The 72,089-nt window shown below is 41.9% G+C and overlaps 2 protein-coding genes across 2 annotated transcripts; both read right to left on the bottom strand.

Moving 5' to 3' along the window:
* Nucleotides 1-6,794: 6,794 nt before the first annotated feature.
* Nucleotides 6,795-25,152, bottom strand: LOC120919206 (keratin, type I cytoskeletal 19-like). The gene is made up of 7 exons (XM_040331250.1): nucleotides 24,621-25,152; nucleotides 21,697-21,779; nucleotides 19,086-19,242; nucleotides 16,617-16,778; nucleotides 13,804-13,929; nucleotides 10,359-10,579; nucleotides 6,795-8,404 (listed from the first exon to the last, which is right to left on the bottom strand). The coding sequence occupies exons 1-7, from the start codon at nucleotides 25,107-25,109 to the stop codon at nucleotides 8,368-8,370; spliced, it is 1,275 nt and encodes a 424-aa protein (XP_040187184.1). The 5' UTR covers nucleotides 25,110-25,152; the 3' UTR covers nucleotides 6,795-8,367.
* A 23,340-nt stretch (nucleotides 25,153-48,492) lies between these two features.
* Nucleotides 48,493-62,744, bottom strand: LOC120919092 (keratin, type I cytoskeletal 19-like). The gene is made up of 8 exons (XM_040331091.1): nucleotides 62,104-62,744; nucleotides 59,296-59,378; nucleotides 57,563-57,719; nucleotides 57,321-57,482; nucleotides 54,693-54,818; nucleotides 54,260-54,480; nucleotides 51,727-51,752; nucleotides 48,493-49,030 (listed from the first exon to the last, which is right to left on the bottom strand). The coding sequence occupies exons 1-8, from the start codon at nucleotides 62,650-62,652 to the stop codon at nucleotides 48,969-48,971; spliced, it is 1,386 nt and encodes a 461-aa protein (XP_040187025.1). The 5' UTR covers nucleotides 62,653-62,744; the 3' UTR covers nucleotides 48,493-48,968.
* Nucleotides 62,745-72,089: the final 9,345 nt, after the last annotated feature.

Raw genomic sequence — 72,089 nt, 5'->3', positions numbered from 1 at the left:
CTCCTTCCCACCCCCCCTCCCCCTCTACCTCCCTCCCACGACTCCCTCCTCGTCCTCCCCTCTCCTCTCCCACCCTACCCCCCACCCATATGTGGGAAAATTGGCTTCCCCGAAGCCTAGTGAACCATGGCCCCCTTATTCCTCCCAGCCCCCTGGTTCATCTCCCTAGAGGTTGAGCTCTGAGATGATCTTTTAAAACAGGGCTTGTGCATCACCCCAACTTGGGGTCCCCCCGACTTCCATCCCCTGTTTTTATGTGAAAAACTCAATAAAAACTATTTGAAAAGAAAAGTAGAATTGTTCTTTTAAATTTTTTCTGTTTTGCTTTATATATTAACTAATGAAAACTCTCAGTGTTTAATAAATACTGATAAAAAAAGCTCTGTCTGCCTAAATATATCTGAAATTCATTTGGGTACAGTTGTGCATGACTGAACAATTGTCACTCAAAGTATCAAAATGCTGAAAACTGAAAAATGGCCAGGATAGGAAGGGGGTTAACATGTCAGGCTTCAAGACTGGGTTGGGTGGTTAATAACACTCTCTCCCTCTCTCCTGGTTTGGATTTTCAGTTAGACAGATAAGCATTAGGCAGTGATTCCTTATTAGAGAGCCTAATAAGCCCTTAGGCCGCGTACACGCAATAGGATCGCCAGAGGAGAACGGTCGTTTTCATCAGTCCAAACCGATCGTGTGTAGGCCCCATAGGTTCTTTAACCTTCGGTAAAAGAAATGAGAACTTGCTTTAAAATTGAACCGATGGACGCCTAACCGATCGTTAGTTTCCAAAAGCATCGGTTAAAAACCCAAGCATGCTCAGAACCAAGTCGACGCATGCTTGGAAGCATTGAACTTCGTTTTTTTCAGCACATCGTTGTGTTTTATGTCACTGCGTTCTGACACGATCGTTTTTTTAACCGATGGTGTGTAGGCGCGACGGACCATCAGTCAGGTTCATCGGTTAACTGATGACAACGGTCCTTTGGACCTTTCTCATCGGATGGTCCGATTGTGTGTACGCGGCCTAAAAGTGTCAAATATGTGACTTGTATTTATTTATAAAACACCAAAAAAATTGAAAAATACATTTATATACTTGTAAATGTAATAAAAATGTCAAATACATGACCAAAAGTTGTTATAGTTTGCCCCCCAAAGACAATAAATATACAAAACACAAGTTTTCTTTGTAAGAGTTTATTACATAAGTCAGAACAGAAACAGAAAAAAGTATCAGCATACAAAACTTTCTTGTCAGTCAGTTTGATTAGTAACTCAGTGTCTCAATGGTCCTTTACCCAGTGCAATGTCTGTGCTTGACGTTAAAATGATCAGAATAAGAGAGATGAATAGCTACACAAAGTGCGGTGTGCAAATTTCTAACTATGACCTTGTTCATTTCAATTCACTGTTTTCTTTAGACAAAAAAGAAGATAAGATGTAATGAAGAAGATGATTTTCTTAGAGAATGTTTGCTCATGTTTGAAGCCTGGCTAGTCTGTTTGCGCTGTAGCCTTGGCAACATCTATCATCAATGAAAGACCCAAGAATTTTTGAGTTCTTATCACTTTTTGGACCCATGTTTCTTGAAACACAGGTCCAAGTTGAAGAGTTGAAGAGCTCTGCAGAAAAAAATTTGCATTTGGTAATTTTTTGTATACACAGCTGCCCTTTGTGTTTCTGTTGTATTGTTAAATAGCATGATTGTTAGCGGTCTGTTAATGTGTATGTATAACTAAAACTTTTTTTTACATTTTTTGAATGAAGTAGGGAAGAACCCTTGTCAAATTGTATTGCTCTCTATATCAGTGTTTCTTAACTCCAGTCCTCAAGGCACCTCAACAGGTCATGTTTTAAAGATTTCCTTAGATGAAACAGCTGAGGTTATTACTAAGGCAGTGAAACTGATCAAACCACCTGCGCAAAATAATGGAAAGTCTGAAAACATGATCTGTTGGGGCGCCTTGAGCACTGGCGTTTAGAAACACTGCTCTATATCACTATTGGGTAGCTAAACTTTTTGAATCCGTCTTGGTGACCATTGTCACCGAGAGAAAAAATGATGCAAAATCCCCAAATTTTGAGATGCCAACAGAACAAGAGGCGGTGACAAATCTTCCAATAGGGAAGATGTCTGAGAGGGAAATTCCCCTCTCCTTTTGGGACAGGAAATTAAAGCGGAAGTAAACCCTGATGGGTTTTACTTCCTCTTTGTTTCCCTGCAAAGGTAATACATAATGGGCTACTATGCATCGCATAGTAGCCCATTATGTGTCACTTACCTGAAACCGAAGCCTGCGATGTCCCCGATTTCCTCGCCAGCTGGAAGCGTCCATCTTCCTTCCGGGGTCACGGACTCCGGCTCTGTGACTGGCCGGAGCCGCGTGACGTCACTCCCACGCATGCGTGCAGGAGCCGCCAGCCGTGGCATGACCTTTACTTGGAACTGCACAGCGTGAGCTTTCTAAAGTGCGCACGCACAGAAGAAATCCTTGTACGGGGAACTGTAAATATCTCCTAAACCGTGTAGGTTTAAGAGATATTTACAGCACCTACAGGTAAGCCTTAATCTAGGCTTACCTGTAGGTGAAAGTGTGTTGTAAGGGTTTACAACCACTTTAAGTGCAATCTTCCTGATGGGACAGAGCAAAAAAAAAAATTCCCTACTCTATCCAAAAAAAATAGGTTATACATATACTTTAGAGATGAATTCCAGCTTGAACCAATTTAACTATGCATTTACTATACTTGTAGGATTCCCTTGTAAGTTGGAAATCACTATAATAGGCACAGGTACTCCAGTGATCTCCACTTGCCTCCAGGTTCCCTGCCAAGCGGCTGCCCTGCTGCATTGTGAACCCAGGGAGTTGTCTGCTGGTTACAGGTACCATTCAGGGAACACTTTGCAAAATCTTTACCTAGACCAGTCCGAGAACGATTTGCATTCCTTGAAATAAATTCAGAGAGTTCTCTGGATGGTGCTCATTGTTCAGTAAGCAGTAGGGCAGCCAAGTGACAGGGGACCCAGAAGCTAGTGGAGATCACTGTACTGTCTTATAGAGTGATGTCTAGCTTCCACAAGTATCCCACAGGTATGATAAATGCATAGTTACATTGGTCCAAGCAGGACCAATATAACTATGTCAAAATATCCATTCATATTTAAATGCCAAAAATGTAAACACAAGACTTAAAGGGATACATAGAAAATGGTGACATGACTAATTCTTCCACTGCCAGCTTACTTCTCAGTCATTAAATCCACTACATTTACAAAACCAATTCAAATGTTTGAATTGGATCCCAGTTCTGCATCTCACTTACCAATATCCATCTCTCTGTGTGTCCTCAATGATTAAATCTCCATGGCAGCAGTTCCCTTTTAGGTATATTCTTGTTATATGTTCAAGTGTGTTGCTAGTGCGTGTTACTTTTGTGTGAAGGTAATAATAATTATAATGTGGATATGATCAGTCCTATGTGTGATTATGTCCATTGAAACTTCCTAGTTCTGTTTGTAATAGAGATATGGTTTACTGGGGATCTTATGATTTAAAAACACATGTAGTATGGTGATTGCCTATGATTTGTTCTATTCTGGTGGCCATAAATAAGTCAAAGTATTTGGTTCAATTATGTCTAGGCTAGTGGTCTCCAAACTGTGGCTGGATGTGGCCCTTGGTTTTTTTTGCCCTTGGGGCACCACTTTTCTCACTGTGACCAACAATGGGGTATAAATCCTGTCACTGACACCAACAACGGGGTACTATTACTCACACTGACACCAACAACGGGGTACTATTGCTCACACAGACACCAGCAATGGGGAACTATTCTTCCCACTGTCATCAGCGATGGTCAGGGCCGGCACTACTGCTAGGCGAGCTAGGCAGCCGCCTAGTAGACACGTGCATGTGGTTTCGTACAAAAATGTATTTATTAAGTTACTCCCGAAATTAATTTGTATTTATTATGTTTCGTTCGAAAACCTGAATTAATTAAGGTTAAAGGCTTATGGTGTCTGTTGGTGTTCTTAAAAGATTTGACTAAACAGCTAAACTGTATGACGCTGCAATCGTACATTTCTGGTCAATTGCTCCGCCCACAAGCTATAGTAGAATTCTAATGTTGTTTGACTAGTACTAGAGAATTAGAATTATTCTATAGCCTATGGGTGGAGCATTTGACCACAAATATCCACCATCACGGCGATCGTATGTTTTTAGCTGCTTCGTCAACTCTTCATGTCTCTATAATGTTGAATCTTTTCTCTCTAGGTCGAATAATCTTGGACTAATAGAGTTACGTTAGGCACATTCAACCACACGTTCGATAGACACAGATCGCTATTGTCACCATCATGTCGAATCTTCTTTTTATCTATATCAAACTGTTGTCGCAACGATACGAAAATATAATGGATACGAAAATAAAGCAATTTTTTATTTCAGATCTTTCGGATTTCGGAGTCTGCACATTCATTAATCGTTTGTTAAAACGATCAAGGAAATCCCTGAAATTCGGACGAAAACTATACACATGTCTACTGCCTAGGGTGCAGCCATGGCCGCTGGTTTGCCTGCTCTATCAATGTGAAGATACAGTAAAAGGGGAAAAACAGAAGCGTAGTGTAGCTTGTAATATAGTTGAACCCCTTCCCAACCAGCCGCCGCAGTTGTACTGCGGCAGGTTGGCTCCCCTGGGCTATCAGATGTAACTGTCTTTCAGTTCGCCTTGACCACTAGGGGGCAGGCACACCCACGGCACGATGCCAGAGCCGATGCGAGTGCCCGGCAGGTGCGATGATCACCGGGCCTCTTCGATCACTTGTGACAGATCGAGCACCGGGATCTGTGTGTGTAAACACACAGATCCTGGTTCTCTCAGGGGAGAGGAGACTGATCGTGTGTTCATTCTAAGTATGAACACCATTCTCTCTCTTCTCCTAGTCAGTCTCACCCCCCCCCCACAGTTAGACCACACCTAGGGAACACAGTCAACCCCTTGATCGCCCCCTAGTGTTAACCCCTTCCCTGCCAGTGACATTTATACAGTAATCAGTGCATTTTTATAGCACTGATGGCTTTATAGTTGTCATTGGTCCCAAAAATGCGTCAAAAGTGTTCGATCTGTCAGCTGCAATATTGCAGTCCCAATACAAATCACAGATCATCGTCATTACAAGTAAAGAAAATTATAAATAAAAATGCCATAAATCTATCCCCTATTTTGTAGACGCTATAACTTTTGCGCAAACCAATCAATATACGCTTATTGCGATTTTTTTACCTAAACTATGTAGAAGAATACATATCGGCCTAAACTCAGGACATTTTTTTGGGGGGGATATTTATTATAGCAAACGTAAAAGATATTGTGTTTTTTTTTAAATTGACGCTCTTCTTTTGTTTATAACACAAAAAAATAAAAACCACAGAGGTAATCAAATACCAGCAAAATAAAGCACTATTTGTGGGGAAAAAAGGACGTAAATTTTGTTTGGGTACAGCGTCGCACCACCCCGCAATTGTCAGTTAAAGCGGCGCAGTGCCGTATGGCAAAAAATTAGCTGGTCATTGAGTAGCCAAATCTTTTGGGGCTGTTTTGGTTAATAAGCTCATAAATGTAGCAACTCACATAATGTAAAACACAGGAAGGCTCATCAATAATAAAATACATCTCCTCCCCAGTGATGCCACCATGCTGACTGTGCTGTCCACAGAACATTCCAGCACCTGACCCTGATGACAGACAGTCTTGGCTGTCTCCACGTTCCTGACAGCTTTGTACATCCGGACTCCTTCAGCAACCCCATCACACAGTGGTGACCATTCCATTGGGTTTATCATTGATGAGCCTTCCTGTGTTTTACATTGTGAGTTGCTACAATTATGATCTTATTAAACTATATTACAGTCTACACTTAGGCCCCGTACACACCAGCGGATCTGTCCGATGAAAACGGTCCGCGGACCGTTTTCATCGGACATGTCCGCTGCCGGATTTTGGTCTGATGGCTGTACACACCATCAGACCAAAATCCCCGCGGCAAACAAACACGGTGACGTGTCGCGACGTGGCCGCGCCGTCGACGCGGCGACGTGTGCGACCCTGGAAGGTCAATGCTTCCACGCATGCATCGAATCACTTCGACGCATGCGAGGGATGGCGGCCTATCGGATGTTTCCGGTGAGTCTGTACAGACGACTGAACACGTCCGACGGACAGGCTTCCAGCGGACATGTTTCTTAGCATGCTAAGAAACATTTGTCCGCTGGAAAAAGTCAGCTCGGCCAGGAATCCGGTCGGGTCGGCTGTACACACGACCAAACATGTCTGCTGAAACTGGTCCGCGGGCCAGTTTCAGCATACATGTTCGGTCGTGTGTGGGCGCGAGCGGGCAGAATTCCAGCAAACATTTGCCCGCCGGGCCTTTTCCCAGCAGACAAATATTCCTGGACGTGTTTTAAAACCGTCCGCTGGAATCCTGCCCGCTCGGACATGTACGGTCGTCAGTACAGACCTACCGTACATGTCCAGGCGCCCGCCGTCCCTCGCATGCGTCGAATGACTTCGACGCATGCGTGGAAGCCTTTAAATGGCAGGCCCGCCCACGTCTCCGCGTCATCGCCGCGTCATCGTCGCGGCGACGACGCGGACACGCCCTGCGTATTGTTTACGCGCGGACTTCTGTACGATGGTGTGTACAACCATCGTACAGAAGCCCTCTGGCAGACATTTACGGTGAAAACGGTCCGACGGACCGCTTTCACCGTACATGTTTGTTCGTGTGTACCCGGCCTTAGAGGCACTTCTATTTTTAACCTTTTGTCTTCACATTTATAGAGCAACTTCTGCTCTTTACTCAAATTCAAAGTTTCACATTTTGAAGTTTTCTTTTTCTGGGAGGGATGCAAGTAGCTGGACTTGCCTAGGGTGAAAAAACAAGTCTAGCACCGCCCCTGGCGAGGGGGCACTTTTCTTTCCCCAATGCCAAAGATGAAGCATTGTTTACTATCACTGATGCCAGGACAATTTCTACTCCCATTGGTCACAGTCCAGCCCACCTAAAGTCTAACAGACAGTAAACTGGCCCTTTGTTTAGAAAGTTTGAGACCCCTGGTCTAGGTATAATAGAATGTCCACACTCCTTGTGAATAGATTCAACCATTCTGATCAAGGTTAAATAATAATGGAAGGCAAAGAGAAGGGGTGGTGGGAACCGGACAGCTTATGTACTGTAAGTCATTAGTAGGGAACAGGTCAAAGCTTGCTTAAAAATCCCCCTCTATGTGGTAAACTAGAGCTTTTCCATCCTAACTAATGCAAACTGTGCCCACTGTCAGTAGGCTTGAGAGCATTTTTGTGGGTTCTTCTGGGCTATTGAACCTGAATCTGAGCAGTATAAATTATTGCAGCCTACACAATCCATATCTGGGATTGGCATTGGAGCCAGTATATGCAAACTAGTGTCATATGGTCTAACAAAAGTCTGAAAATATAATATAAATAAACATAGAATGGTGTGCTATAGTTGACAAGGGTGATTTTTCAGCCCTTTTCAGTATTGGAATAGGTCATTGTTTGGCAAATTCATAAAGTAAAAAATAAATAAAATCACTATAATAATTATATAATTTATAATAACACTACTGGAATCACTTTCTGCAAACATATATACACATTACAGTCTGGAATTATATACAGTATACAGTATATACAATCCGATCCGTCATAAACTAATGTATACATACACATGAAAATCTTATGTACACATTTAGATCCTGTAGCACACCACGGCTAGTGTACAAGGGGTGCTTCATCAACAAGAGAACTTGTCCTGCCTTAGTCAGAGATACCAGAGGTTTACAGTTAAATTGTTTCACACAGCATTTGTTAACTTCCATTTGAGTGGCAGAAAATTCTTTATAGGTGTGGTAGCCAGTCAGACTTTCTTTTCAACAAAATCTAATCAAAAGTCTTTCACATGTTCAGATTGACATCCATTGCCATCTGTTTGAGTCCATTTCACCAGAAGGAATTTTCAGGGCCATCCACTGCCTAAGGTTGACATCCGTCAACGGAATTCCAGAGGTTATACTGTATAACAGAGGAAGTGTATATTCTTCAAGAGAACATTTTGTAAAGTAGTCTTGTATGTTCACCATAAATAATCTAAGTGACCAGAGGCTGAGTTGTGGAACAAAGTTTTCACTCACGTACCCATGAATGAAACCTGTTTCTTCAACTATATAGATCACTTTCTGAACCCCTATATTTATTTAGGAAAGACAAGTGAGGATCGGAAGAACAAATCTTAGATGTGAGGTGTGGAAGTCCAACGGTTGTACCTTCTGGACATCAGATCTAGTGACCACCTTCTCCAGTAGACCATAAAGAATGCCTAGAATAAGGCAGATATTTGTGTCAACACCAGTGGTCAAATGCATCGTGGTAGTTTTAGGAGAGCAACACAAGGAATAACCCATTTACTCCAGGAATTATTTCTATTGCATACTACATATTGCATACTTATATTGGTCCAACTTGGCACAATTTAAGAATGCATTATTCATACCGGATAGCAGTGGGGGCTGGTGCTCCATTTTTGGGGGGTGGTAAACAATCCCCAACCACCCCCCCCCCCCCATTCGGTCGGTCCATCAGTCAAACCCCCCTGGTCAGTTTACCTATCGGCTGGTCTGTCAGTTAAAATCCCCCCTCATCGCTCCGTCAATTGGTAAACAACCCACGACCCCCCCCCTTTGCTCGCCCATCCACCCACCACCCTGCACTTACCTATAGAGGTCACGGGCAGCTTCGGCGGCTTCCCCTGTGTCTCCTCCTTGGTGGCTTCCACCCTGCCTCCCCAATATGGTCACTTCTCTTCTATAGTATAATATTAATTTGCTATTGTCACACAACTGGGTGGGCTCAGGGCACAGTGCTCTGTGCCCTGAGCCCACCCTTTTTTTAAGTCAATTAAAACCTCAGGCTCAAATCATGTGCTTAAAAAAAAAAAACATTGAAAGCCATGCGTCCAGTGCCCTGCATGTAGATGAGTCCAATTGAACACAGCCGCCATTCACAGGAGGCCTTGTATTTTTTGTAATGAATACAAGGTGTTTTCTAACTGGATGAGGTGGAGATTGTGACATTACCACCTCTGTTCTCCACCTTGTCCAATCAGTGAACATACTGAAAAAAATACATGGGGCCAGATTCTCAAAAGAGATACGCCGGCGTATCGCCTGATACGCCGTCGTATCGCCTGATACGCCGTCGTATCGCCTGATACGCCGTCGTATCTCTGAGTCCGCCTGTCATATCTATGCACCTGATTCATAGAATCAGTTACGCATAGATAACCATTAGATCCGACAGGCGTAAGGCTATTACGCTGTCGGATCTTAAATGCATTTTTTTTTTCGCCGACGTCGTTTTCCCGATCGAGTATGCAAATTAGCAAAATATGCGAATTCCCGAACGTATGCCTGACCGACGCAGTGAAGTTACGACGTTTACGTACGATTTGCGATGCGTAAAGTTGCCCCTGGGTATATGAGGCGCAGTCAATGTTAAGTATGGCCGTCGTTCCCGCGTCGAAATTTGAAAATTTACGTTGTTTGCGTAAGTCGTCCGTGAATGGTGCTGGACGCCATTTACGTTAACGTCGAAACCAATGATGTCCTTGTGACGTCATTTACCGCAATGCACGTCGGGAAATTTTAGGGACGGCGCATGCGCAGTACGTTCGGTGCCGGAACGCGCATAATTTAAATGATCCACGCCCCCTAGCCGGATCATTTGAATTAGGCGGGCTTGCGCCTGAGGATTTACGTTACGCCGCCGCAACTTTACAGGCAAGTGCTTTGTGAATCAAGCACTTGCCCGTAAAACTTGCGGCGGCGTAACGTAAATGTGATACGTTACGCAGCCGCAGATTTGCGCAATTATACGTGAATCTGGCCCACAGTGTTCTATGAATTGCAGTGGTGTCCAGCAAGTGACCTCTATTTGTGTACACTATTGCACGATCTAGTAATTGTCATTCACATCACTGAACAAATAAATAAATATATATACTGTACCTCACAGGAACTATGCATGTTCCCACTCACTGTAAAAAAAGATGTGTTAAACATCCAGTTAGAACAGGAAGGCCTCCGACTGGCTGTTTAAGTACTGTAGAACTATCAGTCATTGAGTGGTTAAAGCACTTGGTTTGTGGGTCAACCTTTTCAAAAGTGAGAAGTAAAGGGGCCCATAAATATCCTGGAAACCCTTTTGGTACCGCACATAGTTGTACACTATGTAATACTGTACATTACAGAGGATCACTTGGCTGTTATACGTACTCAGTGGTCTGTCCATCAAGAAGCTCCTTGAATTTGGCTATTTCATTCTCAAGGTAGTTCTTCGTATGTTCATGGATTCCATACTCATCAGTTAATTGATTAAAATTAGATTGGATTTCTTCCACCTGATGTTCAACAATCTCAATCATATCTTGCAGTTGTCTGAGTTGGAAACTATAATCTCCATTAATCTCCATCAAATTGGAATTGTAAACTGATGCCTAAAGCACACCAATAGTGTATAAAAATATGTACATGTCAAAAGATAATCCTCAATAAAAAAAAAAAAAAGAAGAAGAGCAGCCTAATCCCTGATGCCGCATACACACGATAATTTTTCGGGTTGTCAAAAATGACGTTTTTTTTTTATGTCATTAAAAACGATCGTGTGTGGGCTTCAGAGCATTTTTGTACGTCACCACGCTTTGCTAGAGCATTTTTTTTTTCACGATCGTGTGTAGGCAAGGCCGTTTTAATGATCGGGTTGAAAAAAACTTTGTTTTTTATAGACCCTTAAAAACTTTGTTTTTTACAACCCGAAACATGATCGTGTGTACGCGGCATAAGAAGTTCATTTTGTGACTTTGATACTCTACTCTACTTTACCACTCCATCCCTCTCCCTTTTGTCTGCAATTTGGTGATCCTAGATCCTATCTACTGATGATGCTACAACACTCTCCTTGCTGTGTCTAACACACCTAGAACCCCTGTTGAAAAAATAAAATGGCGGTGGTTAGCAATTTCTCTCAGCCACCAATCAGAGTCAAACCTGGCTTGGAAGTTTGAATGTTACAAAGCACAAGCTTTGGTAAGTAAACTTTTACTGCCCTCATACTCTTCCTTTATAGAGGTGTGTGCTGCGTGCAGGAGATTGCACAGAACTCCGATAAACATTTGATATTTCCTTACTTATTATATTATTATTATACAGGATTCATATTGTACCAACAGTTTTTGCAGCGCTTTACAGTGTAGGGAGACACTACACCAACAGTAAAATTCAAAACAAGAGGGTTAGAGGAGCCCTGCTCCTGCGAGTTTACAATCTAAGAGGGGGGGGGCTGATGAAACAAAAGGTAGGGACTGTGAGGGATGAGCTGATGAGGGGAGTAGAAGATTTGGCTGTTAGCTGGAGGCAGGATAAGGCACCCTGAAGAGATGAGTTTTGGGGATCACCTAAAAGTGGACAGAGTAGGAGATAGCCAGACAGAATGGGGTAGTGAGTTCCAGAGGATGGGAGAGGCTCCGGAGAAGTCCAGGAGACAAGCATAAGAAGAGGAGACAAGGGAGCTAGAGAGCAGAAGGACTTGGGAGAAGCGGAGAGGATGGTTTTGGTTATATTTGGAGACAAGATTGGTGATGTAGCTCGAGGTAGAATTGTGAATGGCTTTGTACGTTATTGTTAGTGTTTTGTACTTTATTCAATGGTCAATGGGAAGCCAGTGGAGGCATTGGCAGAGAGGAGTGGCGGACACTGAATGGTTGATAAGGTGTATGAGTCTGGCAGCTGCATTCATAATAGACTGAAGAGGGGATAGTTTGCGGAGAGGTAGGCCAATGAGGAGGAAGTTACAATAGTCAAGGCGAGAGATAAGAAGGCAGTGAGTAGGGTGCTTAGTTGTCTCAACGGTTAAAAAAGGGGGTATTTTGGAGATGTTTCGGAGGTGAAGTCTGGATGATTTGGACAGTGATTGGATTTAGGGCTGAAAGGACAGGTCAGAGTCTAGGATTACACCCAGTACCTTGGCATGAGGGGAGGCACTTATACTTAATTATTATATTATAGTATTATTGATCTTGATGGAGAAGTCAGGGGGAGGTGCACGGGCTGGAGGAAAAGTTATGAGCTCCGTTTTAGAAAGATTGATTTTGAGGAAGTGGTGTGACATCCATGTTTATAAAGTCATAGGAACCTAAGTTTAAAGCTGAACTCCATATGAACAGTTACATACATAGATGTAAGGATTTTCATTTGCATGTACAGGCTTTCCCAAGCCCAGCTAACTATGGAACGGCAGCAGCGGTACATGTGCAGTTGACATGACGGCCTGGGCCCGCAGCCATATTTTTTACGAGCGCCACTGCCCTCAAAGCGGCCCCAGGGTAAGCGGCCTTGCCAGCCTACTGGGAAATTTCCCGCTATCCCAGTTGGCCAGTTTGGCCCTGTTGTTAGGGAGTCAGGGATTCATAACTGAATGTAAAAGAAAGAGGTGGGGTGGTGGCTGACATCACTGACCAAATATAGTCATGGCTATATGTGGTCAATGACATCAGGCAACATATCTGTGCCTGGGGTTGATTTACTAAAGCTGGAGAGTGCAAAATCTGGTGCAGCTCTGCATAGCAACCAATCAGCTTCCAGGTTTTTTTGTCAAAGCTTAATTGAACAAGAAGTTGATTGGCTACCATGCACAACTGCACCAGATTTAGCAAACTCCAATTTTAGTAAGTCAACTCTCTGTTTCCAACTCACCTGTCAACTTCAGAAATGTCATTCAGCTTGAGCAGTTTTCGCGATCGATCATGATCCCAGAGTGGTTTTTATTTTAGCTAGTCGGCAGGCATCATTCATTGTGATTGACAAGGATCTGCATCACTGGACAAAGTGATTGCCCATAGATTTATATTGTGTGATTTAAATGAAGGCAAGGTGCTTTGCTAGGAGAGTCCCCCTTCCCCATGTTGAGGCCATATGGCCTGACATGGTTTAGGAAGGAGGTGGCACACTCTTCACCCCCTCCTTTTTTGGCCAGCCAGGCTGAAACTTTGGATAAGCATCTGGTATGGATTTTTTGGAGGGAGGGGGGCATGTAATTTTTTTCTGTATTTGGTCCGGGGTTTTCATTTAAAAGCCATACCAGACTCAAAGGCTCTGGCATAGATTTTAGGTGAGATCCCAAACTTTTTTTTGTATGGAATTTTCCATAAAATCCTCAAATCTAGAAAGTACCCTTATAAAGGATATGTGTTCTGGTGTAGATTTTTTTGGAGGACCCCATTTTCTTTTCTTTTTTTATACTACAGTATAAGAGATATTTGCCAAGAAAAAAATGTTATTACCAGCTTTGTCCGATTTATATAATTTCCCTGCCAGTCTCTTTATTTTTTTTAAGGGTCTGGTATGTGTTTTGGAGGGTTCCCCGTACAATTTTTGACAAAAAAAAAAAACTGTTAGGAAAATGTTTAAATTACATTTACCTAACTGCAATTTTTTCTTTGTAAATTACACTTTTTTCGGTAGTACATTGTATAAATTGTACATAAGCACACCTTCACAATCAGGTATAGTTCATCTCATAATGTTTCACTAAGCATTATTAAAAGGGATGTTCCCTGCAAACCTGAATTTTTACACTTTTTTATTTTAATTAGTACATGACTCGTAGGTGAGTAACCAGTCCCACACGCCATTAATTTGACAATTAATTGCCTAAAAGACTTACCATGGCCATTTGTGTGCTCAGTTCTGCCTCCCAAGTTTTCTTCTGCAATTTTAGGTCAATGGTCTCATTACTAAACCGCTGCAGTTGTTCAATACCACTGGACATCTGATTATTCAATTCAGAGATCTGCAAAGTATAGAATTTTAAGTAAGAAAATTACAAGTACATGGTGATATTGAGTAAGAGCAATACATGCTTGGAAAGATCTGTTTTTAGGCAATCAATGGACTTAATTAATTGATAAGGATCTATGACCCTGGTGCCCAACACTCAGCCCCTGGGCTGCATGTGGCCTGTTAACCCTCTAGTTGCGGTACATGGGCTGTTGGACACCCAGAGTGGCACTGGAACTGCATCTGTGTTTCAGCACCCGGCACTACAAGAGAGACTGTACTGTGGATGGTGTTATCTCTGCATGTGTTGGGTAAGTGATCAACAATGGGTTGGGGGTCAACCCTTTCAGTGCCATGATACCCAATACGAGGGGGGTTAACACTTTCACTACCATGACCACCAATATGGGGGGTTATCTTTCACTACTTCCATGATCACCAATGTAGAGGGGAAGAGGGTTAACTATTGACATAACCACTGATATGGGGGGGGGTGGAGGTTAACACTTTCCCTGCCATGATCACCAAAGGGGAAGGGGTTAACTATTATTGCCATGACCTCCAATACAGGCGGGGTATGGGTTTAACACTTTCACTGCCATATAGGGAGTTTACTTTAACTGCCATGGCCAACAATTCAAAGAGGGAGGGGAATACGTTTTACTGCCATGACTACCAATACAGGAGGGATGGGGGGGCAACTTTGCCATGACCCCCAGTGCCGAAGGGGGAAATAGAGGTTAACTTTCACTGCCATGACCACCAATGTGGGGGGTGAGGGGTTTAACTTTCACTGCCACTGACTTTCAATGCAGGTAGGGTGAGGTTAAGTTTCACTGCCCCTGACCAACCACCAGTGCAGGGTGGGTGGGGTAAAATCTCACTCCCACTGATCACACCAATGCAGGGGGGGATAGGTGGTTAACTTTCATCAACACTGACCACCATAAAATTAGCAGTAATGATACAAATTGTGTGGTTTATTATTCTGGCTAAAGACGCCAATTCTGGGGGTTATTAATGTGGCCAATGATACCAATGCTGGGGGGTTATTAATGTGGCCAATGATACCAATGCTGGGGGGTTATTAATGTGGCCAATGACAACAATGCTGGGAGTTATTGTACTCCAACCTCTTCAGTGTGCAGCAGGGTGAAGATCTTTTAGATTTGAAGTGTGAAAATGCGCTGCAATTGTGTGCCCTCCTGGAAATGTTGGGGGCTTGAGACGCTCTATAATTTTTCAGTTGACCACCACTGATCTAGGACATCTTAGATTTCTTCCCCTCTGAGCACCGTCCCATGAATATAGCTGCCGGGACCTGCTATCAGTATGACAGCTGAGGTTCTGATCTGTGCAACAGAACTGCTTTCGGTGGCTATTTCAGTACCAACAGGCAGAAACAGCTGTTACACTGATATACTGTACTTAGCTGAGGCTCTCAGGAACCAGTAATTATAGTAATGTACAAGTAATTATAATGTTTCTATTTTTACACACTGTAAAGGGAAATAAAAGTATGCTTATTTTTTTTTTTTAAAGTGAACCTATCATTCGACAAAAGAAACTGTACCTGCAAAATTTGCAAGCCAATACTTACCTTTCCCACTGCTCATGGTGCCAGATTGCCATTCAATACAGTAGAAAGATGTATCTGAAGTCTGCAAGTAAATCAACATATCTGGGTGTGTTGATCTCCTGGGTCCCCTGCAGGAGAGGACTGCTGACCTCTTCCCAATGTAGGTTACATAATATACTTACTCTCTCTTATTAACCTTTGCAAAAAAATACTATGTTGTCCAGTTCCTGGCATATATATTTCCCTATGTGTTCCCTCCCTTGCCCCGACCTCTCGTAAATAGCCATTGTGTAGAAGCACAAATCGCCCCTTTGTTTTTGCACTTTTCTGCAGTAGGACTAGGTGGAAAGCTTAGAGCACCTATTCTTAACTAGGATTCTAGCATTTCTCCAGAGGTGGCAAGGGGTTCCTTGAGCTGTGGCTTACTCACCACCCATCTGGTTGTGCCTAAATACTTCCAGGTGCAACAACACATGGCATGACTGCAAGGGTGACATTCTGCCCACCACTGTAATGGGGGCATTTTTTCAATAATCCCCAATGGACTAATCTTAGTAGGGGGTTCCCTGAGACCTGTAAATTCCTGCAAGGGTTCCTCTGTGGTAAAAAAAAAAAAGGAGAGAGAGGCTGCCTTAGAGTGAGCTGTCCTCAACGTACTTAATTTTATAACATAGCTAGCAGTCATTTCTGAAGTCACTGGAACAGGAATAGAGGGAACATCCTCTTATTCCAGGGCAAAAAGTGAACGAAAGTCCAACATTTTAACATTTTAAGTTGTCACTAGAATGGGTATAGAGGGGAATTCTTTTATTGAAGACACTTGTTAACTGTGAGGACTTTTCATAATTTTGGAGAGATAATCCCTCCCTTCCTCTTGTATCCATGGGACAGGAAGTCAAGAGAAATCTCCATAATGGCACACAGATGGACTAATAAGGATTTTAACCTAGCCCCAATAAGCATCAAGTGCTGTATTTTGAGAGGATGGGGAGAGGATGATTAAAGTAGTAAAAAGGTGAAATTATATGTACATGGCAATTAATCCATTTGCTATAAACTTCTTACTTTGCTTATTTGTTGATGTGAAACAATATAGTACGTCATTAAACTTATACGTTTACCATCTCATTGAACCTGCTTTCAATATCACTGAGATTTCTCTCCATGAGGCTTTCGTATTCCTTCCGAATATCAGATAAGGCTTTATTCAGATCTATAGAAGGAGCCATCTCAACTTCAACGTTGACTTTGGTTCCCAACTGGACTTGAAGGCTCGCTATCTCCTATAAATATATAATAAATATAATATATATATTATTAATTTAATATGAGGAAAGAAACAGTTATAGAAACACAAATCCTACACAAATAAATGTAAAAATGTTGTAGGCCTTATATTGCTCAAAGGAAAGCTTCAAATGCAACTAACACTGTACAACCTGCCCATCTGAAGACTGGTTTCCCCACTGTACAAGTGACTGTTCTTATCAAGTGCTACTATGTGACAGCAAGAGCCTCTAACAATTGTATCTTCTATAGTGGCAGCTTAAAGTGGAACTTCACTCTCTCAATCAACATTGACTATTTTTAATCCTTATGCTGCTAGCCTTAGTACATGGATAGGAAAGTATATTATATTTGCTTGTTTTGAACCTTTTTTTAAATGTATTCAGTTACTTCCTACTTTCCATGCCTAGGCAAATGGTGTCAAACATCCCAGAAGTCTTCAGGAGGGTAGGAGGGGTTTTCCCTGCTAAGCACACCCTCCTGCCTGCATGCATATACTAAGGAAAAATGGACTCCAGTAAGTAAATGTTACATGAATCATTTGTCCTTACTCAAGATGGCCACAGCCAGAAATGCTAGGGGGGTTGTTTTGAATATTAAAAATTAATTAAATTGCATTTTTGGTTTGTGGCACTCAGATGCAGTGTAGTTATGCTTTAAATGTTAGCTCAACTCCAGGTTTAAAGATCCCCCGCCCAATCTTTTTGTTTTCTTTAAATAACCTCTGTATACCAGGGGAAGGCACCTCATGGAGAGGTGGAGATCTACCTGAAAAACATGGAAAAGGGTGCAGCTCTCTTTTTTAAGGTAATAACCCAGCAAGGCATCATTAAAAAGTAAGGAAGCTTTGAATACTTTTGGGGTCAGTAGTAAGTAAAGCAGAGTTCGGAGGCCCTGAAGTAGGTAATGCAGAGTTTAGAAATTAGTAGTAAGTAACACAGTCTGAAAAGGTCAAAATTAAGTAATACAGAATTTAGAGGTTGGTATTAAGTAATGCTGAGTTTAGAGGTCAGAAGTATGCAATGCAACATTCAATAGAAAGTGATACAGAGTGCAGGGGCCAGGAGTAAGTAATGCAGAGGGTAGAGGTCAGGAGTATAAAGCACAGCGCAAGGATAAGGAGTAAGTAAAATAGAGTTCAGAGGTCAGTAGTATGTAATTCACTGTGCAAGGATGAGGAGTAAGTAACATAGAGTTCAGAGGTCAGTAGTATGTAACGTACTGTGCAAATGTCAAGAGTAAATAATGCAGAGTGCAGGGTTTTAGAGTAAGTTATGCAAAGTTCAAAGGTCAGGAGTATGTAATGCACAGTGCAGGGATTGGTATTGTCATAAAAAGTGTTTGGGGACCCGAGTCCTGCCCCAGGGGACATGTATCAATGCAAAAAAAGTTTTAAAAACTGAAGTTTTTTCGGAAGCAGTAAATTTTTTATAATGCTTACAGTGAAACAATAAAAAATTAAATATTAATTTAAATATCGTGCCTGGGGGGTATCTATAGTATGCCTGCAAAGTGGCACTATTTTCCCGTGTTTAGAACTGTCCCGCAGCAAAATTACATTTCTAAAGGAAGAAAGGTATTTTAAAACTGATTACGGCTGTAATGAATTGTCGGGTCTCGGCAATACAGATGAAACTCATTATCAGGCCCTTTTGGTCTGGTATGAATATTAAGGGGAACCTAAACCAAAATAAAAAAAAAGTGTGCCGTCCCCCCAAAATCCATTCCAGGCCCTTCAGGTCTGGTATTGATATTAATGGAAACCCTGTGCCAATTTTTTTTTTATATGGCGTGGGGTTCCTCCAAAATCCATACCCCTCAGGTCTGGTATGGATTTTAAGGGGAACCCTGCACCAAAATAAAAAAAAAGGCGTAGCGGTCCCCCCCAAAATTCATACCAGACCCTTATCTGAGCATGCAACCTGGCAGGCCGCAGGCCACATTTTTATTGTTGCACTTTAAGCATCATTAAAATCACTGCTCCTGAAAAAACATCATTTTTTCTAACTTTTTTTTGCATTGATACATGTCCCCTGGGGCAGGACCCAGGTCCCCAAACACTTTTTATGGCAATAACTTGCATAGAAGCCTTTAAAATTAGCACTTTTGGTTTTTCATGTTAGTGCCCCATAGACTTTTAAACAGTGTTCCACGGCTTTTGAATTTGCCGCGAACACCGCATAATGTTCGCTGTTCAACGAACAGGCAAACACCTGATGATCGAGTCGAACTTACATCGGATCAACCCTACTTGTCACCATCATTTTCATCAGTCATCATTTTCCCCAAATTTGCCTTCTAACCTCTTCACTGGTTTTCTTTAGTTGTTGCATCTCCTCCTCAAGGTATTTAATATGTGAGCTGAGATTCTGTCTTTCCATGTTAATGGTTTCAAGTATGCCAATGTGTTCATTTAGATCCTTTTCAACAATTGTCCTCATCTGAAATTCCATTGTTTGCCTTCAACACAAAAAGAAAACATAAGAATATAATTTTTAGTAACTGAAGTGTAAAAGATCATACCTCTGAAAGTGCATTTTTTGGTAAGTAAAATTTTTGAATTACCTATCTAGATACAAGGTAAGTATATAGAGCAGAATGGGGATTTTTAATGGGCTGATTAATACACAGATGTAATACACAAATGTTTTTAAAATGTACATTTGTTTTTTATTTTAGTTAAAAATATTTAATAAAACCATGAATCTCAATAATATTTTGATCAACGAACAAAGTTCACATATTCCATGTTACAATAGATGCATCAATCTCAACATGTTTCACCAAACGTTTTTGGCTTCTTCAGGAGTTTAGGCATCACGTTGAATTGTATGGGAAACTAGCTGTTGATTTTTAAAAATGAGAGTGATGAAAAATATATTATCAATATTTATATCACCAACTGGAGCCACATATATTAATGATTAAGGCAGATGAATAGATGGCCACAGAGAGGACACAAAGTCCAGAAAATGGGCCACAATCTATTACAAAGTGAGCCTATAGGCAGGTACACCCTCCAAACTGTAGGTGGCACTGTGATGCTGACCGCTGTACACAAGCACTTTGTTCCTCTGCAGCCTCTGTAGGTTTCTTTAGGAGAGCAGTGGTCTGATGGGAGGTTGAATCAGTGGCGGCCAATCAGAGCCTTTTTCTCATGTAGATATAGTTACTTGCCATGGCATACAGATGGAAAAGAAAGTTAGACAGCAGCCCCTGGAACTTAATGGGATCCCATTGTAGGACAGATGCATGTATACTCAAGAACATTATTTTTATGGCAGTCCAAACACAGATTAAGGAAGCAATTGTACATTTTTACTTTAAGCCCTGGTTCACACCTGTGCATCTTTGAAAGTGCGCTACTTCAGCATGATTTTAAATCCACAAATCAGTGCAATTTACACCTCCCATTTCAGTGTGGCTTGCGACTTCATTTAAAAGAAGTCTATGCAAGTTACAATGAAACTTTTTCTAAGTCGCTGCGACTGAGTCGCAGTGATTTGAACAATTCCATTGAGGGCAATTGGGTGTGACTTGTCATTAGATTTGGAACTGTCAAATTGCATGACAAATCGCACCGATGTGCTATTTCTTTTTTTTTGTTTATGCAACAATTTTACTGCTGCTCTGTACAGGTTCTTGGATAAAGGACCTTTGTTTAAAATTTCATGGAGTCTAACGGTTTTGGACAATGTGTTGTGACATGTGTCATGCTTCTTTGTTAAAGGAAGCTTGACGGTAATAATTATTTGTGATGATAGCATTGCATTTTATTTAGGTAACATTTTGACAGTTTCACAGAACAGCAACCATCTTGTTTGGCTCATAAAGGAAATGACTATTTACTAGTCTTCGTTTATGATCCCTTATTTTGGTATATACTCCATACTGCCCACAGGAAACCGTCCTTAAAGTGGTCATAAACCCTTAACTATACCAAGTGAAGTGACTGGCCTCAGGTAATACACAGAGATTAAACAAATACATCTATATAAGTTATACCAGTTTGTCTACATCTGTATTTGCCCTACATCCATCCAAAGTGCTGAATTTACACAGGATCTCTCAGCTCTGAAAAGCAGGGGGCTGAGAGCTGAAGTTACATCAGTGAGGAGAGCTCTGAGAGCTGATTGGAGGGAAGGGAAGCCCCCTCCTCAGCCCACAGGAACAGAGCTGGGGCTGTCAATCAGCTGGAGGTCCCACCCGTCACCATTTTTTTTTTGGTATCGGAAAAACTTGTCAGAAAAGACCCATACTGATAGCAGAGGAAAGAGGCAGCAGACAGAAATTACACTTGATGACACAAGCACACATTAATGAGGGATATGCTTTGTTCATATTTCATGTCTGAGGTTTACAACCACTTTAAAACAAAAGGGCCAGTGGGTCATGCTTGCCCTCCAGGTCTAAAATTTCCCAGTCCTCCCAGCCATTAGCTTTTGAAAGTAAGGTTGAAATTTGCATATCAGGCTGTCCATATTTTAGGGATCCCAAGTTGCTCGAAAGCACATTAGAAAGTACTGTATATGCAGGAACCAGAGTCTCCTATGCAGAGCTTTTTTTCTCAGGAAATAGGTGCAGGAACTCAACCACGACCCCGTTCAGATTTCACAAACAGTAAAAGGGTCTTAAAGGGGCATTAAATATGAGGATTGCATTACATACAGAGTGCAGAGTTCAGGGGGGGTTACACACAGAGTGCAGAGCTGTCACTTGTAAACACAGAAGCCAGACTTCTGTGTTTACAAGTGATTGTGGTGAGCAGGCACCAAAGGGTCTGAGCCAGAGGTGGTGGAACTGAGTTCCCCCAAGTTCCCCCTGAAAAAAAGCCCTGCTCCTATGACTGCCAGAGAAAGTTTTGCTGTGGCTCTTCACATATGAAATGAAAGGTGTAAGGGATAACCGACTTACTTCTTTCTAAGTTCATCAGCCACAATGTGGCTATTGCTGATCTCTTTTTCACGGCTGGCTATATTTTCTGTAACCAGCAGTACCTGGAAGAGAAAACGAATCTGAGATTAGCAAAAGGAGCCTTCAAGACTATAAATACAAATGCACTTATGGATTTTTATGTTCATGGAATTTACATGGTGGCATGTGGGCAGGGGGTAAAAAGATGTACAATATGTTATTTATATTGAATATGTCCGGCTACTGGTGGAACACCCTGTTAATTAGCACCTCATCCCAAATAGGCAAATATGTAACATGGGAAAGAGAAAGGAGATTGTCACTGTGCTTAAAGATAATAATGGAAATCAAATGTTAAAAATATATGTAATTTTAATGAGAATAGCGTTAAAAAATACAACAGATCTGTTTTTTTTTTCCCGAAATATTCAACAATTCATAATAAAGGTGGTCATGAAACGAATGTTCAATAAGGCAAACATTTCATATTCATATATTAACCCGACATGTTTCGCCTAATAGCTTCATCAGGGGATATACAAATCGATCAGGGAATGCGTAAGACTGTACAAAGATACAAACGGAATAAGCAGAAAATGTACACATAATTGCTAAAGCCCGCCCCCATGGGAAAAAAGCTTACCACACCAAGATTCCTAGAAGTGACCACTGGCGATGGAGGGACCAACCAACCCAGGAACAGAGAGCCAGGCCTCCTTGTCCAATCAGTGCCTGACCACTCAAATGCACTTCTGGGTGGATGGTCAAACATTCCCATAGACAGACTCCTAAACCTTGTGGACAGCCTTCCCAAAGAGTTGAAGCTGTTATAGATGCAAAGGGTGAACCAACTCAATATTGAACCCTACAGACTAAGACGGGGATGCCATTAAAGTTTATGTGCGTGTAAAGGCAGGCGTCCCAATACTTTTGATAATATAGTGTACCTGTAACTGGAAAAATGAATTTTTATATGTAGTGTATATGCCATTCCTACCCCAAGATTTAAACTCCCACTGTGTGTTAAAAAAATGAGGCTCCTTTAACCTCCCTGGAGGTATGATTATGTCTGATTTTTGAATTTGCCAACGGTTCTGCCCCCATGCGTTGTGGCGCTCGCAAGGAACGGAACCCGGAACACTGATGCATCAGACTTAGAATCAGGCGGAGGATACAGCGGGAGGACATTTCAGGATCCTCGGGACAAGGTAAACAACTCTACAAGGATACTGCGGTGTAATTCCCAGTGTGGCTCAGGGGTTACCGCCTTTAGTACTGAAAATTAATCCTGAGCCACACTCGTGTTGGCTGTTTACACTGTTTCTAAACCTGTTATGCCGCGTACATCGTAATTTCTGACAAGAAAAGTTCAATGTGAACTTTTGGTTGGAAATTCCGACCGTGTGTAGGCACCATCGGACATTTTCTGTCGGAATTTTCGACAGCAAAAATTTGAGAGCTGGTTCTCAAATTTTCAGACGGGAAAAGTTCTTGTCGGAAATTCCAATCGTCTGTATGCAATTCCGACGCACAAAAATCCTGTGCATGCTCGGAATCATTGAACTTCATTTTTCTCAGCTCGTCGTAGTGTTTTACGTTACCACGTTCTTGATGGACGGAATTTCCGACCACATTTGTGTGACCTTGTGTATGCAACACAAGTTTGAGCCAACATTCTGTCGGAAAAAGATCCACGGTTTTCTTGTCGGAATGTCGTGTGCGCGGCATTAGTTGTCTGCATGGCTTCGTTACTTTTTTGTAGGGCTGTGCAAATTAACTTTTAATTAATCGATTAATCTTTAATTTTTTTGATCGATCAAAATCTTTTTGATCGATTACATTTCTTTTGATTGGTACTCACCTCTCTGCCGGCTTCTGGGCCTTCAGGGAGTTCTGTCGGAGATCCAGTAATGTCACGGACACCGGTGGGGCTTGTCGTGTCCATCTGAAGGGCTCCTTTGCTGTGCCTTCATATATGCATGCCGGCGGGACCTCACTATCTGCCACACGCAAGGGCTGTTACACTTCCCTCTATCAACCTGGGATTCTACAACCATCCACTGGGAGTTGTAATAGTTCCCTTCATGAGACATCTACATGCCGACGGACTGATGTTAACCTCTCCTCATCTGGATTCAGCAGTGGTATCGTTGTACACATTTTTATACTAGTATCATACATAGCTACATGTTTTTATGACTGCTTTTGCTACCGTTTGGTATTACTCGCACCATTTTTACAGTTTATGTAGCTACATCGATTTTATCTCCAGTGCAATATTTATTTGGTTACCTACTTGAAGACTATAAAAGTTTTAATGCTATTCCCATCGAGCGCTGCCTTTGTGTATTTTTTGTATCCTGCTATCCATTTTTCCAGTGGTTGGTAGCTTCTCTGGGAATCAGCCTGCAAGGAGATCAGCTAAAAGTAGTTGGATCTGTATGTGCGTTATAATTAATCGAAATTAGTCGATTAATCGATTAAAAAAAAACAATTAATCAAACAGAAACATTTTGATCAGTAACAGCCCTACTTTTTTGCACTCTCCAGTTTTAGTAAATCAACCCCACTGACCCACAGCCAGTACTTAAATAATTCAGACTTTCCCCTAATTTCCCTGTATTATTTTATTAGAAATTGTGCTGTAACCTCTAGCAACTAATCAGTGAGCCGTAATGTGTGCTGTAATCTCTAGCAACCAGTCAGTAAGTGGTAATGATATGCCCATGTGACCTCTGGCAACCAATCTCAATCACTGTAAACTGATTTTAAGTCTAGCTGATATTTCTTGTATATCTCAGAGCAGGTGGAGAGCAAAATTGCATGGGGGGGGGGGGGAGAAAATTTTTGCCCAGGGTCCAATCAACATTAAAGACGGCCCTGCATGGAATTTAGCTTTAAATTACACCAAAGCATTGTCTTACCTGGTCCTGAAGATCAGAAATCAATTGGAGGAATGGACTGAAGTCAGGGTGGACCTTGTTATTATTTTTGTCATACCATTCACAGATCTTCTTCTCTAGCATCACATTTTCCTCTTCCAGTTGTTTCACATTCTCCAAGTACGATGCCAGGCGGCCATTTAGTGACTGCATGGTTTTCTTTTCATCAAAGTTGAACAGATTGCCATTGGTCCAGCTAGTTTGGCTTGCAGATCTTCTTATGTTGTGATTTCTTTTAAATCCATACGCATTTCGAATGGCGTTTTTCTGTCCAGAAGATGAGTGTCTGATATCTAAGCCTCCAGAACCTCCATTAAATTGGTGTACTCTGTAGTACGGTACATTATGAGAGATACATGGGTTTGTTTTTGCTTCTGATAAAGTTGTGTGACTTCTGTACATGGGATAACCCAAATATTCCCTACAAGTTCTGTAAACCCCATGAGGCGACTGGACAGTGTTGTAACTCATGATTCTTCTACAGCTCGCTGGAGAAGCAAGAACAATACACAGGTCAAGCAGTCCTTGAAATGATTTAGCTACTGCCCAAGGGTTGCATTTTATATGAAGTGTGAGCTAATATGAGGTCATATTTTATGTGGCTTGAGCAAGAAAATGTTTTCAGCTCGTCTGGTGTAACCAGAAGAATGTTTATGGATGGAATGAGCAAGCTTAAAAGAAGGCGGAATGCCTGGACATCACCTTGATTTCTCACATTACATAACACTTAACAAAATAGTTTACATGATAATAATTCTACAATGACCTCTAAAATTACGTAATACCTTATTAGCCATCAATAATACACATCATGTATTAAGATGCTACTCACACTTGTTTGTGTTATGAATTATCTTTAAACAATTTTAAGATGAATGTAGCCTTATTAGTATATTTGTTTACTCATTGGTTTCTCCTGGACACTTAAGGGCCAGATTCCTGACAAGGCCACCGAGGCCAGGCTTTGGGGCGGCAGTGGGTGCAGGGGCGGCGCCCAGGGGACGTTAGTTGCAAGTGAGTCTGCGGGCGGCATGGTGGTTAAGCCGGCGGGTGGCTTGGCGTACATGTGACTGTGTGGGTGGCGCGGTGGGTGAACCGCTGAGCTGCTTGTCTGCTCAGCGCTTGCACAGTCACACTGACTGTGCGAGTGGAGGCAGCTCGGCAGGCGGGTGAGAGATACAGGAAGCTGCCGGCTGGGAGGCTCAGTGTGTGGACTGGCCAATCAGCGGGTGGCGGAGCAGAGAGATGACATCATCTCTCACCGCCCGGCACCCACTCTGCATCCCGGCAGTTCCGCCCTCACTCACTGTGCAGGCAGCAGTGAGATTACATCATCTCTCTGCTGCCTGACTCCAGGACACAGGAAGTGACAATCTCCATTCCCCACCTAAGCAGAAAAGTGACAATCCACAAGGTGTGGCAGGTGACATGACAAGTGGACAATACGCAAGGTGTGGCAGGTGACGTGGCAAGTGGACAATCTGCAATGTGTGGCAAGTGGACAATCTGCAACGTATGGCAGGTGACGTGGCAAGTGGACAATCTGCAATGTGTGGCAAGTGGACAATCCACAATGTGTGGCAGGTGACGTGACAAGTGACAATCCGCAATGTGTGGCAGGTGACGTGGCAAGTGGACAATCCGCAACTTGTGGCAGGTGACGTGGCAAGTGGACAATCCGCAATGTGTGGCAAGTGGACAATCCACAACGTTTGTGACAATCTGCAACTTGTGGCAATTGACAATCTGGTGGCAGACGACGGTGGCAAATGACACACTCGGGGCTCCCACTGATTCTGCATTATGGTGAGTTGAACTATTTCATTTTCTATAACAATGTAATAAAATAAATAATGTGCTACAATCATCCTGACACCATAACAACCATGGTGCAGTGATGATTGAAGAGCCAACACCAGTCATTTCCCAAATAAATTGTCTGCAAAAAATCGTATTTTCTGGCAGTGCCCCTCCCGGCATTGAAGGACCCGGCCTTGGGGCGGCAAAGGGAGTAAATCTGGGCCTGTTAAGACCCCCTTTACACTGGGTCGCTTTGCAGGCGCTATAACGCTACTGCAAACCGACCTGAAACAGCCCCTGCTATCTCGCTATTGGCCGAATATTACTGCAAAATTTACAGTAAAGCGTTGCTAAAAATAGTGACGCTTTACCGCCGACGCCCCAGTGTGAAAGGGGCCTAAAGGAAACCCTACCTAAGGCCTCATGGACACTAGGTTTACAAAATTTAGCTTTTACAGGCATTTTGGTGGGGGGGGGGGGGTTCTGCATGTAAATGCACCTCTACGTTAGCCTGTGTCCACACACATTCAGGTGTTTACAGGCATATTAGAAGAGGAGCGTTTACAGGCAGAAAAAAAAAACATCACCATCACATTGTGGAGAGGAGCGTTTGAGCAGAAAAAATGTGGAATGCACATAAATGTGTATAATCCCTAGATGCATTTAGGCACATTGCCATGTTTATGCATTCTAATGGCCAGAATATATATATATATATATATATATATATATATATATATATATATATATATATATATATATATATATACAGGGATTTTTTTGCTGGAACTCAACCACCAACCCCCAAAAACCTCCACACCCACCCTCCCAAATCACATCAAATAGTGGGTGTGGTCAGTCAAATTTCACAGACAGAAGGAGGGTCTTAAAGGGTCTTAAAGGGGCATTAAATACCAGGATTGCATTACATACAGAGTGCACAGATTAGGTTGCACACAGAATGCAGAGCTGTCACTTGTAAACACAGAAACCGAACTTCTGTGTTTACAAGTGATTGTGGTGAACATGCCCCCTCCCCAAGGGTCTGAGCCAGAGGTGGTAGAACTGAGTTCCACCAAGTTCCCCCCTGAAAAAAAGCTATAAATATATATATATATATATATATATATATACTGTATATATAGTCGAGGGAAAAAGACGGGACACGTGCTTCGATGCAATTCTTTCACTGATCAAATTAGAAAATGTACAAACATGCAAACTACTGTACAGTTGCGTTGCATCGGAGCACGTGTCCTGTCTTATTTCCTCAACAGAATATTGGTGGATAATTGGGAGCCCACTCTTACAGTGCTCTACCAGCAAAAAAAGAAAGAAAGGAAAGTATATATATATATATATATATATATATATATATATATATATATATATATATATATATATATATTAATATATATATATATATATATATATATATATATATATATATATATATATATATATATATATATATATATATTAATATATATATATATATATATATATATATATATATATATATATATATATATATATATATATATATATAGTATTTCACAAAAGTAAGTACATCCCTCACATTTTTGCAAATAATTTATTATATATTTGTATGTGACAAAACTGAAGAAATTACACTGTTCAGCTTTTATAACAGTGTAAATTTGCCGTCCCCTCAAAATAACTCAACACACAGCCATTGATGTCTAAACCGCTGGCAGAAAACGTGAGCACACCCCTAAGTGAAAATGTCCTAATTGGGTCAAATTAGCCATTTTCTCTCCCCGGTAACTTGTTAGCGTAACAAGGTCTCAGGTGTGAATGAGGAGAAGGTGTGTTAAAATTGGTGTTATCGCTCTCACTCTCTCATACTGGTCACTGGATGTTCAACATGGCATCCCATGGTAAAGAACTCTCTGAGGATCTGAAAAAAATAATTGTTGCTCTACCTAAAGATGGCCTAGGCTATAAGAAGATTGCCAAGATCCTGAAACTGAACTGCATCACAGTGGCGAAGACCATACAGCAGTTTAACAGGACAGGCTCCACTCAGAACAGGCCTCTCCATGGTCGACCAAAGAAGTTTAGTGCACATGCTCAGCGTCACATCCAGAGGTTGTCTTTGGTAAATAGACGTATAAGTGCTGCCAGCATTACTGCAGAGGTTGAAGGGGTGGGGGGTAAGCCTGTCAGTGCTCAGACCATACGCCGCACACTGCATCAAATTGGTTTGCATGGCTGTCATTCTAAAAGGAAGCCGTTTCTAAAGATGATGCACAAGAAAGCCTGCAAAAAGTTTGCTGAAGACAAGCAGACTAAGGACATGGATTACTGGAACCATGTCCTGTGGTCTGAGGAGGTCAAGACAAACTTATTTGGTTCAGATGGTGTCAAGCGTATGTGGCGGCAACCAGTTGAGTGGTAAAAAGACAAGTGTGTCTTGCCTACAGTCAGGCATGGTGAGTGTCATGGTCAAGGGCTGCATGAGTGATGCCACCACTGGGGAGCTACAGTTCATTGAGGGGATCCCTGGATATCAGGGCAGTATTCCAACATGATATCAACCCCAAACAGATCCCCAAGACGACCACTGCCTTGCTAAAGAATCTCGCCAAGCTTGTCTCCAGGCATAAACCCTATTGAGCATCTGTTGTCCTATCAAAAGATAGAATAAAATATTTACAAAAATGTGAGGTGTGTACTCACTTTTGTGAGCTACTGTATATAGATATATAAAACTTTTTAACCCAATCTAATTGAAAACAAAATAATAAAAAGTGTATAAATGCACTCAAACACAGATATACAATGCACCCACAGCCACCTCCAGTGGGTCGCTCGAGTCGGGTCACCAGCACCCCACCCACAGTTTAACGATGAACCCCACAGTTACCCCCAGACAGCGTTTTGCTCTGGGTGGCGGCATCGTCCTCTGTGTCTCAACTTCTCCTCCTACCTCCTCTCTCCTTGTCATGGTCCAATAGGATCGCCGGGCATTTTTTGCTAATCAGGAAAATGGGTCTCAGGACCGGCTTCCTGATTGGCGGGGCGGAGATTCAGTGTGAAAATATCAAATATTCATTCGCTATTGTCACACAACTCCCACCCTTTTTGTGAGCCTCTAGCTCTAATCACATGCTTAAATCCCCCCCCCATTGGAATCCATGCATCCAGCACCCTTATTGTAGATTAGGGGGCCAGGCGCATGGATAGGGGATATCTCACCTTCGCCCCTAATGGACGGGCAGCCACTGTTAGTGGCCATTAGAGAGTCTGTTAGAAAGGGTCCCTTACAGGTTCCATTAGAGACTACAAAAGAGTATATTGGGACCTGGAGGGGGCCTCTTTCTAACAGAGCGTACAGTAAACACCTTCATTCACTCTTGTGCCATGACTCTTGTGCCTCCTTGTGCCATGACTCTCACTCCTGCCCCAACCTCTCAGTAGATTGGCACTGTGTAGCGCTTCTCTTACCTTAACTATTGGCACCGTAGCTGTGGCTGGCTCCTGCATCCTCTGTGGCTAGCTGGCTGGAACCCCTGCCCTGCTGTGGGTTGGTCACCGTGGGTGGCTGGCTGGCACCTTGCTGTGGCTGACTAGCTCCCTGCTGTGGGTGGGTCACCGTGGGTGGGTGGTTGTCTGGCACCCTGGCCTTGCTGTGGGTGGGTCACAGTGCCTGGCTGGCTCCTGTGGGTGGCTGGCTGGCACCCTGCTGTGGCTGACTGGCTCTCTGGTGTGGGTGGGTCACCGTGGGTGGCTGGCTGGCTAGCTGGCACCCTGGCAATGCTGTGAGTGGGTCACCATGGGTGGCTGGCTCCTGTGGGTGTGTCTCCGTAGGTGGCTGGCTGGCACCCTGTCCCTGTTGTGGGTGGGTCACCATGGGTGGATGGTTGGTACCCTGGCCCTGCTCTGGGTCACAAGTGGATTACTGTGGGTGGCTGGCTGGCACCCCGGCCCTGCTGTGGGTAACCATGAGTGGCTGGCTGGCACCCTGGCCCCACTGTGGGTCACGGGTGGGTGGCTGGCTGGCACCCTTGCCCTACTGTGGTTAACGGGATGGGTGGCTGGCTGGCACCCTGGTCCTGCTGTGGGTCACTGTGGGTGGCTGGCTGCAGTGGCTGGCACCCTGTCCTCGCCCTGCTGTGGGACACTGAGTGTATGGCTGCAGTGGATGGCACCCAGCCTGGCTCTGCTGTGGCTGGCTTCAGTGACTGGCACATGGCCCTGCTGTGGGTTACTGTGGTTGGCTGTCCCTGCTGTGGCTGGCTGGTGTGTCCTCTAACTTTCCTCTTTCCTCCACCTTTCCTCTTCTCTTCCGTCATTCTGGATGGGCACTGTTTGCCGAGGACTCAGAGGGAGGTGGTGGCCTGTCCGGGTACACTAGAATGATTGCAGCAGCAGGTGAGCAGGCTCAGCGTGTGGAGCAACACGTCATGATGTTGCATGGGCGTGCCCTGCCCTTTGCGCACTGGGCCTGTTTACCTGCTGCATAGCTTATTTTACCCGAGCTGGGCCGGGTACTTTTTGTCTTGTATCCCTGACTAAACTTGTAGGAGAACACCCTCCCATACCTCCACCGAGTACTCTATTTACTAAAAGAGAGGGTCTAAAGACTTAAGGGCCATATTATTTGAATTAAACCAAATACAGGATTTATACGGTCCTTTGGGACTGTGGTGTCAGGGGACTGAAAGTAGTGGTCTGACATGAATATGGTCATTCCTCTGCCCTTTTTCTGCCTTTATCCATAGAGCTCAAACCAAAAATAGTTTTTTGGTTCTGTGTAAGTTGTAACGGCTACCCAGGTAGTGAGAGGGTATCAGCCGTTGGAGACGTCCTTTTCCCTGGCAAGTTGCTGTATGCAAGTAAAACCGGTATCATCCCATCCACAAGATCCAGAGAGAGAGAGAGAGTCAGGCTCAGCTGTGAAAGGAGCAGAATAATAGTCCCATAGCATCCCCTTTTAAGAACGAGACGAGGCTGCGTTTTGAAGGGCCAAAAAAACTGAATCTTTAATGGTACATTCACCTGTGCTTATATGTGGTTACAAGCTGTTACAGGAACAATGAAACTCTCAGCCCCCCCTTCTCACACAATGGGGGGGCTTCAATACAGATACTTTAAAATAATGACATCTCCTTGAATTAATCACTTAATCAGTATCTAGACGTTTCGGCCCCGAGACCCATTTAACATGACCTGATCAGACACATTCCTTTCTCAATAGAATTCAATTAACCTTTAGAACAATACACACTCACAGATAATCCCATCAGCATACACCTGACAGGAGACTGTTAACTACGCAAAGGAGAGTCAATTAGCTGAAGAAAGGGGGACATTAGAATTTAGGAGTGAAAGAGTCACTCTACAATTAACCCTTTGTAGGCCTCACTGCATATATTATTTGTAGCTCCCAAAGGGCAATAAAGAGCAATATGTCCCATGTTGCTGCAGTGATGACACGTCACCCTAGACGAATCCCGGGGGTAGTTGTTAGGCCCCTGAGGACTTGGTGGTCCTGGTGGGACTGGAGCCCGAAACTCTGGGCGTGGGGTGACGGTTGGACTACGCGGTTCTACCTTATGAGCCAGCCGTGTAGTACCCTGGCTTACTTTCCTTGTTTCCGCATACTCATCTGCTAGCCGAGCTGCTTCGTTTAAGTTAGTGGGACGGCGATCTCGTATCCAGTCTTGTATGTCTGCGGCCAGGTCTTGGAAGAAATGTTCCATTAGGAACAGCTGCAATACTTCCTCCCCAGTGTTGGCCTTGCACCCTTGGACCCAAAGGGATGCCACCCTTTGTAACCGGTTGGCCCATTCCATGTGGGAGTCCACAGCCTTCTTCTTGGACTCCCGGAAGCAACGGCGGTAGGCTTCTGGAGTTACGGCGTATCGGGTTAGCAGCGCCTTTTTAACTTGCTGATATTGTAAAATATCCTCTGGAGCAAGAGCCCGAAAGGCTTCATTGGCTTTGCCCGACAATTTCCCAGATAAAATAGTGACCCATTGGTCTGGTGGTACCTGATGTAGTGAGCACTGCCTCTCAAAATCAGCCAAATATCCATCTATTTCCTCCTCACTTTCTACAAAAGCTTTAAATGCAGTGAACGGTATTTTCTTTCCTGTAGCAGCAGGTGGGGGAGTAGGAACTGCATGTGTAATGCGCTGTCTAGCTCTTACCAGTTCCAGTTCTTTTCCCCTCTTAGTTTGTATCTCCTCCCTTGCTTCCCGGAACAGCTGATTTATTAGTTCCACGGACGTTTCTGGATACAAGGATAATCTCCGCTGTACAATCCCAGTAATTACATCTTCCTCGCTGACAGGTGCAAGGGGCTCCGTTCCTTCCATGGATCCATCCATTTCGTCCAGCTCCAGCAGGTCAGCTATCAGCTCCCTCCGTGGTCTGTTACTGGCACTCCTACCACGACTCTCCAATAAATCTTTTAGTGTGGATCTTTTCAGCCTGGCGTACTGCGACTCCATTCAGAACTTGCTCTTTGGATAAAAGGACCATCCCACTGCTGCCACCAATGTAACGGCTACCCAGGTAGTGAGAGGGTATCAGCCGTTGGAGACGTCCTTTTCCCTGGCAAGTTGCTGTATGCAAGTAACACCGGTATCATTCCATCCACAAGATCCAGAGAGAGAGAGAGTCAGGCTCAGCTGTGAAAGGAGCAGAATAATAGTCCCATAGCATCCCCTTTCAAGAACGAGACGAGGCTGCGTTTTGAAGGGCCAAAAAAACCTGAATCTTTAATGGTACATTCATCTGTGCTTATATGTGGTTACAAGCTGTTACAGGAACAATGAAACTCTCCGCCCCCCCTCCTCACACAGTGGGGGGGCTTCAATACAGATACTTTAAAATAATGACATCTCCTTGAATTAATCACTTAATCAGTATCTAGACGTTTCGGCCCCGAGACCCTTTTAACATGACCTGATCAGACACATTCCTTTCTCAATAGAATTCAATTAACCTTTAGAACAATACACACTCACAGATAATCCCATCAGCATACACCTGACAGGAGACTGTTAACTACACAAATGAGAGTCAATTAGCTGAAGAAAGGGGGACATTAGAATTTAGGAGTGAAAGAGTCACTCTACAATTAACCCTTTGTAGGCCTCACTGCATGAGGATTATAGATGTCCAGGCAGAATACATAGTTCCATTACATAAGTGTTTATACTATACTGTAATCAGCTATCAATGTTTTGACTATTTCTGCTTTCAAGGTTATTTGTCATAGTAAATTCCCTGCAGGTGATGAGTTTTTGTTGCTGAATGTCATTGCTATTAGTCTTTCAGTACATAAAAGTGATTAAAAACAAACAGTCAAATAAAGAAGTTGAATCTCGTTACCACAAAAATGTCAGAGCCCAGAGTGTCAGAGGTGTCGGAGGACTTGCAAGGTCAGGGCAACCAGTGGAGCACAGATCCTTTAAGCTGCCCTCACAAGGGTAGTGCTACATTTGGGGGCTCATCCGGGATACCCCTCATGGGATGCTCAAGAAAGTCATGTGATGAGTCCAAGACTGAAGAGAGAATGGACTCAGCTACCGCCACCAAATGGGGCTGAGAGGATGGGGGTCCACTGGAGTTGACTACAGTGTTGAAAATGCCCGGAGTTAAATGTCAGCTGCTGAGGAAGGCTGTACCAGAGCAACAGGCCTACCGCAGATATGAGAACTGATTGTACTTATGCCCTGTTGGTGAATATACCATCCAAGTTTCAGAAAAGTGTTGTGAGTTTGGCTGAAGGGCGAGAGGCACAAGTTATATCACTACTGTCAGCAGGAGACCCAGATGAAAATTTTTCCCAGTTCAGGTTGGTAAGCCCAGCCTCAGAAGAAGTTGATGTCCCGGCTGCGGGAATGCCACCCGCTTCATTCTACTTTGATATGAGTAAATTAGTCGAAAGCCTTAAAAAGAACAGTATAATTTCAGCCTATCAAGGGTACAGAAAGCTGCAATTCTTTTTGGGAAGCATACCCACCCCCGGGGAAAAAGAAGGGTTTGAGAGTTGGACGAACCAAGCCCTGCAAACAGTGGAAGAATGGAGAATGCCTGAAGTGGTGAAGAGACAGAGGATACTCTCCAGAGGTCCTCTGATGCTCCTTCCTCCATCACAGCTTTTCCAAAAATACTTGGTTCCATAGGGGTGTTCACTGGTATTGAACAGTTAAGAACTCCCCCTCTGTCAATTGGCATTGCATCACGGGATGGAAGGTCACATGCTCCCCCATACCTGGAAGCACTAAGTATTTTGCAATGATTGACACAGAAAAAGAAACAGTAGTAGAGATCTGGAAAATATCAGAAGTGATCGAAAGATAACTCTGATCCAAGCGCACAATGGTATATGTAAAAAACTTTTAAAGCACTAAAAAGCAGATAACAAGAAACAAAAAATCATATGTGTCATTAAAAGGAATTAATAAAACATTAACAGCGCTAGAGCCACCAATACCGGCTCATGAACTAATAAGCTAATAACCTGCTACTAAAAATGCTGATAAACACAGAATCACATTGTTCCTCTGCCTCCACTCCTGGAGGATTTTCTGCCCTACATTCAGCCTTTCAGTGGTTTGGGCTAGCACTGAAAGAGAGCAGCTGGCCAAAGCCCAGATGCATTGATATTCTTGTCAAGAGCAAGGTCCGCTGTGCTGCACGCATACACCCAACAAATATTACCATCACACACCTGGAGGAGAGCAGCTGAGGCTGGTTACACTGACAGGTCTCTGTTAATGCCGGTGATCTGACGATATGGTTCCGACTATCGAAATGGTTCCTGTAAGGACTGCGCAGGCGCAATCCTTGCTGACGAAAATCACTGAACCTCCAGGGTGACGTGGAATTTGAGGTAAGTGGCCAGTCGGCCTCACGTCCGAGCGCTCGCTCGGCCTACTGGCTCTTTTTTTAACATCCTCCAATCCACGGGGATGTTAAAGAATGAGCCTGGATGCCGGCCGAGGTTTGGAGATTTCCGTCGGCAAGGATTGCGCCTGCGCAGTCCTTACAGGAACCACCTGGATAGAGGAACAATACCGACAAGTCACCGGTAATATCTGCAGTCGGGTGAGTACAAAACCATATAGGGAGCACAGCTGAGTGAAGTTTGCATATCCCAGCAGGATTTGAAAGTGCACCTTAAAAACTCTGCTAGAGATGTGCGTAGTGTGAACTGTCATTTAAAGATACACGGATTTATATTTGACTGAGCTTTGGAATGTGGCTCTGTGGGACTGATATTAGTTGATAAAGATCACCGTTTTAGGGATCTGTGTTTATCAGCATTTCTAGTAGCAGGTTATGAGCTTATTAGTTCATGAGCCGGTATTGGTGGCTCTAGCGCTGTTAATGTTTTATTAATACCTTTTAATGATTTTTAGTAATAGAGATCTGGAGAGGTAAATATAAAGTGGTTGTGGGTTGGCTTTACACCAACACAGTTACTTTGCCCTGAATAGATAAGGTGAGCATGACATTTTAAAGGACATTTATGACATCCCCTCAAAGTTGACTTGAACTCACAACGTGAAGTAAGCAGTACCTCAACAGTCTACCTTTTGTTTTAAAAAACAGTACTGAATTTACTGTGCCTTGAGCCCCATAGCTGTATGTCTGCAGTGTGAGATCATCAAAGACACTGTGCTTTTGACTGCTAGGCTCTTGAGATTTGGAGATGTATCTATTGTCCTTCTGCTACATTAATTCTGTGGATCATGTTTTCTCTCCACCTCTCCTTTTGCTTTTTGAATATTACCCCATAAATCATCAGATCACCAGCCACCATGGGTGCAATATTGACATAACAAAGTCCTGCCTCAGATGGCCGTTTTGCTTTGCTCACTACCCTGGCTCTTAAGAAGAGGGTTGGCCCTCGAAACACATCAGCCACTTTTGGATGCCTCCTGGTCTTCCAGCAGTACCAATGGAATTGCTTAGACCTTCAGGCAGTCAATTTCACTTGCTATGATATGTGTTTACTTAAATTATGTTTGTGAGTATATGTATTGCTGTTTTTATCTTGGAATGGATCTTATTGAGGTAATGTGCTAGGTCGGTGCACCCTTCTCTGTTTATTGTTGTTTTTTAGTCTGAGGATACCCATTGTCATGAGAGGGCAGCAAGACCATTGGTGCTAAGGAGGGGATTTTGAACTTTGTACCCCAGGGTCAACCATTGCAAACGCAGGAGAATGTTTGTTTGTTAGGACCTTGTATTGAGCCTGCCCTGATCTATGTGTAGCCCCAGTCCGAAGCACTGACATAAGAAGAGCGGTTGCACGGACCTAGCTGTCACTTGTCACCAGTGCCGATCCTGACCTCCCTGGGGCCCTAAGCAAAATGACATGGCACATTAAAAATGAGAAGCGGGGGGCGCTGACGACAGTGACATGTCACATTAAAGAAAGTTGAGAAGCGGGGGGAGGGGGTGTTCTGCTGTCGGAAATGACATCTTACAATTAAATTGAGAAGCAGGGGGTGCTGACTTCTTACCTCTTCTCCCATGCAGCCAGCGAGTTGAGAAGCGGGGTGAGGGGGCGGAAATTACTTCTCACCAGGCGGGGCCTCTAGTAATTTGGGGGGCCCTTCGCAGCTTTGCGGGGCCCTTAGCGCCTTGCATAGTGAGCCTATAGGGTGGATCGGCCCTGCTTGTCACTGTCTCTAAATATATAAAAGGAGAGCTCCCGAGCTGTCTAAGAGCCAAAAATGAAATGACATAAAGGGGCACAGCTGCAGACACCTTATGATCTGATCCAAACCAGAAAATGTTTTAAATAAATAAGTGGTGATAGCTGCGCTGTGTAACACAAAGGAGGAGGGGGAAGGGAGTGGGGTAGCTGGTGGAAATCCAAAAATAAAAGTGAAAGAAAAAATATATAAACTATAGACCTGACCTAGGTCAGTATATCGCAGTGTATAGAAATTTAACAAGTGATCAAAAACAAGGTATAAATCTAGAATATAGATATAGATATAGAATAATATAGATAGATATAAATATAGAATAAACCAAAAGTGCTGAAATAAAGTCTGTATGTGGTAAATCCCACCACCAAACAAGGTACCGGTGCTTGAAAGAAAATGCTTCAGTGATAAACACCTCAGTGTCTGCAAGCAGCTCACCTCACTGCTGTTAGACAAACAGTATGGATAATCACAGATGTAAATGGAGGCGATTGTTGCAGTGCTGTGATGGTCTCCTTTAATTTGCTAAATGCTCTCAGTAGCAGATGTATGGCATGCAGAGAAACATGGAGAAAAAACGTTCATAGCATAACTCTGTTAGACATCCACAAATGGGGCGGGGACAGGTCACACAATGATGCACTCACTTATTAAAAGGGGAGCGTGGGCGTCAATCCACGAATGCAGAGTTCGTAAGCCCTTCAGTATGTAAACCTGGATCCGCTCTGCCTCCCGGCCGTATACATATAGTGACTCAGTAAATGGCGGTATAGACAAGAGAAGGGAGACTCATAGCATAATTCCATAAAAGTAGCACATTTAATGATGGAGAAAATACAAATAAGGTCACATTTGCATGTATTCTGCGGTATGAAGCATCCACGAGCCGTCAGACTGTGAGTATGCCCAGTGCTCCAATCCCGACGCGTATCGTCACGTCACGTGACTTCATCAGGAGATCAAGTTCTGCTACCATTCTTGCTCAAGTTGACAGAGGGAGAGGCACAAATATGAATAGGAGACTGTGGATAGCCTATTTAAGCCTACTTAGCACACAGAGGAAAAAATGTGGACTGCTGTGAATGCTGGAAGGAACTAGGGCTTGTGGGAGAGAAAGTTCTATACAGACTAAGCCTGTTTTGTAGACTGGGGGAAGAAACTATATTTTCCCAGGTTCACTGAGGCTGCTGACAGGGAGAGATCAGCAGTCATCGCAGGATTCAATGAGAGGTGACTGGCCAATCCTACTACACCCTTTTTAAGAGAAGCAATGTTGCATATGTGGATCATTGTGCCTGGATTTGGAATAACTGTATTCAGAATGTAGCAACAACAGCTTTGGGCCCCAACGTACTGGCCAGCGGAGAAAGGGGTTTAAGACAGCCGGACTATTAATGTGATATTACACGCTACCTTTAGTAAGGGGTACACCTAGTATATGGTTTAGGAGTTGCCCTATTTTTTTAAATCCTGACTCGGTTTGCGAGCTTTGTCTCGCAAAATGAGCAGGATTCAAGCCTCTGGGGTGTGCAGTGGCCAGAGGTGCAGGGGCGCTGGTGACACTCAGAGCCATTCAGAGCCGCTTGGAAACACACTTCTTGAACGAATAATGCTCGTAATCTAAGGTACCATTGTATTTTATTTGCTATTGTTTTACATAATGTAATTGTTGTGCAATTACTGCTGTCTCTATTTCTTTAGGCTTGTGGGATACTGTATTTATTTGCAATAATTATTTCCCCCTCAGCCACCAGTTGCAATGCATAGACTTGAATTAAGTACAGTATATTTTTGTGACTCTTCAATAAAGTATAAAAAAAAAAAGTAAACTATGTGATGCTTTGTAACAACTCAGTGCTCTTTATTGCCCCTAACACGATTCACACTGCCGAGCATGCGTTTAAGTGTACTTTGAGCGTCTTTAAGCGTTTTTCTGGAAATTTTTTGAGCTTTGGCATATTTTTATCAGCCAATATCATCTGTTGCATCATTATTTCTTTTTTTATTATTATTATTATCATTTATTATGTTTTGTTGTTGTTAGGGTAAGGTTATTTATTTTCTTTTTTTTATTAGGGTTAGGGTGTTAATGATACTACTACTACTACTACTAATAATAATGATAATATAATAAATTAATATGTTAATGTGCAATAAATACACAAATAAATTTAAATAATCATAAATAAATAACCAAAAAATACAATAAATAAATAGCATGTAATAATAAAAAAATAATAATCAACCCCTAACCTTAAAAAATTAATAAATAAATAACTAAGCACCCTAACCCTAGCACAAAATAAATAAATACATTATTATTATTATTATTATTATTATTATTATTATTATTATTATTAATAATAATAATAATAATAATAATAATAATAATAATAATAATTTGTGTTTGGGTGTTTATTATTATTTTATTATTATTATTATTAACAATGATAATTGATTTAATATATTTTTACGGTTGGGGTTAATTATTATGTATGTATTATTTACTTATTTATTATCTATGATGATTTTTGGTTATTTGTGATTTTTTTTTTAAATTGCGCAAAAATTTGTGAATGCGCACAAGAATGAGCACATGGCGTGTTTCCATTAATTTCTGTGAGAATAAAAACATGCCAAAAAATGATTAAATATGCTCAATTTGAGCTACAAATAAGCTCCAGAACTTTTTTGAGCTTCAAGCATTTGGCTTCAGGCGATTTGGAGTGGAGGAAAGAGACCGCCGCTCCAGATGAGTGCACTTCGGTGGTGAGTCTGAACTCAGAGAGATCCAATGGGTGCAGGCGATGCACATGAAGCATAAATGGAAGCAAAAAGGTATGGACAGCCGCACTCCGATAAATGTAAAAAACAATAAAAGCCTTTAATCCAGTAAAAAAACACTGCACAAACAGAGAAACAGCAAACAGTGGAATAATATAGCTGACGCGTTTCACAATGCTTAGTCAAGCATTGTATAACAATGTGAAACGCGTCAGCTATATTATCCCACCGTTTGCTGTTTCTCTGTTTGTGCAATGTTTTTTTACTGGATTAAGGGCTTTTATTGTTTTTTACATTTATCGGAGTGCGGCTGTCCATACCTTTTTGCTTCCATTTACGATTTGGAGTGGAGATGTGAACCAACTCCATAGAAAATAATAGTTTTTTCTCCTCCAAGATTCGAGCTTCAAGCTACAAAATGCTGAAAGTGTGCCCCCTGGTGTGGAGGACTCCTCATTCTTCAGGCCTTTTTATACATTGACAGATCCTACCAATGTGATACTAATCATTAGAAAACATTTATTTATCTTGAATCTCTAGGCATTATCTTTCTTCAGAAAATGATGGCCAAAGTTGCCGTCTGCAACAAAGAGTGGATGATTGTATTGTTACCTAAAGTGAAAATAAAAATCCAATATCCCTGCTTACAGCAGTGATAGCCAGTGCTAGGTGAGGCTCTTAATTACTCAGTTACTGTAATTCTGATTGCTATGGGCAACAGATATAATTCTGACTTGTTTAGCAGCAATCCAACTAGAACCATACATGCCATACCGAGATGTAGGGGATTCTGTCCATGGTCTTTTCAGCATCTCCTACCACACAACAATGACGTTACATAGCCATTAGCTAACATGAAGATCCTTCAAACATCAGGTAGATCAAATCTTTTAATTTGCTAAATATTTAATACTTGATAAATACAAAATATAATAAGAACAAAATACAGGCAAGATAGCATAGCACATTTATTTTAATTACTGCAAATGTGAGTAATGCACCGTAATAAGTAGGAACCAATTTATTTAATCCATTTACATAGAACAGTCAGAAAGAATAGTCAGTTATTGAAACACATATGATGATCAGTTGTTTCACCTTTATTATATAGTACTTTGCTCTTTGTGTTTTTGTGTTATTACTCAAAATATCAAATACATTAAAGACATACTGGGACTTTTCAGGTGCTACAGAGATGCATTACGCATCTCTCTTGGTTGGGGAGCAGGTGATGAATGACCCTGATTATCAGTGTGAACGATGTCCTGGCAGCCTTGTTGGTCAAGAGCTCTCCTTTCCTCCCACAGAACCAACGTGGGAGGAAAGGAATGCCAAGAACCGGCAAGTCTGTTTACCTGTGATCAGCTGTGACTGGACACAGCTGATCACATGGTAAAGGGCCGCTGTGATTGGCCTTTTACCCCGATCTGTGATTAGCTGTGTCCGAAGGCCTGATGCTCACCGCTGGAGGTGCGCAGGGTGCAGAGTTCTGGGAGGACATCTATTAATGCCCTCCCAGAACTGGATGATCGCACTGTAGCTGGCATTCGGATATAGCACAGTTGGCAAGTGGTTAAGCTCTGATTATTGTTTGCTTCTGCCTGCTGCTAGGGAGTACCCTTGGTAATAATGTTGAAAGTTGCAATAATCTGTGCTATTAATATTTGTATTCTCTTTGGTGAACTAGGAGGATTATTGCCAATAGTGCAGGCTGGTAGAGGATATAAATATTCAGGCATGGCCTTGGGAATGAAGTCTTCTAACTGGCCTCCTACCTGAAGCCTGCTTCCTGAAAATGGTTACTATGTAAATGGATAGGTGCCTGGCTTTGAGGCCTAGAATTCTGAACAAGTGCATTGAAGCACCTTTGAGAGACTTCAGCCTAAATGGGGTTCTGGAGAATTTGGGTAGAAGCTTGGTCCTTGACTAATTTGTGGTGATTACCCCCCCATGGAGTCAGTAGCTGAACCATCTAGCACTTGGCAGTCAGGAGGTGAAGACACAGAATGCTAGGTTGGCCGAAAGGTCCTTTATGTGTAAAGGCTTTAAGCAGGGGCGGACTGACAACTCATGGGGCCCATGGGAAATAGAAGATTATGGGGCCCCTGGACTTACAGATGGCCACCATGCCAGGAGGCAGTGCAGAGCTAATATCTCGGGATTTGCACATCAAAAGCATGTCGGTTTCGGACATATCAGGGACAGATGTAAAAAAAAAACATAGATTTTTACATACTGTCCCTGGTTTTGCTGAGCCTGGCAACCCTGATGGGGTCCCCTAGTGGCATTGGGGCCTTGGGCAGTGCCCAAGTGACTTAATGGTCAGTCCACCCCTGGCTGTAAGTACTTTTAATTCCACTTTTGGAGTCTGCACATCTATGAATATCCTGTGACCTAAGATTCTCCCTCAGAAGTTTGAATTATATCTAAGAAGCTCATTCCTTGTTCTAAAAAATTGACTTGTTCCCTTCTGTACACATTACTCCACTACTGCCAAAGATCTGACCCTAAGGTGAAATGGTAGCTCACCCTGCCTCTGAGGTTCCTCATATACCTTTGGGGTACAGGGGCTGCTACATTGAGGATGGCAGAGAAAGGTGTCTTATGAGTGGTCGTAATTGCAATCCAGCCCTGATCCTGATCCTATGAAGCACATTGAATGCACACAACAACATGTTTGCTTTGTGGGGGAAATAATTTATTAAGAATAAGAGTATTACAGAGCTTCAGAATTATTATTTTTTTCAATCAAAAATATTGTGACCAGATAAGTGAACTGAAATTCTGTCATAAAAGAAATCTTTACAGAGGGAAATATGAGGAAATACCATTGCTGAAAATATCAGTTGTCTGGGTGGCACATTGATTTGTTGACTTTAATATCTGATGGACTGCTAAAAACAAAAACAGATTGTAACTTCTAATTTACATATGACTTAGCAGTTCTTTAAAAAGTAATTCTCAATTCTGCATCAAAATGGATTGGAAATGCTTTGGAAGCTGCATGTTTGACCTTCCTTGATGGAGGTCCATATTGGAGGGTAAAGCCCTGTACACACGGTCGGGAATCCCATCTGGAAAAAAACTGTCGGCTTTCCTGACAGGATTCCTGGCAAGCTTGCCTTGCAAAGCCATGTATACAGACAGCCACTCAAAAGAACCGCCGTTCTTTTGAATGGCAAGAACGCGGTGACATCATCAACTACGATGCCATCTTGCTACACCCCACACTAACCGTGTATGCTACCGTGCATGCGTCTAAGTGTTATCGAGCATGCACGGTTTTTCACCGCATACAGACAAACAGTTTTCTCGGCAGGAAACACTCTGCCGAGAAACCCGACAAGAAAATTGAGAGCAGGGTTCTCTATTTTCCCGTCGGTATTCCCGTCTATTTTCCTGATGAGAAAACTGCTAGGGAGCATACACACGGCCAGGATTCCCGGCCAAATGCTCTCCTGGCAGTTTTCCTGCCTGGAAAACCGGTCGTGTGTACGAGGCTTAAAAGGCAAAAATAGCGGGTGCTGGTGACAGCTTTACCTTCCCTTGAATGCACCTTAATCTCTATTCGTGCTGATCGCATTTCAAATCAATTATGATGTAGAGTTGAGAATTACTTTTTATCCACTTCAGCCCCCTGACCAGAGCACTTTTTGCGATTCGACACTGTGCCGCTTTAACTGACAATTGCGCGATCGTGCGACATTGCACCCAAACAAAATTGACGTCCCTTTTTCCTACAAATAGAGCTTTCTTTTGGTGGTATTTGATCACCTCTACGGTTTTTATTTTTTGCGCTATAAACAAAAAAAGAGCAACAATTTTGAAAAAAAAGCAATATTTTTTTTTAAAAAAATTCTTCCTCAGTTTAGGGCGATATATATTCTTCTACATATTTTTGGTTAAAAAAAATCGCAATAAACGTATATTGATTGGTTTGCGCAAAAGTTATAGCGTCCTTCAAAATAGGGGATAGATTTATAGCATTTTTTAAATTAGTATTTATTTTATTAGTAATGGCGGCGATCTGCGATTTTTATCATGATTATAGTCCGATGTGTCCGCCATAATGTTGTAGTAATGATAAAAATCGCAGATCGCCATCATTACTAGTAAAAAAATTATATAATAATAAAAATCCCTTAAATCTATCACCTATTTTGTAGACGCTATAACTTTTACGCAAGCCAATCAATATAAGCTTATTGTGATTTTTATTACCAAAAATATGTATAAGAATACTGTAACCGGAGGGCCCGTGGAACCCAGAAGCTCTTAGAAAGTATGAGCCAGAAAATAATGGACATATATATCTTGGATTGCTTTAACATGGGTCTGTAATTCACAATATATTCCAGGATATCTGTAAAGAACTATTACTGTTTGTTGATTCTGAGCTCAACAGGTTAATTGAAAGAGTGACTCATTCATAATGTGGGGACACATACTGTTAGGTGCTAATGCCATCAACTCCAGCCCACCTGTCTGTCTGTTGTGATGTAAATGAATCTAGGATGGCTTCTGAGGATCTTTCATTGTGGCTTGTGCTAATTGACCCTGTATTGTGTGAAGGAGTCCTGTGAAAATGTGTATTGTAAGTTAGCAGACAATCTAAAGGTCAGGTGTCATCAGCTGTAGTTAATTAGCTCATGTATATTAGGTCAGGGCCCGGAGTCAGGGTTTCTACTAGAAGGATTGAGGATGATGTGTATTGGGGGGGGCTCATTAGGTACCATTGTGTGATGTTGTGGGTTGTTCAGGATTCTCAAGTGTATAAAAAAAGGGACTGTTTCCTTCCAATAAATTCATTCCTGTTGAATCTCAAACAGAGCAGTGTGTCTCGTTAATGGGGGGAACTCTTATGGATCTTGTTCGCCTGGATTGTCGGTAGCTGCCTTGTGTTCAGAAATGGAATATCCTAAACGGCCTTAACCCCTGTCCCATTTGGGGTGCCGTTACAAATACATATCAGCCTAAACTGAGGAAAAAATTAGCTTTAAAAAAAAAAGGGGGGGATATTTATTATAGCAAAAAGTACAAAATATTGTGTTTTTTTCAAAATAGACGCTCTTTTTTTGATTATAGCGCAAAAAAAAAAAACGCAGAGGTGATCAAATACCACCAAAAGAAAGTTCTATTTATGGGGAAAAAAGGACGTCAATTTTGTTTGGGCACAGCGTCGCACAACCGTGCAATTGTCAGTTAAAGCGACGCAGTGCCGTATCGCAAAAAATGGCCTGGTCATTGAGCAGTGAATTCTTCCGGAGCTGAAGTGGTTAAAATCGTATGATCTGGTATCGTGCTAGAACAATTTTCATGTTTTCATGTTTGTCTCATTATCGCATGATTGTGGTAATTTTTGGACGATATTTTAATCGCATGTACGGGACTTCAAGCTTCACTCTGAGTTCAATGGCTGCATGCTTGTTCCAGGTCAGTGGCTCAGAAGGTCTTTAAGTCGGAGATAGCCAAGAATGTAGGCTTTTTATAAATAGGTCAGCAATGTCAGCCTTCAAATTTATCTTAGTAGAGGTTTCCTTTCAAATAATAGAGCCATTAATAATACCGAATTGGTGTGTAATACTGCGCTGTCAGTTACAAATAATAATGTGAACAAACAATTGAATATAATGTGAAAAGATGCAACCTTAAATGTGAGACACACACAAAATGAAGACCTGTACATATGATATAGGCTGCACAATATAAATTGATAGGACGTATCCTAATGAGCTCTGTGCTGTAAATCAAATCACAAAAAATGCCCAAAAATGCATGCTAATGACATCATTGACTTAATATGGCCATGTGCCCATATGTCACAAGTATCCCCTCCCCTATCTGTATGTCAGCCGCATGGCACAGAATCCCCTGCCCACAGCTCATTGGCCCAGTAATGATAACACATTCCCAGGTTTGGACAAACTTGGGTTTGGACTAAACCCAAGCCGAAACCCAAGCTCATCACTAAATACTGTTATATCCAGATATAGGCTGCGCAATATAAATTGATAGGACGTATTCTAATGAGCTCTGTGCTATAAATCAAATCACAAAAAATGCCCAAAAAGGCAAAATAAAAAATGAATCAAAATTGCACCTCATCAAAAGGTGAGACACTAATTGATGCACAAATACAAATAAACCGTCCTGAATGTCCCAATAAGTGATCAACAAATTGATTGTTAAATGAACTTGGTGTTTGAAAAATGAAGGCCAATACGTTGATGTTATGAAGTCCTCCTACAAATAGGTTGGTGACATCAAACCACGAGACACCCAAGAACAGTGCTGAATGATAGAAAATAAATCCTCCACCTCCAAAGCCACTGCCGCTTACCAGAGAATAAGATCTCAACTAGAGATCTATGTTCATGGATGGCCTATACCCCAGCCCAGGTCTCTGCATGACAATGTCTGATGTCTCCACTCAATTAATGGTTCTATCCTCCGCCGTTCTCTGTACTGGAATAAAAAAAAATGAAATAAAAAACAAATCACTGGAAGATGATTGTTTTTTTTATACCAGTACAGAGAACGGCGGAGGATAGAACCATTGATTGAGCGGAGACATCAGACATTGTCATACAGAGACCCGGGCTGGGTTATAGGCCATCCATGAACATAGATCTCTAGTTGAGATCTTATTCTCTGGTAAGCGGCAGTGGCTTTGGAGGTGGAGGATCTCTTTTCTATCATTCAGCACTGTTCTTGGGTGTCTTGTGGTTTGATGTCACCAACCTGTTTGTAGGAGGACTTCATAACATCAACGTATTGACCTTCATTTTTCAAACACCAATTTCATTTAAAAATCAATTTGTTGATCACTTATTGGGGCATTCAGGACTGTTTATTTGTATTTGTGCATCAATTAGTGTCTCACCTTTTGATGAGGGGTGCAATTTTGATTCATTTTTTATTTTGCCTTTTTGGGCATTTTTTGTGATTTGATTTATAGCACAGAGCTCATTAGAATACGTCCTATCAATTTATATTGCGCAGCCTATATCTGGATATAACAGTATTTAGTGATGAGCTTGGGTTTCGGCTTGGGTTTAGTCCAAACCCAAGTTTGTCCAAACCTGGGAATGTGTTATCATTACTGGGCCAATGAGCTGTGGGCAGGGGATTCTGTGCCATGCGGCTGACATACAGATAGGGGAGGGGATACTTGTGACATATGGGCACATGGCCATATTAAGTCAATGATGTCATTAGCATCCCTGCCCCATTGTTTATATGTAGCTCATTGGCACAGCAGTGACAGCTGACAAGCTCATTCCTATTGGTAATATAAATAACGATTTTCATGCCCGAATTAGGATGAAATGTTTGTCACATGCAGCTGAGTTCCAGTTAGTAATCCCACGGAAGGACACTGCAGTTAGCCTCTCCATAGCTTACAATGACTAATGACTAGGGATGAGCTTCGTATTCGAGTGGAACTCATGTTCGACTCGAACCTCGTATGTTCGATCTTTCGTCGAAATACAAACAAAACGGGTCGTTCGTGCCAAATTAGAGTTACGTTTCACAGACCATAATTCACTGCGGCATCGCTGGCTGATGATTGGCCAAGTATGCACTATGACCCGCATGCTTGGCCAATTACAGCTTGCAAAAAACGGAGAGCCATAATTGGCCAAAGCCAGGGTGGCTTTGGCCAATTATGGCTCAGGGGGTTTAGTACACGAACCACACTATAAAAGGCCGCCTGCAGGTCAGCCTTGTGTAGTGTGTTGTGGTGGTTAAGAAAGGACAGAGAGAGTGTCATTTTTTTCAGGTAGATAGAGCAGGAAGGCAGGCAGGCTAGTCAGTGAATGTTACAGTTTGTAGAGGATATATATACATCCCAGGTGTTGTACATATATTTATACACTGTATAGTTTAGCTAGATCAGTTCTTCCTAATTTACTGGCAGGCAGGTGATTGTGCTAGCTGCAGTATTCTTACGTGGTTTATTGCCTGTGTCCTCTGTAGTTTGCACCTAAAGCTACTTGGTGTGTACTGGCCGTGTGCTCTGTAGTTTGCACCTAAAGCCTACTTGGTGTGTACTGGCCGTGTGCTCTGTAGTTTGTACCTAAAGATTCAGGAGCAGTGATTTTAATGATGCTTAAATAAAATAAAAAAATCCTTTAAATATTGTACCTGCTGGGTGTCTATAGTATGCCTGTGAAAACATCTTTGAGAACCCGGGTCTTGCCCGTATTTCCATGTATCAATAGAATTTTTTTTTTAAAACGTTTTTTCTCAGGACTTTTTTTCCATTGATACATGTTCCCTCGGGCAAGACCCAGGTTCTCAAAGACGTTTTCACAGGCATACTATAGACACCCAGCAGCTACAATATTTAAAGGAATTTTTCTTTTTTTTTATTTAAGCATCATTAAAATCACTGCTCCTGAAAAAACGACCGTTTTTAAAACTTTTTTCCATTGATACATGTTCCCTGGGGCAAGACCCAGGTTCTCAAAGACGTTTTACAACAATAACTTGCATATTAGGCTTTAAAATGAGCACTTTTGAATTCGAACGTTTGAGTCCCATAGACGTCAATGGGGTTCTAAATGTTTGCGTGGTCCATTCGAAGGTTCTGGTGCGAACCGAATGGGGGGGGGTGTTCGGCTCATCCCTACTAATGACATGAAACTCAGCTGCAGTACAAACATATCTATGATGTCAAGTTTCTCAATATTTGTCCTCCTTAATTATTACATATTTTTTAGCATTTTAAGCAACACTTTTATAAAGTTTTTTTTTTTTTTTTTGCTTATTATAATCTTATTGGTTCTATAAAAATGACACAATAAAGGTAACTCCATAAGGGCTTGTTCACACTTACGGCCTGTGGGAGGTGAAAAAATAGTAGATGGGCGGCAGATGGGCATGCAGTCAGGAGGCACTATAACACCTTCCAGCTGTCTGCCTACCACACACTAAAAAGCGATCCAAAGCAGATGGCTTTTCAGAGGGCTGCAAAGCCTATCGCAAGTGTGAACGAGCCCTAAAACACATCTGTTATCCGGTTCAAAAAAGATTATTAACACTTGGCCTGGTGAACTTGTGCTGTGGTGATCTGAACTTTTACAGCATGGTGAGTATCTGCAAGAAAAAACAAAATATAGTAAAAAAATGTAAGCTTCTCTGCTCTTTCCAAATATATTACTTCCAAAATGCTGTAAAGCCTTTAAAAATGAGGTAAGGAAGCTATGAAAGAGTTTGGGTACACAGTCGTGTCTACATTCAGGACTTCTGTAGGCATACCTTCCAACTTTCTGAGATGGAATGAGGGACACCTATTGGCAAAAGCATGTAGGCATAGGACACACCCACTACCACACCCCTTTAAAGGAGAATTATACAAAAAAAATATTTGTTAAACCCACAAGTGCTTTTTTTACCACTACTATTCCTTTATATTACCGTTTTAAATTTTACAGATCAAGCAATTTAGAAATTGGATGAAAGGTTTAGCTCTGGGAAACATTTTTTGAAAGATAAATAGTTCATTTTATATACAACTTTATAGACCAGACCAAAATGAGGGACAAATGATGAGGAAAGAGGGACAAAGAGACTTTTGCTCTAAATGAGGGACAGTACCTCGAAAATCAGGGACAGTTGAAAGCTATGTTGTAGGCCTTAAAAGGGTATCTAAACTAAAAAGAATAGAACATATGATATATTAATGCTAACCAGTTAGATATGGTGGATGCCTTTGTTTTCTTTTTGGGATTTGTTCCTTTATTTTAACCTAGTAATCCTGCCAGTAACACACTTCCTGTACTTGTGTGAAAATGCTAACTCATAATACTTCATCGATAAAGGAACAAGGTTGTCACCCTAGGACAGGAAATCTGTTAGGAATACAGAACACCACCTAAGCCCTTGTCTCCAAAATATAGGGGGGGGGCACAAATATTTTTGTATATCAAAAGCAGAGGTGACTAGTTAAGTTTAGTTCTGCCGGGTGGTAATCTACCCAGGCTAATTTTGTGTATCTTACTTGGCTTTCCCCTAAGCTGCTCCCCTACTGCTCAGCTAGGATCTCTCTCTTGGCACAGAGGGAACCAAAGAGAACACATCTCCATACTGACCAGACAGTGGAGAGGCCAGACCAGCAGAGACACTTGAGCTCAGCACAGACTGCAGCGATCACATCTGCACCATTGCCACAGGAAGACCAGAACATCCTCTCACTGGGAATTGCCCATTGTTCACACTGCTAGCTGGAACTGAGTTACTGGAGGTAGGACATTAAGTATACTGCACCTATACCACACCTATACAGCACCTTTACTGCATGCTGGTTTACTAAAACAGTTGTTAAGGGCACCAACACTTCATAAAGGGTCCCAACAATAGCTATCAGAAGAATATCATAAAGGACTGCCCCACCTGTAAAACCATCCTGTAAGTCCCCTTTGTTCCCTTCTCCCATTTTTGGACAGTGCACATCCAGTTGCTCTAGGCCTAGCATAGTCACCATCAATGCACATGTCAGTATAGTTCCTATGTTCGGTAAATCAAGCTTGATTACTGCTCACTGTTACACTTTAGATGATCTTGCTACTGTTTGTGCTGATCTGGACACCGTGGGGTTTATTTACTAAAGCTGGAGAGTGCAAAATCAGACTCACTTTTACATAGAAACCAATCAGCTTCCAGGTTTTATTGTCAAAGTCTAATTGAACAAGCTGAGGTTAGAAGCTGATTTGCTACCATGCACACCTGCACCAGGTTCTGATTGCACCAATTTTAGTAAATATACTAATAAATATGTCATCTTATTCCTAGTCCTTATTACTAATCATCCTGTATGCTAAATTGTGTTATTACCATTGTTAATTAATTTCTGCGCTGTCTTTGTTACTAACCATATCAGGTGACAATATATTACGTTTGACTACTAAATGGTTCCATGCCTTGTTTTCTTTGATAAAGTATTACTACAGGGTATTAAGTATTGCTTTTAATAATTAACTGTGCTATTGCATACTTTGTACACTCAACCTAGAGTGTCAGAGGGGCTGAAATGCTTAAAGAGGTTGAGGCAAAGAACAAGGAACCCATCCTATCTAGTGTCTCCTGTAGGTGTAGAGCTACAGGTGTGTACTATTACAAAGATAGGGTTACTCCATCACACTATAACAGAGACATGTTAGGTGTTATCTGACTCCTTTCAGACTTGGAGTATAGTGACTACAAGACCATCACCACAATTTATATCCACAATCAGAATATAGGAAACATTTACAATTAGAGGCAGGCCGTGCATTGTTCAATCAGGGGAAAATACTGCAATGGCCTGAGGAGAGTTAACACATAACGTCAATTGCTATTCCTATGCCAGTTTGGATTGGAGTTCATGATCTAAAAGCATCCAACTATTGGACTGCCAATTCCCCCGGACTGATTGATTTGGTGGGAGGCACACTACATATATATACTTGTTTCTAAACCTACAGTAGCTATCATGTGAAATAGACACTCTCAACAATTGGTCCAAAGGCAGTCCAAATCTATAATCCATTGTCCTAATTTCACATAAGAAATGTCATACTTTACTGTATATAATGTAGTCCAAGCATTGTTATCAAGATACTCCGAGTTTGAAAAAGTATTGGATTCAAGCGCAATTTTATGCTCTGGCATACTATTTTATTTTTCTTTAGCATAGCTACTGCATGGGGCAATATTTGGACCCCCCTGTCTTGGTCAAGGACAGAATGTTGCATTCTCTTGATTTCTCAAAAATTGACAAAAATGTGTTTAGAAGGCTATATTTATTATCTTACCAGTATTGTTGTTACGAACAGGAGCACTGTGGAAAACGAAAGAGGATTATCATCAATTTTATAATTTTTAGGATTCAAACTAAAATGATTTACTGAAAATTGCAGAAGTTAATAGGCAAATGAGACCGAATTAAAGTGGCCATTTGCCAAAATATGGGCATTGAGTAAGCATACCAAGGCAGCATTCAGTCTGGTGGTAGGTGTGAGATAAATAGAGACTTATTTTTGGCTGCAAGCCTTATTATTTTAATAATAATAATAAACTTGTTATACTTACCTGCTCTGTGCAATGGTTTTGCACAGATCAGCCCCAATCCTTCTCTGATCCCTCGCTAGGAACTCATGGCTCCTCCCCCCTGCCAACATAGGAAGCCTTTTTACTATGGAGGCTCCCAAGCCAATGGACACACAGAGTGATGTACGGTGATGTACGGCACCCCCCCCCCCTCCCAATCCTTCTCACTGGCTTTGATTGACAGCAGCTGGAAACACTGCTTTCTCTGAGCATTATGTGGAGAGAGCCAAGAAAGCCGCTGTTCTTGTGCACATTGCTGGATAGAGATCGGCCTCAGATAAGTATAAGGGGTGGTGGTGGGGGGCAAAGCAGAACACAGAAGGTTTTTTGATCTTAATATCGAGAATGGGTTAAGGTAAAAAAAAAAAAAACGTCCTTTTGAACCACTTTTACACTTATATGGTAGTAGATTGTAGTTAAATATTATATAATATTGAAGAGAGTTTTGAGGATTAATTGATCGCATTATTAGATTGAGATATAAGGATGTCCAGTTGCCTAAACAGTTATGTTTAGTGAAAATCCTGAAAATTTAAAAAAATATATATTTAGAACTCTATTGGGTTTATAAGTTTTATTTTACCATATTACCACATTTTTACTTATTTTTTTTAGCTTATTTGCCATTTGTATCAGGAAGTGAAGAGATTTCCTATCCAATAGACACAACCAACAGTAAGAAAAAAGCTCTGTCAAGTAAGAGGCACCTGTCAACAGAACAAATATCCTAATTGGAAGATTTGTCCTCTTCTCCTTTTCTGGGGGCTACTCAACATTTGTGTAGTCAGGTGCTTGGCTAAGAAAGGAGAGTGAGAGAAACACTGGCTTCAGCTACTCTCTATAGTTGCTGCCCTGCAGTGCTGGACTAGTTAATAGCTGCTCTATATCAGCAAGGGAACTGCTGAGCAGGAAGAGTTCAATAGGCTGAGTCAGGCAGCACTGCATTGTGGGAGCTGTGGTTCAGAGGAGACAGACTCTACTGTAATCAGGAGCTTTTCAATTGCATTTCCCAAAGGAAGATTGCCAGGAGGCATTTTTTTTTTAATCTGTAAAGGACACAACTTCCTTTTGCCATGAGGAAGCCTGGAGAATGCACATCGCTGTCTAGTGTGCACCACCACTGCAACGCACAACAGAGGCTTGAGCAGGATACAGAGTGTTGAGTCCAGAGTCACCTGGGTGTAGAGCAGAGAGTGAACTAATTGTTGTGTGTGACCGGACGGGTAGCTGCAATATCACTGGGACTGGTGAGCTGCTGCTGCGGGGATTTACTATCTCATGCTAAAGAGACTGAGCCCTTTAGGAACTGACCATACAGCCATCTAGTAGCCCTATTTCTGCCTGCAGGCTTAACTGGGACTATTCTCACATGCACCAATGGTACATCTGGGCCCCAACACTCGCCGGCTGAAGGTGAAGGACTAAAGACACCCTTTACAGCTGCTACACAGTGATCTCTCCCTATTGCTTATGATAAAAGGTACCTCTCAGAGGACATTCCACTTTATCCTAGCCTTTCTCCTAGAGTGCACTCCATACTAGTTATAGCATTATTATTCACATTACAGTTAATACTTATATGTACTGTTTATTTATGACTTTTGCTGATTTACTTTTGCGGCTAATTCATGAGTTATTCCCAGTCTAGTTGTACAGAACTCTTCTAAGTTACAGCATCTTGAAATACTGATTATACTGTCTAGTGCACTGTGTCTAAATCTACCTTCTGTGTGTTCATTTATGCTCAAACCACCATTTATTCTAACTTGTACCAATAAATGTATTTAACTTACCACTAAATGGTCTTGTTTCTATTTCCTGATACTAATTCACAGGCAAATTAAAGGTATCTTTTCAATTGTTCCTATAAGTGCTTGCAGTAACTTTCACTCAACCAGGTGTGTCAGATTGTTCTTGGAATTGAGGCACAGAACATATAAACCAAATTACCAAGCAGCAAATTCGGGGGTAGCGCTACATTTGGATCTCCTATTACTCCCTGTCTCTGTCACAATAGCCACTAGAACAAACAGAGAGGGTAAATCTCCCCAACAGGATTATATACAGCAATGAAAACCTGACAGGAATGCGGTATCTTCATGACTCTATGTAAAAGAAAAAAAAAATGGCCTCTGCATATACAGTATATCTTCATACTACCAGGTTGATACTACCAAATAGTTTTCACTTGTTATTCAGTTATTGGGGTTTTTTTGGTAATTATTTTGTTATACATACTGGATTTCATGTCCTTCTATAAGATGTTTATATGTGGCAATCTCCATCTCCAAGTGGCTCTTCTGGTCCATGAGTATTTTATAAGCGGTCTTTTGCTTTTCCAGGTCGAATCGTATTTGTCCCAGCTCTGACTCCAGGTTGTTGATCAGACATTGTATTTGGGCTAGTTGAGATTGGTAAGTGGCTTCTGTTTCGGCCAATGAGTCCTCTAGAGCTGATTTCTGAAAAAAAAAAAAAAAATGTAACATAATTTTGAGTCCAAGAAGTTTTTAAATTTGATTGAAGTTCATCTTTTGCAAATTGAAGTTCAGATGTACACTTTATAAACAATCTGTTATTTTACATTATAAATATTCCAGATGCTAATCTTCAAATAATATATCCTTTCTACATTGCCACTTTATAAAAAAGTATATCCAAAAAAGTCTCTTACCACACTTAATTGGCTTTGAAGCTCAATTTCCAGTGTTTGCAGGCTGCGTTTCAACTCAATAAGGTCACTAGAAACTGACTGCAATAGTTCAGCTCCGAACACCATATCACGGTTCAGTTCTTCACTCTGAAAATTGTATGTGAAAATGATAAGCATAGGTTTGAACCAGCTTTAAGCTACCATTAAATATATATAGTTTACAAAAAAAAATTGTGTCAGTAACATCTTCAAAAACATAGGCAGAGGCATGGAAGATTGATGACAGTAAAGACCAAGTGGTTCATCAAATCTGCCCTTAACTATTTTTTTTATTGTTTTTCTTGTTTGTTTTTTACCTGAGCATAAATGTATGTTTATCCCAAGTATGTTTGAATTCATTTACTGTTGACTGACTCACTACCCCTGCTGCAATTCCATGCATCAGCTACTCTTTTGGTACAAATAAAATAATATAATAAAAAACAATATGGGTTATTTCTCAACTTTCTTCCTGCTAGTTTCAGGCCATGCCCCTCTGCCTCTCCTTTCCTTCTTTCCTCTAGGTTGTATATTTTAGGATCCTCTACTCTCTCTTTTTATATATTGTATCCCTATAACCACCATTTTGTTGCCCAGTTCAAGACTAGCTCTATGATATCAATATTCTTTTGTAAATATGGTCCCCAGAACTGGACACAGCATCCTAAATTAGGTCTTCTAAAGCTTTACATGATGCACCCCAGAATTCAAATTGCTTTCCATGCTTCCTGGCCATACTGTTCAATTTTATTAATATAATTTTTTTTTTTTATTATTATTTTGCAAAACGTTTTTGCATCTAAAGTTAGCACCCCCAAAATCTTCTATTTCAAGAGAACCCATATGTTGTTGGACTTTACATGTACCAAGAAGGGACAGACACATACAGAAATATGTAAAATGATTATATATTTTGTTACAAAGCATTAACATTTATAAAATCATAAGGAACACATCAATAACAAGCAATGTAGGCCTTATATACTGTCAATACATAGTTAACTTTGCTGAAGTATCCAAGAGGTCGACGTGTTTCACATCTACAAGCTTCTTCAGAACCTTTTATATCTTAGCAGCAAATAATTACCTAACTGAATAGACAATATTTGATGTCTTACATTTTTTTTTTCAGTTAGGCTATTTTTCTTTGCTGCCAAGATATAAAAGGTACTAAAGAAGCTTATAGATGTGAAACGCATCGACCTCTTGGATACTTCAGCAAAGTTAACCAAGCATTGGCAGTATATATGGCTTTCATTGCTTGATAGGGATTTGTTCCTCGTGAATTTAACAATTTTTAATGTTTTGTAATAAAATATATAATCTTTTTACGTACTTATGTATGTGTTTGTCCATTCTTGGTACCAGTAAAGTCCAACAACATAATGGTTCTCTTGAAATAGTAGATACAATGGATGTAGTGCATTTATAATAGCCATTTTTCACCCCAAAATCTTTCATATGTTTTTCTTCTGTAGACATGACCAACACTGTAGCCTCGATATTGTATTCTAAAACCAGATTGTTATTTTGCAAAACAGTTTATGTGCAGTTCTGTAAAAGAGAGGTGAGCAAATGGCAGTTGCAAGACAAGATAGTTTAGATTTGCAGTACATTGATATAAATATACAGAGATATAAGAAAAAAAAATATTAAAGTTAGATACCAGCCTTTATTTGGGAAAATTGGTTACCTGGTTCTCTAGCCCTGCCAAAGACCATTATAAAAATGTGAATAATAATGGTAAATCAATCGCATAATAAGATAAAAGTTAAGACATCCTCAAAGTTGAGTGCCAGACACTTATCCTATCAAATTCTGGATTCATACTCTTTGTTGGAACTTCATTTAAAAATGTTGACATGGGTTTGTTTTATAGGTTCTCCTCAGTGGTGAGTGACAGGAAAAAATGCTTGTACCCCATATTTTTTTTTAGCTAGCCTATACCCTTAGCCCAGGTACTATACTCATGGCAACCATACCAAGAAAATAAAGTAATATCATTTTGTGCCCCCAAATCATTTCATAGTGGTCCCAATGCTGGTAAGTAAAGACAGTGCTTTTCCCCATAGTACTGTAATATCAAAAATGTACTGAACGCAGGCCAAATGTTATAATAAGTGCTTAGAAGTCCCATTATGTACAGTAATCAGTGTTAGGTACAAGTTAATAACACTAATTCTAGCTCACCTTAAATTAAAGCAACCAATAGGCAGAGGACCGCATTGGAACATTCTGTTCATATAAATACTGCATACATTTTTAGCTCTTATTAAAGTACAGTAGATAGAAATCTCTAAGTAGACATCATGTAATATGTAGTAGTATTAAAGTGTAGCATAAGAATTAGCCATATTTTTTCTCTAAAGTATTGTTTACACCTATTTTCATCTTTGAAATCTCAGCACTGCTAATCTCCTCCAGCCATTTCATGTCTACAACTACAGATTTAAAAATAATTAAAAAAAAAGTGCCCTTGGCTCAGAGAGACAACCTTTTTTTGTCCACTCTCATATGGTAAATATTAGGGTACACACATTCCTAGTCTGGTAATTATAATATTTTTATTGATATTTTATCTAAGATACATCCTTTTAAAAATGGAGTTACCCTTGTAAGGAAGATATCCTCAACCTCGTTGAGGTTTCTCTCCATTAGCATTTCATACTCCTGTCGAATCTCAGACAAGGTTTTGTTCAAATCTTTACATGGAGCAGCATTGACTTCTACGCTGACTCTAGCACCCAAATGGGTGCGCAGACAGTTGACCTCCTGTAAAAAATAAGAATAAATGAGTCTGGTACAAATGTATATTATTAGTCTATATCCTAGAAGATCTTATTTTACTTCACCTCTTCATGGGTCTTCTTCAGGTCTTGGAGCTCCTCTTGAAGGCTGCAGACCTGCATTTGAAGATCATCTATCTCCATGTTCAGTCTCTCTAGAACTCTGTGGAGACCCTTGACATCAGTCTCAACACAATTTCTCAGATTATTCTCCAATTCATATCTAAAGAAAAGGAAGATACAAAGTATTGTATGTAAACAAGCTGCCAGGATTCAGTGGCAGAGATAACCATCTCTGTGTAGCTACACAATGAAACTGAGACCAGGGAATACCAAAAATGCAAGGAAGGGAGGATTCAGGAATTGGTACAGGAACAAGCAGAACAGAAATAAGTCAGCAGGGTACAGTACGCAAGGCTAGATCAAGAGCTGACATACAGTATCTGGCAGCAGAGGCATAGCTAGAACCTTCAGGGCCCTGGCACAAGAAACTTGAAGGACTCCCTTGCCCTTTTGGGTCCCGCTGCCCTCCCCACTGATCCCGGGGCCCTTTACTCCTGTTGCATGGCCTTTTATTATGGTCCCACAGCAGGACTCTTTCACATGTTCTGCAGTGGGCCCCCTTTCTACCATTTTGAGGCCCCTCCACATGTACTAATGTTGCCGAGTATAGTTTGAAGCCTTATCATCTCTGCCATGTACTGCTTATATGTCTAAGGACTATGTATTACTGCAAGTCTCTCCTATCAGCTCAGTACTAGTCATATAGCTATGAACTGTGTTATTCGGACCAAGCATTACCGCTAGTCTCTCGTACCAGCTCAGTACTACTTTATGCCAGTGAACTGTGATTCCCTGACCTAAGTATAGCCCTAGCCCTAGTGTACAGCTCTAGTACTGCATGCACTTATCATTTCCTCACGTCATAATCTTTGTTCAAGCCTTAACCTTAGTGACGCCTATGAAGGAATAAGCGCCATATACCTATATGAGGCTGTGATGACAGAACCCCAACTCTCAACATTGATTAAGAGTGAAACCTGGGTTCGAACCTGAGAAGCCTCCGCAGTAGCGATCTACATACTTAACCCCAGATTGGCGTACCGTTACACACAGACACTCGGCTCAGCTGCAGCCACCTTTCTCTAAATTTATAGTCTGATACTCCTGTTCTATGGACAAGAAAAATCAGTCAGTTTTTTCAAACTGTCACTAAGATAATGGGAGGTTGGCAACACTGCTTGGGCCCCCCACGGTGGTGGAACTCCAGGGCCTAGTCACAAGTGGGACCTCTGAGACCCTGGTAGTTCCGCCACTGTCTGGCAGCAAGCAAGGCAAATCAAACACTGACACAAGGTGAATCAGCAGAGAAAGGCTTAGGTACCCTTCCGGCAGCCAGCACCAGTGCAATAGCGCCTGCAAACCGCTCCAGTGTGAAATGGGTCAAAGTAAAGGGGTACACAAGAGAAACCTCCCATTTCACATAGTCCTGCACTAGCTGCTTCAGTTACAAATTGCATGACCATATTGCTGTCTTATGGTTGAGAGGAGGGGGTATGCCTAGCCCTGTGTAAATATGGGCTTAAAAAAAATCTATACTTATATATGCAGGGGTCTCTGAGATCGGAGATGTGGGGGAGCATAGTGAAGGCATGTACCTTATAGCACTGTGGAGTGTGCTTGTTAATTTTTGTAGTTTGGGTAAATATATACTGGACATATATACTGAATATATCTCTTTTGTATTATTAATACATAAATATACCAATACTGTAGTAACTGATTTTTTATGAACTTACTTGTTCCTTAAGTCATCTGCTGTCAGTTTGGCATTGTCCATGTCCAAAAACACTTTTGCATTTTGTTTATAGGCTACAGGAATCTGTGGAACATGTAGGATGTTAGTATTAGGAACATTCATATCTGGTCTGTATTTGACTTTGTGTGATGTTTCACCCTAGCGCATATGAAAATACTTTTCAAAATATAGCAATAGTAAAAAAAAAAATTGCAGGTCTGAGCATGTAGGGCCTTTACAAGATAATTCTTACTTAGTAAGAAAACCTTGGGGACAAAAAAAAGAAGCACAATTTAGTAAATACCTTTTTCAGCTCAGAGTTTACAAAGGAAAATGGGTATGCTTAAGTCCATAATGGGGATATTATTAGTATTAATATTATTATTATACAGGATTTATATAGCTCCAACAGTTTGCGCACTTATAATACAAATCAATACAAAAGGGATCAGAGGGCCCTGTACATTAAAGCTTACAGACTAGATTAGAATTGTAATAGCCTCAAAATAACCATAATGGCTCCAGAGTAGTATGGCCTGTAAACATTTAAACCATGGGTCTTCAAACTACAGCCCTCCAGTTGTTCAATAACTACAATTCCCATCATGCCTAGTCATGTCTGTGAATGTCGGAGTTTTACAATGCCTCATGGGATGTGTAGTTCCGCAACAGCTGGAGGGCCGTAGTTTGAGGATCCCTGATTTAAACAAAACAAAAGCAATTAAAGCACCTAGAACAGATGGTTTACACTTATGTGATCTAGAGCAGGGGTGCCCAACCAGTGGCCCGGGGGCCACATGTGGCTCGCAGAGCCCTCTGATGTGGCCCCCGACCTCCTGCTCTGGGATAGAATAGAATACTGTTATTAAAATCATAGGGCCAGATTCTCGTCCAGTGGCGTATCTCTGCGGCGGCGTAACGTATCCGATTTACGTTATGCCGCCGTAACTTAGACGGGCAAGTGCTGTATTCTCAAAGCACTTGCTCTGTAAGTTGCGGTGGCGTAGCGTAAATCGGCCGGCGTAAGCTCGCCTAATTCAAATTTGGATCAGGGGGGCGTGTTTTATGTAAATGTACTGTGACCCGACGTGATTGACGTTTTTCCCGAACGGCGCATGCGCCGTCCGTGGAACTTCCCAGTGTGCATTGCTCCAAAGTACGCCGCAAGGACGTCATTGGTTTCGACGTGAACGTAAATGACGTCCAGCCCCATTCACGGACGACTTACGCAAACAACGTAACTTTTTCAAATTTCGACGCGGGAACGACGGCCATACTTAACATTGTCACGCCGCACTTATGCCAACATATAGCAGGGGCAACTATACGCCGGGAAAAGCCTAACGTAAACGGCGTAACTTTACTGCGTCGGCCGGGCGTACGTTCGGGAATTCGCGTATCTAGCTAATTTGCATACTCGACACGGAACTCGACGGAAGCGCCACCTAGCGGCCAGCGTAATTATGCAGTTACGATCCGACGGTGTAACACAGTTACGCCAGTCGGATCTACGGGAAATCTATGCGTAACTGATTCTAAGAATCAGGCGCATAGATACGACCGCGCAACTCAGAGATACGACGGCATATCTAGAGATACGCCTTCGTATCTCTTCTGAGAATCTGGGCCATAGTGTATATATGGGCATATCTGTTCTGCAGTGGTTACTGGGCTGCTTTCAAACTGATCTGCAGGTGCAGAGCATTTTACCTGCACTGAGCCATAGACTTCTGTTATTATCTGCGAGTTTGGTGAGCTTTCTGAAAGTGCACCAAACCTGCAGAGTAAAATAGAAGTCTATTGCAAAGTGCAGCAAAGCTAAAGGTACACTGCATTGCACGTGCGTTTCGGGTAAACCGCAGTGCATCATTGTAAAAACAGCCTTGGGCCCCTTTCACATGGTCAGTCCAATTGGACACTTCATTCACCTCTAATTAGTGGCAAACATAAACCGACTCCAATCTGATCCACAAAAAAAAAAAAGAGTATAGTGGGCTGTGTCTGTGTCCGTTCTGCATATGCAGAACAGACACGGACATGCCATCCACCCGCTCTGCTCATTGTGGCCCGCGACCAGTTACCAAGTCGCTTAAAGTGGAATTAAACCCTCCTATAATTTCAGGCAAGGAAGCTGCCATCTTGGCCTCTGTTTAATCTTCAACTGCCATGATGCTGCACATGTGATCAGTTATGACACCAGCCATTGTATGGTTTGACAGTTTGGTTGAGAGCACAACCAATGTGACAGTTAGCATTCCCGGCATGCCAGGAATGTAACTGCTTTTTGAAACCCTGGCCCTCGCTCTTCAAAAGGTTGGGCACACCTGATCTAGAGCTTTGTTTTTTCAAAACCATTGTTTCCATTTTTAGAGACTCTTTAATGATGGTACCACTATTTCTCTCAGTGGGATATAAAAGTTGAGTTGGCTATTTGGCCAACATCCACTCAAAAAATATCAATGTTAGAGGGTCTTCCTATTCAACAATGATCATTTTAAAGGGTTCTGTAATATACTGGTTCACTACAAACAATGGATATTTAAAGTGTAGGTATAGCCCAACCTTTTATTTTTTTTAATTTGGATCGCACACAGAAGGATTAAACCCCCTTTCCATGTATTTTTGCTATCTGACTCCCATTCAAGGGATTTCCCTTCACTTTCTGTCCTAGAGATGCAATCTCTACCAAGTACAGAGGGTTCTCCACTTAGACGGAAAATCTTGGCATAGGTCCTTATCCTTCCCCACCCTATCCTAAAATAATTGTAAATGTAAATACTTTAATGATAGCAAGTTGTCAATAAGTTACCTGATTCTGAAGCTCCTGAATGGTCCTGTAGTACTTGGTGCAGTCTGGTAGACCATCGGGCTCATTCTTCTCAAACCATTCTCTAATATTTCTCTCCAAATTACCATTTGTTTGTTCCAAGGAGCACACTTTTTCCATGTATGTGGCCATTCGGTTATTCAGTAGCTGCATTGTCTCCTTCTCATTAAAGCACAAAAGACTATCATTCTTGAAAACACCATGAGCACTTTGGTGCGTGAAGTGATTTCCATGACTGTAACCATGAACAGATCCAAAGCTGTGGCCATGAGAGAAATGTCTAGAGATGCTTATGCCTTTTCCACCAGATCCACCATGGACACTGGGAGCTCTAACATGTCCTCCATGCTGGGCTTGATAATGACCTCCATGGACACTGGGAGCTCTAACGTGTCCTCCATGCTTGGCTTGATAATGACCTCCATGGTAGGAAACAGCAGATCCCTTTTGATGGGCAGTATTGTTGTGAATGGATATTTGTTTTTTTCCTTGGGTGGATCCAGAGTGAACTTGCTTGACAGTTTGGTTCATGGTGATGGTAACACAAGACTGTGATAGTTTGGTGGAATAGTTACACTGCTGCCTGAGTTTGGAAGTATAGTTGATCCTTGCTGGTGGGTAACTTTTATACAACCTTAGAGGCGTCATTGAATGAATGTCATTTTATGGACTTTTAACAGGCATCCATTAGGGTGGGAATGTGGTTGTACAGTCACTAATGAAAAGACCATTGTTATGTAATCATACAGTGCACAGGGTCACACCCTGGACATTTGACTGACAAGTTATTGAAGCCATTAGATCTTTAAAGCCAAATAAATCTGCAATAAAATACTTAGCCATAGACATAAATGGATGGCTCAGACACATTGTTCTCTAATTAATATTTTTAAAATGTATATTATATATTTATTAGAAATGTAGTAACTAATTAGATCACCTGAAGAGTTTATTATCTACAAATAGGAGGGATTATTGGTTTTAAATATTATGACCAATGTGGATTAAAATAATCATTGAGTTTATAAATATATTTGACACCTAGCAATCTGTATGCTCTTCTGAAAGTACCGTATATACTCGAATATAAGCCAAGTTTTTCAGCACATTTTTTTCCCCTCGGCTCATACTCGAGTCACCTTTTTGCGCCTGATCTCCCGGACTTTGGGGACCCGGCACACATGTAGCCCCACTCTTTCTCTACAAGTGTGCAAAGTTTGTTGTCCAGGGGACCTACGTCTGGGGAGCACCAATTTTTCAAAGTTGGGCACCCCTTCCATAGACTCCCATGTTAAATGGTAATTTCTCTGGTAACTTTGGTTACCCAGTACCAGTCGGCCATAGGTCTCCTGGACCCGAAACTTGGCAGACATATAGCCCTAGTTCTCCTTTACAAGTGTGCAAAGTTTTCTGTCTGGGGGACCTACGGCCGGGGAGCACTGATTTTTCAAAGCCGGGCACCCCTTCTATATACTCCCATGTTAAACGTAAGTCTAGTCATGAACACAGTGAGGCATGGGCACAGTGAGGCATGGACACAGTGAGGAATAGGCATAGTGAGGCATGCACATGGGCACAGTGAGTCAAAGTGAGGCACAGTGAGGCATGCAGATGGACACCCTAGGCTTATACTCGAGTCAATACGTTTTCCCAGTTTTTTGGTGGTAAAATTAGGTGCCTCGGCTTATATTTGGGTCGGCTTATACTCGAGTATATACGGTAAGTAGAAAACATAAACAGGATTCTCAGGATTTTCTTATTCTGGTCCTGCAAAGTTATGACACAGTAACCTCTCAGTGAGCCCTCCTCCGAGTGGCAAGGTCCACTCTCTTCTCATCATTTTGTTTTTGTTATCTCCTCCAGGTCTTCTTCTAGGTCTCAAGTCTCAGATATTTATTTATTTCAGGTACTAAATAGCGATTGACAATGAAAAAAGGGCGCAACAAGTGAATACCATAAGTGTCAACAATAAAATGCAGCAAAAACCATAATGGTGCAAATAATAAATACACAGTCTATCAAAATGTTAAAATATGTTATATTTGGATCGTCTATCCTCCAACACTGTGCCTTATGAAAAGTGCAGCGTGCATATATAAAGTGCTTCACCCGACGTGACATAAAAATGAGCTCACCGAATTTATACGGCCATAAATGACCATCAGGCATATAAAGGGTTCTTTATTCAGGGTCCTCCCTCTTGTAAACCTCTTACGGGATATGATCAATCCTCAATCCAAATCATATGAACCTGCTCTCCATTAGTTATAAAAAACGTCTGTGATTCCTTTTAATTGGTCCTTCAATCTGCAAAGTTCAAGGCTCCACCGCAATGAGCCACAAGGAAGCAGAGATAGTATATAACCGTCTTTTATTTAAAATATTACTTACAGGGTTTAAAACTTGTATCAGGTACTTGTATCAGGTATCAGAATGAACGCGCATCTTGAGGGGAGGCAGTGGCCGGTCTTAGCACTGACAAGTGACAAAAAAACTCAGCCATGCGTCTTAGCTGACAAAAATGGCCATGATTTGGATTGAGGATTGATCATATGCCATAAGGGATTCACAAGAGGGAGGACCCTGAATAAAGAACCCTTTATATGCCTGATGGTCATTTATGGCCGTATAAATTTGGTGAGCACATTTTAATGTCACGTCGGTTGAAGTACTTTATATATGCACACTGCACGTTTCATAAGGCACGGTGTTGGAGGATAGAAGACCCGAATCTAACATGTTTTTAATCTTGATAGACTGTGGCCCGGATTCACAAAGCATTTACGCCGACGTATAACAAGTTATGCCAACGTAAGTGCAAATGTGCGCCGTCGTATCTGTGCGCCCGACCCACAAACTAAGATACGCCTAAAAACAGGCCTCACCCCGCCGATGTAACTTGCCTACGCCGGCGTAGTGTGGGCGCACATTTACGCTGGACGCATGGTGGCGCTCCCATTGATTACCCATTCAAATATGCAAATTAAGGAAATACAGCGATTCACGAACGTACGTGCGCCCAACGCAGGCAATGCGACGTGCGCGTAAGTTGTATGTCTGGCGTAAAGTTATTCCCCATAAAGGAGGCGCAACCCAGCAGCAGACATGCAAAGGTCTGCACCAGGGAACCCAAGCCGGCGTATTTTACGCTGGACGTGTGTCTGGCTGGGCGTAGGTTACGTTCAAGCAGTACGCAGTGATCCGGCGTAGTTTAGGCAGTTCCGACGTGGTTGTGAGCATGCACAGGGGGATGCGTCCACGTCTCGGCGCATGAGCAGTTCGTGATACGTATCTGTCTGGAGCTCGGCCCATCATTTGCATGGGGTCACACCTCATTTGCATGGCTCACGCCCACTTCCACCTACGCCGGCCTGCGCCTTTAAAACCTACGCCACGCCGACGCAGCATTGGGAGCAAGAGCTTGCTGAATGTGGTGCTTGCCTCTCTGCGCTGCGTTGGCGTAGCGTACATTGTTTGCGTTACGGTGGCGTAATGTGCGCCCGCTCTCTGTGAATCTGGGACTGTGTATTTATTATTTGCACCATTTTGTTTTTTGCTGCATTTTATTGTTGACACTTATTGTATTCACTTGTTGCGCCCTTTTTTCATTGTCAATCACTGGTTATTAGTTTCACTAATTTTGGAGCTGCACTTGTTGAGATATATATATATATATTTATGTGTATATTGGCACCGGATCCTATTTAATTTTTTTTTCACAGGTACTAAATAGCGGTGTTAATTTATGCAGCGCTTTACATATATGTTGTACATTCACATTTAAGCCCCTGCCCTCAAGGAGCTTACAATCTAAGGTCCCTAGCTCACATTCCTACATACACATAGTAGGGCCAATTTACACAGGAGACAATTAATCTACCAGCATGTCTTTAGAGTGTGGGAGTCTTCTTTCTTCTCAACTGGGTGGAAAAAATATGAATGCAATCTTTACACTGGGGGGAGAACCTCTGGGGGACTTTAGGATTGAAAAGGACCTGGGGGTCCTAGTAGACGATAGGCTCAGCAATGGCATGCAATGCCAAGCTTCTGTTAACAAAGCAAACAGAATCTTGGCATGCATTAAAAAGGGGATTAACTCAAGAGAAAAAACAATAATTCTTTCGCTCTACAAGACTCTGGTCTGGCCGCACCTGAAGTATGCTGTTCAGTTCTGGGCACCAGTCCTCAGAAAGGATGTACTGGAAATGGAGCGAGTACAGAGAAGGGCAACAAAGCTAATAAAGGGTCTGGAGGATATTAGTTATGAAGAAAGGTTGCGAGCACTGAACTTATTCTCTCTGGAGAAGAGACGCTTGAGAGGGGATATGATTTAAATTTACGTACGCGATGACGTCACCGCGTTCTTGCCTTTAAAAATGACGGTGGTTCCTTTGAAAGGAGTGTCTGTACACTCGAGTGGCAAGAGATTCTTGCCAAGAATCTCGTCAGGAAAAACAACGTTTTTTTTCCTGACGAGATTCTGGCCCGTGTGTACAGGGCTTAAAGATGCAAAACTCTGGAGGATTCAGAATTTCCTGTTATCACTCAGCATACATAAAACACATTGTCACTTTGCCCATTACAAACAAAGTCAAAGTCATGTCTTTCTAAAGCCCCCTGCACTAGTTATACTTTTATTCTGTTTTTTTCTGGTGGAACGTGCCAGAACAGCACCTCCACCGGGGACAGTGAGGAGCAAAGCCTGGAGTGATCATTTGGTGGAGAGGGCGAGCAGGAGATAGAACTGCAGCTTGAGAGAGCAGAAGGAGGAGTGATTTACACTCTTCTCCACCTCACCCTGCAGACCAGAAGCTAATTTTGGTGCACCTGCGTCTGCGCCAGTCACTGTGTAGCAGAGGTACGGAGCGGATTGACCATGTGTCTCTGTGGAGACAAGTTTTTAGCCTTTTATTGTAAATGATCGGGCTGTCTCTTTGCTGGGTATGGGGCTGTCTCTTTGCTGGATATGAGGCTGTATCTTTGCTGGGCTGGGCTGTCTCTTTGCTGGATTGGGCTGTCTTTTTGCTGGACTGGGCTGTCTCTTTGCTGGATTGGGGGCCGTCTCCTTGCTGGATATGGGGATATTCAGGCAGGTATCCTATTATAAATTTTAGCTCCCTCAATAGCACCTTCCACTTAGATATGGGGCTGTCTCTTTGCTGGACTAGGCTGTCTCTTTGCTGGATTGGGCTGTCTCTTTGCTGGATTATCATATAATCATTTAAACCCAGACATGATTTATGGTAAAGAATATTTTCAATGGTCCTAATAATTATAGATAATTAAAAGACCCCATACTTGTAAAATCCTTGGAGCGACATTGCTCTATGCATAGTTTGGAAATATACAGTATTGTTAAGTCATATTATGTAATCAATACTTTGGACATTACGTAACAGTATAAATGAACCTTAGATTTGACACACAGGCATAAAAATGTAAACCATTTCATGATTTATAGTGACTTTTTTTCAGTGGCTCTAATTAGGTCACATCACAAGCCCAACCCAGAGAATAAACCATTTTCAGATGACAGGTTTTATGACTTGTAATGGTAGAGTCACCTTGGGAGGTCACATAACACATGTGTGTCAGAAGACACTCTCTGCACTCCGCTTAACCATCTCAGTTAGGGTGACCACATTTCCAAACTACCATTCAGGGACACCCTCCCTTCCCAAAAATATGCTTGTGCTGTAACGAATCACATCACAGTGATTGGACACAAGAGGCGGGATTTATGATTTCTTCAATCACAAGCATGTGCTCCTCCAGGCATTCCCGGCCAGGACAAGCACTGTCAGTGAGTAAAGTGGTCATATGGCGGCCTTTTTTGGGGGCATCAGATTGGCCCGGGAGGGGGTGGGGCTGTGTCAATTTCATTCCGGGACACTGTATTGTCCTGGAATGAAGGTGCCCGGGACAGACCTGCAAAATGCACGTGGTCACCCTAATCTCAGGGCATTGTTTTCCTGTGTTTCACATGCATTTGGAACGCACATCAAGCTCAGGCCAGCAAAATACCATTGACATTAATTGAGCAGTATGCATGGCAGTTTCGAAGCTGTGTTTCACCTGCTATATGTTGCGTTGTACTGCATGACTGAGTGACCTGCAGAGCGCAGAGGCTTAGGTATAAATAATAATAATTTTGTTAATCAATTTTTGTTAATCAGGAATTAAACAATTTATACGGATATATATATTTTCATTAATATTACAGTGCTTCTCTGATAACCAACAAAACTTCGGTAAGATATTTGTTATATAAATTTCCAGCACTAACTATATAGAATCTCAATATAAACCCACATTTATAGTATATATTATACTATATTTCAGGGCCCGGGGAAATCACTGGCTCCAGCAGCGTTTCTCTCTTGAGGGCAGCCTGTTTATTTATTTATCAGGCGTTGTTCAACATCACCACCCCCTTATAACTTTGGCCAAATCGATACACCCTGGACCAGCAGTCAGCCCATGTTTTTAATTTGCATGATCAAGAAAGACCTGTACAGTATACAGCCCACTGTAGCTGTAAGTATGTGTAATATATTGCTCTACACACAATTTGTTGCCTATATACAAATCATTTAAAGTGTATTCTTATCACTTTCTATACACATTATAGAGTAAATGGTAACTTTGCAGTATACCCCTGAAGAAGGAGGGATACTTCTCTCGGAAACGTTGGGACAGCTCTGTGAACCACACCATACAACGCTAAATTGTAATTCTGTACTTACATGTACCAACACATCATGTCTGCTTCTGATCATGCTAAACTTTGTATTTAAATATATTGTTTTTCTAATAAATACTACATAAATTACACATCGCTCATTATTTGTGCCTTAAAAGTCCAATCAGGGGTTTGGTTCTCTATCTTGACTTTTATTTGGATGTGGCACCATATAGAACAGACACTGATAACTCTTCCCTTAGGTATAAATAAGGTATTAACCATTGAACAAGAAAAAACAGAAGGGGGGCATATTTTGTAATGATGGGCAGTGCTGTTAAGAGGGGGGTGGAATTTGTCACGAAACTCAAACACATCTCCCAAACAAATACTGTATATCTCTGCTATTCTTCCTACACGTGTTGCACTTAACTCGTGTAGGAAGAATAGCAGAGATATATTTGTTTAGGAGATGTGTTTGAGTTTTGTGAAAAATTCCACTCACATCTTAACAGCACTGCCCATCATTACAAAATACGCCTCTTCTGTTGCCGTCCGCCCCTCACACGCTCCCATCATGAACAAGTCCGCCCCGTGCAGATTTGCACGAGCATCGGGTTTGTATTCCAGTGTTCGGCGGCTTTCGGCAGGTCTGTACTACGCAAACGCTGCAATTGCGCAGTACAGGGCGGGCATTATTCGACAATGGCCATTTCTCATCAGAACACCAGCCCCAGTCATGCTAGCTCTCCTCCTAGTTCCATTTAGATTTAGATCATTACTTTTCATCAGCATGTCCTATTGAGGTGCTAAGCTGTGTTTGCCATTTGAGCAATGTAAATGCAGAGCTTTAAAAAAGTACCGTTCAACATGAGTCCTAACTGACTTTAGGGCAGTGGTGTACCTTCCTAATGCAAGTGTGGCCCCTGACATGCAGTGAATGTAATGCTAGAGAAAGCTCTCATACAAGCAACAGGAGATGGTCAAAGATCACAAACATGCTATAGGAGTTAAAAAAAATGGTGACAGTCTGCATACAGACGCCGACTTATTGTTGCATATATGCGTTCACTTTTTTCGGAACTGAGTTGCAGGGTTTATAAGGGGTGCCGACCCCTGATCCCCATGCGCGGCACCGGACGCATTGATTTCTACTATGTTATTTTGAAGCACATGATTAGAGCCAGAGGCTCTAATTGGCTTTAAAAAGGTTGGGCTCGGGCGCAGAGCCCACCCACTTGGGACATAGGCGAATCAACATTTGCTATTGTCTTCCTGCTTCTCCTCCTGGCCAATCAGGACAAGAAGTGGGTCTTAAGACTAGATTGGCCAAGAGGAGAGGCCGGGAGGGGAAGCCAGGGAAGCCGCCCGCGACGCCCCCTACAGCCTGGATGAGGTAAATATGGATTTGGCGGGGGGGTTTGTTTGCCCCCCTCCACTGAAAGCTCAAGACGTCATATGATGTTGAGTGGTATGGAAGTGGTTAATGACAACATGTCTGCACACAAATTGCATATTAATTGATCTGCAACTGCTTTATTAAATGCCCCAGAGCATCTTCTTTTAACACCTACAGGAAATTCTTGCCTCTTAGCTTCTATCACTGCAAGCTAAAGCATTGTGTCTTTTTTTAAACAGCCCAGGATACTCAGGTTATGATAGGTTGGGCCTTCAAACACCAAAAATGTCTAAAGCTGGATATGCACTTATTATTCTTTATCAATCCGTCTTGCAGCCATGGCTTTTTTTCAGCGGGAACATGGGGAACAAGGGGTGCTGGGTTGTGCTACAAGGTCTATTGATGCTGGCTGCTAGGGGATCTATTGTTGCTGGAGGAGATATATTTTGGACCCATTGTCTCTGGAAGGAAGCTATTTTTGCTGGGGTTGGTCTTATGTTGTTGAGGGGGTCAGTTGTTGCTGGGAGGGATTTACTGTTGAGGGAGCATTCTATTGTAACTAGCTTCTGGAGAGTCTACTGATGTTGTCTGTGGGGAGATGTGTTGTTGCTGCCAGTGGTCTATTGTTGCTGGATGGGGATTTTTTTTGCAGGTAGTCCATTGTTGCTGGTGGGGGGTCTATTGATGTTGGCTTCATGGAATCTATTTTACTGCTTTTCTTGTTATCATTAACAAATTACATAAAAATTACTTAGTACCACAAATGGTACTTGGTTCTGTATTCTCTAAAAGGGGCAGTACTGGGAGGTGGGTAGTGGGTGGAACCAAGGAACAATCCTCAGAGGTAGGTCGGGCGGAGACAAGGGGTAACTCCAAAAGGGGGAGATCCTGCACCTATTCTCTGAGAAAAAAAGGCTTGTTCAGATCACAGACCTTTCCTGGATATAGTCCTCCAAATAAATACATGAGTTGTAAAGGCACTTGCACGCAGTCTCCCTAAAGCTTGGTACACACTATTAATTTTTTTCTTTTTTGGTTCAGCCCAGTAGGGCTAAACCCCCCAAAAAAAGACAGCTAATGTTAAAGACAATCCAATGTTAGTACAGCAGTCTCCCCTGCTGTGCTGATGTGTTCTGACAGGGGGGCGCCCCCCCACAAGAACACACTGGTCAGTGCCCTCAGCCATTGGCTGAGAGTGCTGATTGGGAGCCGATCCTAAAACCTTTTTCGGTCATGCCCCATTGACAGACTCCACTGGGAGTTGTGATAGTTCCCTTCATGGGACATCTACATGCCGACGGACTGATGTTAACCTCTCCTCATCTGGATTCAGCAGTGGTATCGTTGTACACATTTTTATACCAGTATCATACTTAGCTACATGTTTTTATGACTGCTTTTGGTACCGTTTGGTATTACTCGCACCATTTTTACAGTTTATGTAGCTACATCGATTTTATCTCCAGTGCAATTTTTATTTTGTTACCTACTTGAAGACTATAAACGTTTTAATGCTATTCCCATCGAGCGCTGCCTTTGTGTGTTTTTTGTATCCTGCTATCCATTTTTCTAGTTGTTAGTAGCTGCACTGGGAATCAGCCTGCAAGGAGATCAGCTAAAAGTAGTTGGATCTGTATGTGCGTTATAATTAATCGAAATTAGTCGATTAATCGATTAAAAAACAAACGATTAATCGAACAGAATTTTTTTTATCAGTAACAGCCCTAATAAATATATAAAAAGGAAAATACAACAGCCCAGTGACAAGTGTGTTCACAAAGTCCAAAGATTAAACAGTCCACAAAGTATAAGTGAAATCTCAGGACTGAGTTGTTCAGTGTAGAAAAGCTCCCAACATCCAGAAGAACGTGAAGAAAGAAAAGCCTC

Source organism: Rana temporaria, chromosome 12, assembly GCF_905171775.1.
Source record: "Rana temporaria chromosome 12, aRanTem1.1, whole genome shotgun sequence".
Classification (NCBI taxonomy): domain Eukaryota; kingdom Metazoa; phylum Chordata; class Amphibia; order Anura; family Ranidae; genus Rana; species Rana temporaria.
Note: the sequence above shows the minus strand (reverse complement) of the source record. Positions and strands in the feature narration are given on the sequence as shown.

Bases quoted from the DNA above. Each gene is read 5' to 3' on its own strand.
- LOC120919206 (XM_040331250.1), bottom strand. From the start codon at position 25,109: ATGAGTTACAACACTGTCCAGTCGCCTCATGGGGTTTACAGAACTTGT. The intron at 21,780-24,620 runs GTAAGACAATGC...TTTCTCTTCCAG, and splicing joins TTTCTGATCTTCAGGACCAG to GTACTGCTGGTTACAGAAAA. The intron at 19,243-21,696 runs GTAAGTCGGTTA...TTTGTGTTGAAG, and splicing joins GCTGATGAACTTAGAAAGAA to GCAAACAATGGAATTTCAGA.
- LOC120919092 (XM_040331091.1), bottom strand. From the start codon at position 62,652: ATGAACCAAACTGTCAAGCAAGTTCACTCTGGATCCACCCAAGGAAAA. The intron at 59,379-62,103 runs GTAACTTATTGA...CATGTTCCACAG, and splicing joins TTCAGGAGCTTCAGAATCAG to ATTCCTGTAGCCTATAAACA. The intron at 57,720-59,295 runs GTAAGTTCATAA...CCTTTTCTTTAG, and splicing joins GCAGATGACTTAAGGAACAA to ATATGAATTGGAGAATAATC.